The sequence below is a fragment of the Notolepis coatsorum genome, assembly GCF_963971535.1.
Source record: "Notolepis coatsorum genome assembly, chromosome: 5".
Lineage (NCBI taxonomy): Eukaryota > Metazoa > Chordata > Actinopteri > Aulopiformes > Paralepididae > Notolepis > Notolepis coatsorum.
Genome location: NC_140169.1, coordinates 79,341,406 through 79,413,494, shown reverse-complemented (window position 1 = coordinate 79,413,494; position 72,089 = coordinate 79,341,406). Strand labels below are relative to the sequence as shown.

Below are 72,089 nucleotides of genomic sequence, written 5' to 3'. Positions count from 1 at the left end.
CAAACTGAACAGTGACATCTCCTTAGCAAATGATCTCAACTCCTTCTATGCGAGGTTTGAGGCTGTGAATAACAACACCAGCCTACAAACCACGGCAATGGGGGGGGGGGGGTCTGCTGATGGAGACTCAGTGTTCAGGGTAACAGAGCATGAGGTGAGACGGATCTTTAAAAAAGTGGATATCAGGAAGGCAGCAGGACCGGACGGCATCCCCGGCCGCGTCCTAAAAGTCTGTGCCGACCAACTGGCCCCGGTTTTCACTGACATCTTCAACCTGTCCTTGGAACAGGCCGTCATCCCCACCTGTCTGAAGAAGTCCACCATCATCCCTGTACCCAAAAAATCTACGCCCGCTTGCCTCAACGACTACCGCCCTGTAGCCCTCACCTCCATAGCCATGAAGTGCTTTGAGAAGCTAGTGAAGGGCTACATCTGTTCCTCCCTCCCCATCAACCTGGACCCTCTGCAATTTGCATATCGCCCCAACAGGTCCACGGAGGACGCCATAGCCCATGTGCTGCACACAGCAGCATCACATCTGGACAAGAGGAAGGGGAACTATGTGAGAATGCTGTTCATCGACTACAGCTCAGCATTCAATACCATAGTCCCCTCCAAACTCATAGCCAAGCTCAGGGACCTGGGCTTGAACTATGACCTGTGCCAGTGGGTCCTGGACTTCCTGACGGGCAGACCCCAGGTGGTAAGAGCCGGCAACTGCACCTCCTCATCCATCACGCTCAACATAGGGGCCCCCCAGGGCTGTGTTCTGAGCCCCCTCCTCTACTCCCTGTACACACATGACTGCGTAGCACAGCGGAACAACAACACCATCATCAAATTTGCTGATGACACAGTAGTGGTGGGCCTGATCTCTGCCAACGACGAAAGGGCCTACCTGGAAGAGGTAGAGAACCTGTCACAGTGGTGTCAGGAGAACTGCCTCTCCCTGAACGTCAGCAAAACAAAAGAGATGATTGTGGACTTCAGGAGGTCGGGGGTCAAGGACTACAGCCCCCTCAGCATCGACGGGGCACCAGTTGAGAGAGTGAACAGTTTCAAGTACCTCGGAGCCCACATATCCGAGGACTTGTCATGGACCACACACATTGACAGTGTTGTGAAGAAGGCACGACAACGCCTCTACTTCCTCAGGCGCCTAAGGAAGTTCCAAGTCAGCCAGAAGATCCTTAGGAACTTCTACTCATGTACAATAGAGAGCATCCTGACCGGCAACATCACCTCCTGGTTTGGGAATAGCACTGCACAAGACCGTAGCAGACTACAAAGAGTGACACGTTCAGCCGAACGCACAATTAGAGGGGGGCTTCCCACCCTCCAGAACATTTACAACAAGCGGTGCAAGGGGAAGGCTAAGAGAATTATTAAGGACTCGAGCCACCCGAACAACTGCCTCTTTGAACTGCTGCCGTCAGGCAAGCGATACCGGAGTCTTATGGCGAGCACAGAAAGACTCAGAAGGAGCTTCTATCCCCAGGCCATCAGGCTGCTAAACGAACAATAATCGCTAAACGAACAATAATCACTATGCAACAACCATCAAATGCACACAGCACACACACCCACACGCACACACACACTCACTCAAACAAACAACACACTGCAGCACCCACTCTCCACACTTAGATCACACAAACACACTTACACTTTATATTTATTGATAAAGGATTTGCACTACAACTCGTACACCTACTGTGAATTGTACCTAAACTGCACCTCGTCCATTTATGCCTTGCACTATATAGTATTGTATATTAGTACACTGCACAGTACTGTATATTGTATGGTAACTACGTCTACGAACATTGTACATATGTCTAAACTGAACACTGTGACCTCTTTTTTTTCTTCTAATTTTTACTATGTTTTTATTTCATACTTATCTTGTCATGCACAGTCTCTGGAGCGCAACAGTAAGAAGCATTTTGTACAAAAGTATTCTGTACTTCTGTATGACAACTATTAAAGAAACTTGAAACTTGCATTTGAATTAGGAATATTATTAGTGGCGTGAAGCTGAAGATTATCGGAACGGCATACAGTAAAGCCAGTAATACTGTCGAAGACTGGAACCTAGTATTGTGGATTCTCCATCCTCTGTGAACTACCTTTTCTCTCTTTTCTAAATCATATGGAGGATATCTAATCCATTGTGCATTGTGACGAACCCGTGAACGGGGGGAACCTTGCTCTTACTGACTGTGCCTTTCATTACAGGCGGAAGGACATTATTGCACGCCTGGTGCTTGGAGGGCCTAAAACACCCCAGTACAGACCGAACAGTTTTTAGCCCGAAGCCGAGAGGGGCTACGGGAGCGGGAGGAGGTGGCGTCCTTCCGGCCCTCTGCTTCGGGCCCCGGTTATCATTAACCTTTTTTCGTATTGTTTGTAACTCAGCGCTTCCACTGCCCCAGACCTAGGTTAGGATATGGGAGGAGTATTCTAGGCCTGGTCACAACCCCTAGCGGTGAACAACACCCACTATCCTATCCAAACCCCCTTAATTTACAGTGTGAACACTTAGTGTGTATTTATCTACCTATATTCTCCCTAAATCATTTGCCGTGGCTCCCCGAGGGATAGTGTGATATCGATGCTTATTTCAGGATGTTTGCAGTGAACCGTGTGGTATAGTGTGATTCTAAGTTGACGTTTGATAAGTCATAGACCCGTGTGCAGGGTAGACTCTTTTTCCTTCACGTGTGTAGTGTCTCAGGGGCGGGGATAGGTGACGTGGGTGGGAGTAACAGTCTGGGGGTGGGTTTACGGGGCATGGAGCACTTCCTCCTTTTAAACTACCCTAGGCTTAAGAGGCGTGGGTCTTTTAAATAGGCTAACCGACCAGTTATTTATATCAAAATATAACCTTGTATTAAACTATCTATTTTTATGCAATAAAAGCTTTCTTACTGTTTCTCGGCGCATTCTCCCGTGTCTGTTTGTGGTCCTGGGGAAATTCATGGTGGTAGGTCGGCTGGCCCTTTTGGGAAGAGTATCCGTGCATGTGCACACCTTAGCCTTAGACCTGGATGCTTCCCGTGGGGGTCAGGTGACACATACTAGGACCGCTACTGTTCCTAATTTATGCAAATGACATGTCGTCAGCTTGTGACTGCAACTTGTTCTTGTTCGCAGACGACTCAGCCCTGCTGGTCTCTGACAAGAACAAGTTACAGGTTGAAAAAACCCTCAGCTCTGAACTCGGCAGAATCTGCACCTGGCTCGCTGATAACAAACTATCATTACACCTGGGTAAAACAGAGTCCATTCTCTTCGGATCAAATAACAAACTCAGCAAGACCGACGGCTTCTCAGTTACAGTGGGTGACAATATTGTCACAAGGAAAGATGAAATTACATACCTAGGTTCTATCCTAGAGGCAAATCTTTCCTGTGACAAAATGGCATCCAAGGTAATAAAAAAAGTCAACCAACAAACTAGATTCTTGTACCGGATCTCCTCTCTGGTAAACAAGAATACCCTGAAGACTCTGGCAGGAGCACTCATTCAAGGGTACTACGACTATGCTTGCACCTCATGGTACCAAAGCACCTCAAAGGCGCTAAAAACAAGATAACAAACATCACAAAACAAATGGTCAGACTTCTACTTGACCTTACCCCTAGAACCCACCTCACCCCTGCCAACTTTGACAACCTAGGATGGCTTAAGTAGACGACAGAGTACAGCAACTTGCAATGGGCCTGGTCTACAAGATACACTATACGACTAAGGTACACATGTACATGTCAAAGAATCTGTGACACAAAAGAACGATTTGACAACCAAGTTGAGGTAATGAAATCACGTTTTAAACAAAGAGGATATGAAGATGAATGCATAGACAGGGCCCTTCAGAAAGTAAAAACAAAAACACAAGGGGGTAGAAAGACAAAAAGAAAGCCATCAGCTGTCTGTGTTCTTAATTATACTGATAGATCACATGAAATAAAACATTCTATCAAGAAATACTGGCATATCCTCTCAAGTGATCCTAATGTAGGCCACTTATTTGATTCTCCACCAATAATTACTTATCGTAGAGGAAAGAATTTGAAAGACAAACTTGTACATGCAGACTGTTTATTTGAAAGATCAAGCACCATGCCATCTCTGCCTGATGGCAACCACAAGTGTGGACGATGTGCACAATGTAATTGTACCACTAGAAGTAAGACTTTCTCACACCCTCTTACAGGGAAAATCTATAAAATTCGTGGAGTTATAACATGCTCAACAACTGGGGTCATTTATCTAATAAAATGCAGCTGCTCCAAAGCCTATGTTGGAATGACAACAAGAGCACTAAAAACACGAATATCTGAACACCGTTCAGCTATTCGTAATAATAATCCAGATAGCCCTATAGCCATCCACTTTAAAGATGCCAACCATCCAATCACAGCTTTCAGTTACTGTGGTATTGAAAAAGTGGTCCTTTCTAGACGTGGGGGGGATCTGAAACAGATGCTTCTCAAGAGAGAAGCCTATTGGATAACGGAACTTCAAACATTTGGGACCACCTTTGGACTCAATGATGAACTGGATTTAAGTGTGTGTTTGTAAACTATTCCACTGAATCCCATTGATGATGGTTTAATGTTTCACAATGATTCGGTCATATTGCTGTATATTAAATATGCTAAACTATATTGTGTTGTAAATATGACTGTTCGATGTTTCAAAAATGTTTTGTTCTGAGGTTGAATTATTGCATTTCTAACTCTGTCTCTCTTTTTGCTGCAGTACCCAGTGGGGCTGCAGCTCAACCAATTGGTTTATTGACAGGAAGGCACAGGTGCTCCCTGTTATGCAATCAACCAAAACAGACCTTGGAATTGTATAAAATGAATGTGAGACCTCATTGTTTCATGCCACTGTCCTGATGAAGGCTGAATAGCCGAAACATTGACGACAATAAAAGCAGAGAAAAAGTGAGTGCGGGAATTGTAAATTTTTTCATCTGATGACAATTAAGGGGAGCAATTCCCAGCACAACAATATTTTTTGAGAGAGTGCATGTTGATTTTTCACTACACATGTACATGTCAAAATACTTCCCAAAGGTCAGTGAATACCACGACCACAACACCAGAGGAAGCTCAACAAAACATGTTAAACCCAGATTCGGCTCAAACAAGGGACTAAACACGTTTAGCAATTATGCCACATCAATGTGGAACGCCCTACCCAAAGCTGTAAAGGAATGTGAATCCCTACCCACATTCAAAACTGCTCTTAAAGAGCACCTACGGGAGGCTGCAATTCGAAACTGGCCACTGTAAATGTCCAAACCCCCCCACCCCCACCCCCTCCTAATAGACAGTCTCCTCCCCACCGCATCTATATATTCTCTCCCCACCGTATGTATATTTCTCTCCCACCCACCCACCCACCCCCTCCTAATGTACAGTCTCCTCCCCACCGTATGTATATATTCTCTCCCCACCGTATGTATATTTCTCTCCCACCCACCCACCCCCTCCTAATGTACAGTCCCCTCCCCATCATATGTATATACTCTGTCAGGATCTATGGGTACTGTATATTTGCATATCGTATATGTCACAAATGTAACAGTACTAAATACCTGTATGCAGGGCCGCCTCAGGGGGTGTGCGAGCAGTGCGGTCGCATGCAGCATTGTTATGCCAAGATGAAGAGGATGGTCATTCGGCAGATGAACTTCGTCAACTCCACGCGGTTGTCTCCATCCTCTTGGACGTTTGGTGAGTTTTTAATGCACTCTATTCTATTCCCGCCGTGGATATATCTCTCTCTCTCGGGCCGGCTAGCTATCGTGGCTAAGGCTAACGTTATGTTGGCTAACGTTATGTTGAGCCAAGCGGGCCGGCTAGCTAACGTAGCTAACGTTATATTGAGCCAAACGGGCCGGCTAGCTGTTGTAGCTAATGTTATATTGAGCCAAAGCGGGCCGGCTAGCTAACGTAGCTAACGTTATATTGAGCCAAACGGGCCGGCTAGCTGTTGTAGCTAATGTTATATTGAGCCAAAGCGGGCCAGCTAGCTAACGTAGCTAACGTTATATTGAGCCAAACGGGCCGGCTAGCTGTTGTAGCTAACGGTGTGTACCTGGTGTCAGTACCTCTATTTGCAGTTAGCCTATTTAGCTGAAGTCGGCCGTTGGCTCCTTGCTACTTTGTTTTCTCTGGTATAGACCCTCTTCTCTTTGGATTTAAGTGTTGATCTTTGTCCTTTTGGATCAATGTATATTCATGTTGCCTTTGTGAAGTTATCTTTTCCTTCTGTTTTGTTCTTACATTAAAAGTTTAATATCCTTTAGGGGCTCATCTTAGCTGTCTTGCTTATCTCTCTCATACATGCTCTCTCTCTAACACACACACACACACAGACATGCTCTCTCTCTCTAACACACAAACACACATGCTCTCTCTCTCTCTCTTTCTAACACACACAGACATGCTCTATATCTCTCTCTAACACACAAAATGACATGCTCTCTCTCTATATATTTCTCTCTCTTTCTAACACACATATACATGCTCTCTCTCTAACACACACACACAAACAGACATGCTCTCTCTCTATCTCTCTCTTTCTAACACACACAGACATGGGCTTTATTTCACATTCTTGTATTTCTCCCAGTAGGTATGGGAGTTTTGAGTTATTGTCCATGTTTTCAAAGTCTCTTTGGGTGTTTGCAATTTGTGGGAAGTATATGTCTTGGTATAGTGGGCAGGTTGTTAAGAAGTGGAACTCGGTTTCCACCTCATCTTGTGTGCAGTGGGTCTGTCTTCGCTTGGGAGCCAGGTCTGCCTATGGCGGCCTTTCTCGATGGCTAGGCTGTGCTCGCTGAGTCTGTACCTAGTCAAGGATCTTCTTAGTATTGGGTCAGTCACAGTGCTCAGGTATTCTGCCACTGTGTACTCTCTGTTTAGGGCCAAAATAGCATTTCAATTTGCTCTGGTTTTGGGTTGTTTCTTTCCAATGTGTCTCTCTCTCTCTCTCTCTCTCTCTCTCTCTCTCTCTCTCTCTCTCTCTCTCTCTCTCTCTCTCTCTCTCTCTCTCTCTCTCTCTCTGGCCTTGCTCTGGTGGAGGGTCAGGGGCATTGCCGGGTCTGTGCAGCGATAACACTGTATATTGACTGTAGAACGGGAGCTCTCTCTCGCTCTCTCTCTTGCTATATGTTGACTGTATCATGCCCAACCTTGGGCAGCGCTATTATTTAAGAATATGTTGACTGTATGAAAAAAAAGAAAAAAAAAATTACCTTTTAGGGGGGGGGGGCCTCGCGTTTAAATCTCGCACAGGGCCTCGCATTTCTCCCAGGCGGCCCTGCCTGTATGTCATGTATGTCCCTATGCCATAAATGTCATGATGTCATGTATGTTGTGTATGTCATAAATGTCACTATGAATTGAAAATGGGGGACCCTGATGTAAACAAGACAAACATCTTTCTCTGGTCTGCATCCCCTTAACAATTGTGTGTATTGAGCCGTACTGTATTGTACCCATTCTGCAATCTGTTAAATAAAGTTTTCATTCATTCATTCATTCATTCATTCATTCATTCATTCATTCATTCATTCATTCATTCATTCATTCATTCATTTATTCATTCATTCATCCCTTTCACTGTGACAATACAGAAGGTTAACCCTTTCACTGCCACACGACAAAGGGTTAACCCTTTCACTACCACACTACATAATGTTAACCCTTCCACTGCCACACTACCGACGGTTAACCCTTTCACTACCACACTACAGAACGTTAACCCTTTCACTACCACACTACAGACGGTTAACCCTTTCACTACCACACTACAGAAGGTTCTGTAGCGTTATGGCTTGCTCAGCACCTGTCTGCATATATCTCGCTTCAGCGTATATACACTGAATAAAAAATTCCACCATGTACCTTTACATGCCAGCATTCATCTGGCCACACCCCCATCCGCTTACCTACATAAGCAGGGGTGGGGCCACACACTCATCTCCTTCTCAAATTTCAGCCACAAGCTAAGTGCTGCTCACATGGACCCCAGGACGAATAGCCCCAGCACTGCTGTGGCTAATGGGGATCCAAATAAACTTAAACTTAAACATGCCCACTTGACGTGGAGAAAAATATTTAGTCTGAGGAAAGGAAGAACAAGGAGATACGTTGACATCATATCTTTATTTTCTCTCTCACTATTTTCGAGAAAATACGGCGATATTGTCTTCGTCACTGGAGTGTCTGGAAGATGATGATCATTCTAAACCTCCACCGTTTTTTTCGTATTAGGGGCTTGCGTCGCTAATATACTCCCCAAACTGCAGTCCTCCTTTGCTGCGGCTGGATGGGGTTGACCCTCCTGGAGCGTAACAGTAAGAAGCATTTTGTATGAAAGTATTCTGTACTTCTGTATGACAACTATTAAAGAAACTTGAAACTTGAAACTGCTATGCAGCTGGACTGTGGAAGTCTGTTGTGAGGGACTGGTTGGTTTTCAAGCCTGGGTGAGTAACGTTTGCTTGCGAGCACCACTTGTCTGTTAGTGCTATGGGGGCTAGCTGAAAATTTTTACGAAAGCCGGCCCCAGATTAGGGTCCTCTGTTCAGCCTCTTAGGCGACAGCGGGGGATCTTGGTCTGAAGCCCATTATAGTCAACTAGTGGGCCGCGACCAGGAACTGGTGATCCCAGGATTCTCTGGACGAGCGGATGCTTCTCTGTCCCGTGCAGGCCCCATATTTCATATACAAATGAGAGTATACCCTAACGAGGAAATGTGGGCATGGATGTTCGTTATCGGAAGATCCATGTTCAAGTCGGCTGCAGCCCAGATGGGACTTGTGCTGGCTCCGCCGGATGTCTGGTAAAATCACTGTTGTAAACTGTGTTGACATCTCTTTTTCTCTTCTCTCTTAAAGGATGAGGAGGGTTTCAGACGGCGGCCTGTCTGAAGTGTGTCTTGTTATGTCGTTTTGTACAGTTCAGGTGATAGCTGCTTAGCTTGCGTGCTAGTTGTGGCCTACCTGTTAGCCAGTCAGCTGTTAGCTGCGGCGCTAGCCCGTTGTGTCACTAGGCTAGGAAACGTTAGCTTGGTGCTATCAGTCGAGAGCGGCTGTTAGCTTGATGCTACACTGTTGAACATTGCTATGACTATAACATGCCTTAAAACACTCTGACTACGACGTCATCTTTGACAGAGGATGTTAGTCGAACCTACACCGGGAGCCCTGCCAGCGAGGACTGCGTCAACATGGAGAACCGTAGTGGCTGGGTGGCGCAGCAACGCTGCCCTCGTCGTCAACACAGGAATGCTGTGTTCAACGTCGGTGCCCCGTTAGCCGGATTGCAGTTCGCTTGGCCTGCACTCAGGGTAGGAAAGGTCCCGACCGGACCTTAAACACTTCTTCTTCCTTCCCTTCTAAATGTTTTGTAATAACGGTGTTTTCCAAAACGGGTGTTGCTGCAATACATTTAGGATACGACGCGTGTTGTGTGTGAATTGTCTTGTCACTGGTATAGCTTCTCTCTCCATACAAATCGGGTTGTTGTTTTACATGTGTAAAAATGATCTGGTTAGTTGTGTTGAGAACATCATGTGTGTTCAGGTACCGTGAACTCACAACTAAGGGGGTTAATTAACTTTTATACAACGGCATGCAAATTTCTCGATTCTGATTGGCTGAAAGTCCATTTACACGTATTTATTGGGAACAATCCACGGTCCTGGGCCCAGGACCCGCCCACAACCGAATCACATATCACTCCGCCGGCTCACTCCGGGAGAAAACAAGATGGCGGACAATAATCTTTAATAAATGGATATGTTGATAGCATCATAACGACTAAATATGAAGCGATTCTGTCAAGGCGAATGTCTTAGTCCTTTAAACAATGTTGGATGATGTAATTGATGGGTCATGAGTCATTTTAGAACAAAAGAAAAATCGCGGATTGATTGATTGATTATTTGCAATTTTATTTTAAATTTCTACTTCCTTCCCACTGACTGCAGCGTTCACTCTCACACTGTCCGACGCTGGCGTACCCACAAACACACACACACACACACACACACACACACACACACACACACACACACACTCCTGTCTGCAACAGCGGGGGAGTCAGACTGAGAGAGAAGCAGCGCTGTTTTAAGTGAGCATGGTCTATTGAATTGATTGATTGGTTGATTGCTAATTTTATTACTGTACGCCTGGTTTCCAACTGGTTAAGTTTAGGCTAAAAAAAATAAATAAAAAAATAGGGCGAAGAAAACTTTTTTTTTCTTATAGGGCAAAGAAAACGTTTTAATTTGTTTTACCTACTTTCTATAGAAGCATCTAAGAATGAAGTTCTATAGAAAGTAGGTCTGCATCCCCTTAACAATTGTGTGTATTGAGCCGTACTGTATTGTACCCATTCTGCATCTGGTAATACAATTTTCAATCAATCAATCAATCATTCCAATAACCACTAACTTCATAATTAAAAACTAAAGAAAAGTTGGATGTGTTAGTTGGTTGGATGTCTTAGTTGAAAGGCAGTTGGATGTGTTAGTTGGTTGGATGTCTTAGTTGAAAGGCAGTTGGATGTGTTAGTTGGTTGGATGCCTTAGTTGAAAGGCAGTTGGATGTGTTAGTTTGCCAATAACACACAGTTGGATGTGTTAGTTGGTTGGATGCACTTCAAGATGCTTCCACATGGAGGCAACTTCTCTCAATCATTCCAATAATACACAGTTGGATGTGTTAGTTGGTTGGATGCACTTCAAGCTGCTTCCACATGGAGGCAACTTGTCTTTTTTGTAGTTGTGGGAACTACTTTTTCTGGGGGATGGTTTTTTCAATAAATCTTCGATTAATGTGTGTTTATTGTATAGCAATAAGGTTGGATGAATGTGGCAGTTGTATAAAAGCATTACACCACTTGCAGTTGTGATTTGTGAACAATAAACCATGCCTAGGGGGGTCTAACGACCACCCCTAGGCATGGTTTATTGTTCACAAACCACTCCTGCGTGTGATGTAATGCTTAAATAAAGCTATGCTTAGTGACATATGAGTGAAGAATGAATTCTTTTCTCAGCCTGTAATGACAATGAACAGTGTGTTCACATATTAACAGGGTTACCTGTTCAACTTGGCCGTATCAAGAGTAAGGTAGGAGGGGTGATCCCCCCGGTTTCCCTGGGGCTTCCCCACCCTCCTTTCAGACATGTTGTTTACAATATATTGTGTCACTGTGTTTGTGGGGATACGATGTAACCCTCAGCTTAATTGCTGGGGTTGTGCTAACCGCTTGAGAAACTATATTTTCCTAAAGAAAAGATTGTTTGGTCGCTTATCGTGTGTGCTTAGCAAGGCCTGTGGCCGATACATAATCGAGGATTCTGTATTCTCTCGCTATGAAAAACGGCATTCCTCTGTAGCAAGAGTGTACTTGCCATTTCTTGTTGTGATAAAGGGTTGTGTGTGTCTTGTGATCTACAACAATTAGGTTTGGCCACAGAAGCACATGTGTAAGTCTGGTACCGGGGCTCTTAAGGGGGCCCTCTCTATTCTGTGTTTTTTTCCTTAGTAAAAATCAGATAGCAGGTTAGCACATGAGCTGTGTGAAGCTGTTAGACACTTCATGTAGCTGACTGTGACTGTGTCATGTTTTTTTTTTTTTTCTTTTTTTTCATTACATCGTATCATGGGTGTGGGGTCGTAAAGGGGTGCACTGGTAATCCTTTCCTTCCCTTTTTGATGGGCAGGGGTTAAAACCTCCTGTCCTTCAAGGTTCCTGTCACGTTGCTGTTCGGCACGTTACAGGGTAAGAAGGGGGGGGGGGGGGAGGGAGTTTCCTGGTCCCACGCCCTGGAAGATTGGGCGTGTGCACCGCAGAAATTCCCCCGCCATAGAGTACGTCACTGTGCGCGTCTTTGTTGGTAAGACTTCCGTGAGTTGTTCAGGTCCATATGATGGATCTGTTTCAGGGAGTTGTCAGAGCTCCTCCTCACGAAGCTCCTACTCGGGCCTTCTGTGAGTTAGGACTCCCCTTCCCTGTGAGGGAGCCTCCTCAGAGTTCAGAGCCTCCTCCTCAGATTGTCAAGGTGAGTAGAACTTCATAAAAGGAGTCCTGCTCTATTGTGTGTGTATTCGATTCAATTCGATTATTGAGTGTGTATTGGTTCAGTGCCTCCTCCTCGGAGAGCCCTAACCCAAATTTTACATAGCTCAATGTTGCAATATATTCTTTTCAATCTATACAGCTCGCGTGGGAAGTCTCTCTGGGGATTTCCGTCTCCTCCCTATGGGAGGGTGGTGGGATGTAAAAATGTAAAAAAAAATTACCCTCAGCTGCGTCACGAGGGATTCATGTCAGTCTGTGTTCTTTCTTTTTTGAATAAAAAGAGGAAGGTACATGAAGCACGACGGCTCCATGTCGTTCGCCCAGGCGACTTGGAGGAACAATGTTTGGTGTCTTGCTAGACTATCCATTGATGTGTTTGGGTCTCGACGCATACATAGTGCTGGCTCGGTGTGTTTCTGTTAAAGAATCACACAGGGGCTAAGTGCGCCTTGGTTGCTTGTTAAAACAGCGTTTTTATAGGGCAACTGGGATGGAGTTTGGTCTCTTCCGAGCGCCAGTTTACTAGGTTGTCTCGATGAATTCTCGTTCATATCTGGGGGATGTTAACGGAATAAATCAAAACATAGGTAGAGGGGTCTCACGCCCTTGGGGTGGGCCACTGAGCACGGTCTAAATGGGGACCGTCTGGGTGGCGCCCTCTTTTCATGTTTTAGATCGACACGCATACCTACCCCCTCTTCTGGAGTGGGCATGTCAGCGTGGTTAGGACACGGGACTGGTCTGGTCGCGCTAGTCCAGGTCAGTTAACCCGTTGTCCGCCGGGGATGCAGATCTGCTGTTCTGGTACCCTGAGGGACTTGTGCTTTTTTCGGGGGGAAAAATGCCGGGTCGGTACGGGTGTCACAGGGTTAGGCGCTATGGAGACCCTTTGTTGGGTACATATTGTACTCTGCACTATCGTAATGGCTTACGGCCATACCAACCTGTACACGCCCGATCTCGTCCGATCTCGGATGCTACGCAGGTTCGGTCCTGGTTAGTACTTGGTTGGGAGACCGCCTGGGAATACCAAGTGCGGTGTGCTTAGGGCTGGTTCTCCATTCTTTTCGCTCCTCTCTCACGCGTGGCGAAGAGGGGGCTGTTGGGGTGGTCTTGGACCTCCTCTGGTAACCCTGTGCTTCCCGTGCCGCCGGGCCCGGTCCGAAGTAAAGTTTTGTTGATACCGTAGGCCTGGGATAACCCTTTTTTGAAAACTGAAACACTTGTACTGCGGTATAGCCAGTGTATGCCCGCAGGTGTGTTTTGGAGTTTTTTCTTGAGGGGTTATAGGAACAACCACCGTCTGTACAGAGAGGGTGGTTGATTCCCTGGTATGTTGGAGCAGAGTCAACTCCCGGGTTACCCGGTTGAGTGTGCCCCTGCACGTTCATGATGTCTGCCAATCATGTCAGCCTTCTCTGCCTCGACCTGGGTGGTTTTTTTTTATGGAGGCTTTGTCATGCAACAACGCCAGCATACGCCCCTTCCGCCGGGGGGGCTGTTTTCAGCTGACTCCTTTGGCGCCTGTCTCGTCCGCAGTGCTCCAGGCTCAGGTTACAGCCTGTTGCCTGGTTTCCCCGGTGCGCTGCCTGCTTCCGTTGGTTAACCTTTTTTGTGTGCTTACGGCCATGCTGACTGCCTGTTCTGCAGGGTCAGTGTGCCAGGCGGTGTGCTATTGGGGGGAAAGGGCCCCCTCTTGGAGGGGTATACGCTGGCGATGTGGGGGGCGGTGTCACTAAGTGACCACCTGGTGGGGTCTTGATGCCTGGCGTCATTGACCTCTCCGGGCCCCCGTTTCCAGGGGATCCAGTCCCTTCAGTGGGTCTGGGTCTTCCTTCGCGCTCCGCTGCTACGGCCTTGCCACGGGGTTGGGTTTGCTCTTGACCCCGTGATTTCTGGAGGCAGTAACAAGGTTGTTCCTTCCGTTCGTTCCCGGGTGGCATGCGGGTTGTGCGTGTGTGTAGTCGTGGGGTCAAGCCACGGTCTGCTCACCCTGTGCGTTGAGTTGCCTGAATGCCTCTTCGCACGGTCGGATCCGTCGCCCTCCCGTGAACCTCCAATAGAGGGGGTATCCTCCATTAGGGAGGGTCGGGGGGGCTCGGTCCTCCCCGGTCTGATGGTTGTGGGGGGCCTCAGCGGGGTACATTCGTCGGGCTATGGCTCCGCTCAGCCCCTGTTATGCAGACAGGTGCTGAGCAAGCCATAACGCTACAGAACAAAGGGTTATGTATATAACCCAGTTCTGCGCTCAGCACCTGGACGCCGCTGCGGCCCTTGATTTTTCATTGTGGTGAAATTTGTTGGGAAGGAGATGAGTGTGTAGCCCCACCCCTGCTTATGTAGGTAAGCGGATGGGGGTGTGGCCAGATGAATGCTGGCATGTAAAGGTACATGGTGGAATTTTTTATTCAGTGTATATACGCTGAAGCGAGATATATAAAGACAGGTGCTGAGCGCACCATAACTCACAGAACTGGGTTATATACATAACCCTTCGTTAACCCTTCCACTGCCACACTACAGACAGTTGACCCTTTCACTACCACACTACAGACGGTTAACCCTTTCACTACCACAATACAGATGGTTAACCCTTTCACTACCACACTACAGAAGGTTAACCCTTTCACTACCACACTACAGAAGGTCAACCCTTTCACTACCACACTACAGAAGGTTAACCCTTTCACTACCACACTACAGACGGTTAACCTGTTCACTAACACACTACAGACGGTTAACCCTTTCACTACCACACTACAGAAGGTTAACCCTTTCACTACCACACTACAGACGGTTAACCCTTTCACTACCACACTACAGACGATTAACCCTTTCACTACCACACTACAGAAGGTTAACCCTTTCACAACCGCACTAACCGTCTGTAGTGTGGTAGTGAAAGGTTAACCGTCTGTAGTGTGGTAGTGAAAGGTTAACCTTCTGTAGTGTGGTAGTGAAAGGGTTAAAGTGCCCCCTCCTTCCCATGGTTGAAACCAAACCTATGCCCTTGGTACCCAGGTCCTCCTCCGCTCGCTCCCAGCATCAGAGGGAGAGAGGGGGGGGGGGGAGACTCTCCAACAGAGCAGCATCCTCAGAGTGTCATGTTTCCTCACATCACCGATGTCTATAACTCACATATGACCTATTATCTCCTGTCTAATGGGAGTTTATGTCTAGAGGATGGTAAATATAAACGTGAACATCTTGAGTAAATAGTTGAAGATGGCATAAAGATGGAAGACGAAACAAAGTTGGGTAAGAGACAAATCCTTCCTTTGTCCCGTCCACGCCAGAGACATGTCCCATTTACAATGCGTTATCCAATGGGATTAAGGGGAATAAGATGTCCTGAGGCACTGATCCAGGGTCAGACAGTTATTTGGTCCTCTAATGGTCAAGGTCGGGATTTGTTGAGCGCCGTACTGATCCCAAATCTGGTTTGGGTCGGTTGGACTGCGAGCAGGGGATTAGGTGGATATTGCATAACCGTCTAGAAGGCTTGAGATGGATCAATGACAGGGAACACAACATGATGGGACTGGAACCCGTGGTGGGAAAAGTACACAAATCCTCAAGTTCAGGTAGAAATATCCTGACAGTGTAGGTACAGTCTGTAAAAGTCCTCAAAATACATCACAGCATTGAAACAATTTCCATCAATGTATTGTGGTTTTAAACTAATTCCTTTACAATAACTATTAACTGCAGGGCTCAGGTGTTTAGTGGAATTAAAAGTAAAACGTTGCCCTATTAAGGAAATTCTAAAATAAATTACAAATGCCTTTATGGGAAAAAAACAAAACAAATAAAAATGAATTTCATGAAAACATTTTCACATTATCACAAAAAAAACGCTTTAAAATGTTGCAGCCGTTGTTTCTGTAGCATTGAAAGGGTTAACCTGCTGTTGTGTGGCAGTGAAAGGGTTAACCTGTGTATTGTCGCAGTGAAAGGGTTAATCATTTGGTGGTGCGGCAGTGACGGGGTTAAAGGTTGACACATTATCCTTCAGTCTGTAGCTTCCTACTCAACATTGTGTCGTCCGCAGTGGTCAAACAAACAGGTCAAACAACGACAATGATCACAGTAATGCCAGTATTACGAAATTAAATACATTTTCAAAATAGTATTATTTTGTTTTATTCAATCAAAAATACCCTACTTTCATGTAACAACTTGCATCAATCATGTTAACTTCAATCTATTGTATCATGCTATGACAAAGACGGTTGAACTGAGTTTGGGTGGGTTCACTCACTGCATACAGTCATCTGCTATGAGAATGCAGAGACAATAAAACATGATTCTGTATAATGTTTGAATGTTGCCAGACATCCTTCCTCAGCCACGCCCACGCCACTTCCTCCTTAGGCTGGTGATGTCTGTCTGTACAGCGTGTGCTTTACCAGAGATTACAAGATAAGCAATTCCCCCTGCAGCTCGCCAGAGCTGCTTTCTGTTATGATGGATTGCGCAGTCTGCGGAGGGATCTTACTGTGTTGTCATTAACCGTATTCACACAGTGGCCATTTTGCTCTTATGCCATGCTCGCCCTGGGAACAAACCCAACCTGAGCATGACATGAGAACAGAATGGCCGCTGTGTGAATATGGCCAATTGTTAAATACATTTAGAAAAGCACCGACAGACTTGTGCTGTGATATATTATTGCGAATTCCACAGTTTTCTGTAATGTAGTTGAAGACATAGGTTAATAACAGTGGAGAGAGTGACTACGACGTTTGTCCTACGATTGTGTGTTTGTCCTACGATTGTACGATCAAAATAAAGTATTCAAACAAAGTGACATTATAGTCTATTATATATTATAGGCTCATTGAATATTGAAAAGCAACACCTGACAAGCAACTCTTTTTGGTTAGAAATTCCATAGCTGTCCCTGTACTGAAGATGAGGAGATACGAGATACCAGTGAAGAAGGGAAACCTAGCATCAGAATAGTCACTGTTCATATCTTCTCTCCTTGGGTTAACGTCTATAATGAAATTAAACTATTCCTCTCCAAACTAACCCACGTTAAGATCCACTGCCTTGCACCTCGGAATGACACATAATAAACAAGAACCCACCGCTTCTAAGATGTATAATGGAAAAAATACAGTATATAGGCCTACTCTGTTTTCGAAATAAATGTAATCTCCACTCATAATCATCAGCATGTGTCCCTATAGTAAGGGTAAGGTCAGGTCAGAGGGACCCTTGGTGATTTATACGTCACTGTAAGGATCATTAAATCGGAACACTCTCATAAATGTCACCGTATTTACTGACCCTTCAAGGTTCTGACCCTGTCGCAGGCCACCGGAGGAGAAGCCATCACCAAAATTCCATTACCAGCTCGACCAAATCAATTCCTGCTAACGCCCACCGACAAAGACAGGTGATTGATACTTACTCAGAGAACACAGAGCAAAGATTTTGTCCTACCACCCCCCAGATCATCAATAGGTTGTGAACTACACAGCACATGGTAACCCCCACCCTGACCGGTCACTGTTACCGTGAGGAACCTCTTCCTAGTGCCAGTGACATTCTGGGCTGAACCGGTTTCATGACACGCAACCATTTTCACCCGCATTATTGCCAGAGGATTCCACTGTTTTGATTTAGCTGACCAGGTAGAAGCAGGCCTTCAGATTTCTCTAGAGGGGAATGGAGTAGCAGAGGAAGTGAAGCAAGGGGAGGGAGGGAGGGAGGGAGGGAGGGAGGGAGGGAGGGGAGGGAGGGAGGGAGGGAGGGAGGGGGGTGAGGGAGGGAGGAGGATGGAAGAGGGAGGTAGGGAGGGAGGGAGGTGGGAGGGAGGTGAGGGAAGAGGGAGGTAGAGGGAGGGAGGGAGGGAGGGAGGGAGGGAGGGAGGGAGGGAGGGAGGGAGGGAGGGAGGGAGGGAGGGAGGGGGGTGAGGGAGGGAGGAGGATGGAAGAGGGAGGTAGGGAGGGAGGGAGGTGAGGGAAGAGGGAGGTAGAGGGAGGGAGGGAGGGCGGAGGGAGGGAAGAGGGAGGTGAGGGAAGAGGGAGGTAGAGGGAGGGAGGGAGGGAGGAGGGAGGGAAGAGGGAGGTGAGGGAAGAGGGAGGTAGAGGGAGGGAGGGAGGGAGGAGGGAGGGAAGAGGGAGGTGAGGGAAGAGGGAGGTAGAGGGAGGGAGGGAGGGAGGAGGGAGGGAAGAGGGAGGGAGGGAGGGAGGTGGGAGGGAGGTGAGGGAAGAGGTAGGTAGAGGGAGGGAGGGGGGGGGAAGGAGGGAGGGAGGGAGGTGAGGGAAGCGGTAGGTAGAGGGAGGGAGGGAGGGAGGGAGGGAGGGAGGGAGGGAGGGAGGTGAGGGAAGAGGGGGGGTAGAGAGATGGAGGAGAGGGAGGGTAGGAGAGAGCAGATGAAAGGAGAGGTAGGGAGATATGGAAAAATTGAAGGACAGAGGGAAGGAGGGAGGGACGGAGGAGGGGAGGTTGAGGGAGGGTCAGTTATACATTAATATAGCAACATGTTTCCATGTGAATAACAACAGCTGCTGCAGTACAGTGTGTTGGTGTTTCTCTCAGACCCAGACCCTCCCCACGGTTGTTTATGTCCCACCTCCACCTCACCTCCTCCTCTCCTTCGCTTTACATTACGAGCACGTCGTCTCCTCCTCCCCCCTCCGTCCACCGGGCCCTCTCCGCCGATAAATCTTATTACAGGAGGAAGGACAAAACACACAGAGGTCCCAGGAGCCTAGCGGGCTCTCCGATTGGTCGTGGCAGACAGGAGTGTGCGCACGCGAGGAGACCTGTTACATCACAAGCCAGTCGAGCGCTAGGTCCCCCTGACCACAGCCTCCATTAAAACCATCCTGCTTTGCCAAAAACCACCTCTTTGAAAGGTTTGTCTTGATGACAATCTGTACACACACACACACACACACACACACACACACACATTCTCCAACCACTGCACTGCACGCACGCACTGCACGCACGCACACACACACACACACACACACACACACACACACACACACACACACACACACACACACACACACACACACACACACACACACACACACACACACACACACACACACACACACACACACACACACACACACACACACACACACACACACACACACACACACACACACTTTTCCTTTCACATAGCATGCTGACTTCTTGGAAGTACCACCAGGGTTCTTCAGCAAACAGGGTGGGAGCAGCATTCACAGTGTGTTTACATGTGTGAGAGCCTGTGTGTGTGTGTGTGTGTGTGTGTGTGGTGTGTGTGTGTGTGTGTGTGTGTGTGTGTGTGTGTGTGTGTGTGTGTGTGTGTGTGTGTGTGTGTGTGTGTGTGTGTGGTGTGTGTGTGTGTGTGTGTGTGTGTGTGTGTGTGTGTGTGTGTGTGTGTGTGTGTGTGTGTGTGTGTGTGTGTGTGTGTGTGTGTGTGTGTGTGTGTGTGTGTGTGTGTGTGTGTGTGTGTGTGTGTGTGTGTGTGTGTGTGTGTGTGTGTGTGTGTGTGTGTGTGTGTGTGTGTGTGTGTGTGTGTGTGTGTGGCTGGGGTGGGAGGATCATGGGGGGGGGGTTGACATTGCATAAATCATAAATGTACAAGTGGAGAGCAGCACGACGCTGTGGACTTCCTATCACTTGAGATCCAGGCTAAACGAGGATAAAAGTTATATTTGCACGTGGGGGTATTTGAATCAGATTATGTGAAATGCGTGTTCCGTGGCGCGGCCTCACGCCCACACGGTTCCCTCCCAGACGAACGCTGCAACAGAGGGGACACTCTGTCCCCTACTGTATATGGAAGCTGAGAGAAATAACAACCTGGAGCATTCAGACTGCAGAGCAAACATTTGTACTGTATCTCATTTGCAATGCATGAATGTCGACCGATTTACTGAAAGTAAACAGTGTCTTTGGCAGGTGTCAGGGGAGGTCATAGATTAGCCTACATGTAATGACATTACAGTAACCTGGTTACAAAACATGGTAATTGTACTTCTTTACTCTGGAGACAATAATTAGGCAGCAGATTGCTTTGAGGGGTAAAAGCAGTAAATTGTATAAGGCTTTACAGTGGCATTTCGTTGCTAGGGAAACAGCTTGGGCCGAAGTGATATTTGATATTTGATATTTATAAATTGTATATACAATAACCATGGGCCCATTTAGAATGTGTATGTTGTCAAGTTTCAAAAACATAATTTTAAACATCTAACCCTTTCACTGCGACAATACAGAAGGTTAACCCTTCCACTGTGTGTGTGTGTGTGTGTGTGTGTGTGTGTGTGTGTGTGTGTGTGTGTGTGTGTGTGTGTGTGTGTGTGTGTGTGTGTGTGTGTGTGTGTGTGTGTGTGTGTGTGTGTGTGTGTGTGTGTGTGTGTGTGTGTGTGTGTGTGTGTGTGTGTGTGTGTGTGTGTGTGCGTGTGCATGCTGGTGTATTGGTGTCACAACCATTAGACTAACAAAGGCAGGGCTGCTCTCATACTGAAACTGAATGTGTCAAGTGAGGGGGGGGGGGGGTATATTGCTTTCTGGGAAAAGTGGTCATCAAGCAATGGCTGAGAAATGGCTTTGGTTTCTTTGGAACCCTGTTGCTCTGGAATTAGTAGTGCGGTATCAGCATGATTCATAAGACACAAAGAAAAAGTTTCCACCCAATTTGTACAAGTGATGGCTTTCATATAATGTAAAAGAAAAATGAAAATTTGAAGCTTGCTCGATATGACCCTATCTGTGCCTGGTCAGTGGTCACATATTACTGTTGCACTTTACTGTTACATTTGCACTCTGGTTGGATGCCAAACTTCTTTTCACGTTTTAATCTAAAGATTTTAATCAAATCCTTGTGTATCTATTTTAAAGGGGACATATTGTGGGAAATGTGTGTTTGCCTTGTCTCTGATGTGTCAGTCTGAAGTATTATTTAGGCTCAGGGTGCTCCTTGCCGTTTGACCAGGATTTGAATTCTTCAGATTGACAAACCTAAATGATCTGTTCTGCTTTGTGATGTCACAAGAGGGACTATAATTAATCAATTATAGCTGTGTTTTTTTTGGACCCAGGGACACTGCCTACCCAATGTGCTACTCAGTTTGTAAACATTATTTTTCTCTTGGGTGTAGGGTAGTCAGACAGGGAAGGAAATACATTCATTTAAATGTGATGTGTGCTACACCCACCATAAATGGAGTGTTCACCACCAAGTAAAAGGTGCTGGAAAATAAACAATTCTAATTAGATTTAGACTGGTGTCTTGGCAAAAAAAAACATCACAAACATGTTCCACAGATTCAAGGGCGTCATATAACTGTTGAAATGATTAATAATGTGCCTTAGGCACACCAGGGATAATCTTTGGAGATCTGTGACCTAGGTTCTTGTGTTCCTCTCCCTCTACCGTAATACATTCTAAGCTCTCCTTTTGAACCATCTGTCATCGTGTCACATTGCACGTACAATGACACTATGAAAACAACACTGTTGCCTCAATGGATCAAACACAGATATTTGTGACTCATCACTATTACCCCTATACTAAAGGCACAATGTATTTACAGCATGGGTTGGGGTCGACAGACTAAGAAACCATGCTGTAAAGTATATGTTTATTTTTGGGTCCACACATGACATATATATATATATATATATATATATATATATATACGAACAAAATTGGCAGTGTTCGTATGGGTATATATGAGTTTGCATATATATATATCTTACACCCTCGGGTCTGGGCAGTAGGGTGTAGAGTACTACCACACGCCTCCTATAGTACACTGGGAGAGTGTATTGATCCTCTCCAGATCCTCTCTGCGCCCCCCGATCGACCAGTAAGAGTCACTAAGAGTCACTATTGCAACGACCAGGACTCATACACCCACCGGCTTCCCACCTGCGAACACTGCCAATGCATGTTCTTAGGGACGACTGACCAAGCCAGAGGAATTGAACCCTTCTTCCCAGCCCAGCCCCCCACACTGGTATGTTTTAATGAGTCATGGCAAGGCTCAATTTACTCAGGTTGGGATCTGGGCCACAGTGTACCCAAAGTAGGTTTCATTTACTTCAGGGGCGTGTGGCCCCACTTTCATTTTAGGGAGCTGTGGGTATACAGTATGACAGCATGTCAGGATTGGGGGGGGGTGTATGACACACACGCAGACACACACAAAAAGTGGAATCTTAAAGTTACCCTCAGAGGGGTACCCACTGTAATCGCTGAGCGTGATGAGAGAGGGTGGGGGAAAACACAAGAATAAAATAAATAAAAATAAAAACAGTAGGAAACACAAAACACCAGTATAAAATAACTGGGTAAAAATAAAATAACCACCACTGACTAGCAGTTGAAAACAACAAGAAAAACAATAGCACTACAGACACAGAAAACCCTAGAAACATGAGCTTGGGACACTCCTCTACTGTTGAGGGAAACACATGAAATGGACAACAAGCATCCGAACACAGTCAACCAAACCTACTTAAAGGCACTGCACACCTGACACCAATCAGGTGGCAATCAAGCCCACACACACCTGCCATGCCGCATGGCAATTAACTGCAGAGGCCAGTGATTGACAGCTGTCCCTCACAGAAAGACGAAATGAAGCCAAAGCACCTTAAAATAAACTAAAATAAAACCCACATAAAACATGATCCATCACACGGATTGTGCTGAGCGGGTTGCATAACAGTTGGCGCAGATCAGAGAGAGAGCAGGGTGTCGGATGTGTCGAGAGCGAACTGAAGTGAAACGCGGCTTGATGCCAGGGAAAGTATGGCTTGTTCATGTGGGAGGATTGATTTCGAGAGGTGCGCCAAGTGGCGGCGTCTGCCTCCGTCGGAACTGTGCAGCGAAGACATGTGTGGGGGTAGTAGTCGGTGGTGGGAGGCGACCAGTGTAGTTGTGAAGGATCGGGAACAGCGAAGACCTCGCAATTGGTGGCCCCGGCCTGTGAGCGGCTGCCCAGGGTATTGGGAGGATCATGATGGTAGTAAATGGAGTGAGTTGGGCGAGGTCGACAGCGATAGGGATGAGAAGGGTCATGACGAAGGGAAGGGGACGGGTGGTGGCAGTATGGAGTGTAGTGGGGAGAAGGGTATGGAGTGGAGTGGGGGAGAAGGGTGGACGAAGGTGGAGAAGAAGAGTAGGGTAAGTGAGGGGAAGGGGAGTAAGAGGAAGAAAGAGAGGGGAGATAGCTTGAGTGGGTCAGAGGATGAGGGTGGAGGAAAGGGTTTTGGAGGGTTGAATGTAGTGGTGCGTTTTGAGGGAGGAAATGGAGTTGGGGATATAGAGCCGAACCAGCTGTCGAAGCTCATTAAAGCGCAGTTAGGTGAGGTAAGGTACGGGAAGGTGTTGGGGGATGGGAACTTGTTTATAGCGTGTGTAAGTGTAGTGCAGGTAGAGAGGGCAAGGGAAATTAAGAGCATTGGGAAAGTGGAGGTCTGTGAAGTAGGGATAGTAGGGGAGAAAAGGGATAGTGGGTGCAAGGGGGTGATTGGGGGAATTCCAATTAAGGTTAGTATGGATCAGCTGTTAGGGGATTTGAGGAGTGACGAACGCAATGGGAAAGTTAACAGTGTAGAGAGGATGAAGAGAGGGGCAGAGAAGGAGGAGACAGGGACCATAGTTATTCAGTTTGAGGGTGAGGTTAGTCCGAGAGTGGTGTTTTTAGGGTATTTGGCATATAGGGTTAGGGAGTTTGTGACAAATCCGTTGAGGTGTTATAGGTGCCAGGAGTTTGGACATGTAGCTAAGTGGTGTAGGAAGGGACAGAGATGTGGTAGGTGTAGTGGGGAGCATAAGTATGGGGAGTGTGAGCTGGGAGTGGAGCCAAAGTGTTGTAGTTGTGGTGGGAAGCATAGTGTAGCGTATTGGGGTTGTGAGGCGATGAAGATAGAGGTAATGGTCCAGCAGGTGCGAAGGGAAGGTAGAATTTCATATGCGGAGGCAGCTAGGAAGGTAGGACAGGGACAGCAAGACAAGGGACAGGGGATTAGGGAATGGCAGTTGGCAGTAAGGATAGTGCAGGAGGATCAGGGAAAGCAAGGTAGGGGGCAGGGTTTTGGGATAGGGCATCGGGTGGTAGAGGAAGTTCAGGCGAAGAAAGAGAGGGTGTTTAGGGAGAAGTTAGGTATGGTGGCCTTTGTGGCAGGAGTAGTGAATACGACAGCGGCGGTTAGTAGTAGGACAGAGAGGACTAGGTTGATAGTTTTAGCAGCAGTGGGACACTTGGGTATGGAGGGGTTGACAGTGGAGGATGTTTTGACGGAGTTAAACAGGGTGGCTGATCAGGTAGCGTTAGGGAAGGGGGGTGTGAGTGAGCGAGTAGGACAGAGTCAGGCCACGGGGGGCGAAGCATGTGTCACAGAGGGGGAGTCAGTCAGGAGGAAGCAGTGTTAGCTGCACGTCATTGGACAATGTGGGGGAGGAAGGATTCCAGTAGATGGCGGTAGAGTAGAAGGAGAAGAGAACTTTTGAGCAGATAAATCTGTTAGGCAGCAATACGCCGAAAGGTGTCCAGTCTGCCGGAAAGTACACGAAGAAGAAGAAGAAGAAGAAGAAGAAGAAGGATTGTGCTGAGAGAGGACTCCCCTGTTCAACAACATCATTACAGTAGGAAATATGGCTCCACGATTCTGAATGTACCCTTGAAGAACCGATGATGTATGGTATAAATGAAAGAACCACTCAAAGATTTTGGAAAATACACCTATTTGCCATCTTCCCCAGAGTCAGATATCAATTGAATCTCTGAGTTGTTGGAAGTTGTATTTATTCACTTTTGATGGAGCTCTAGGCTAGCTGCTCCCTACTGCTTCCAGGCCTTGTGCTAAGCTAGCTGCTCCCTAATGCTTCCAGTCCTTGTGCTAAGCTAGACCAGCTGCTCCTTACTGCTTCCAGTCCTTGTGCTAAGCTAGGCCAGCTGCTCCCTTCTGCTTCCAGTCTGAAAGGAAATACCCTCATGTAACCTAAGTTCTTTTATTGAATGTCGGCGAGGTGAACAGAGAGATGAGACAGAGTCAGATGGCAGTCTGCAGAGTTTTACTGAACCGTCACAGCACAAGTAGACCACAATCCGGACCACGCACCTCCGCACACAGAGCGAGCCAGTGCCAAGTGGTGGTGTCGTCAATACATCGTCACATCATTTATACATTTCTCGTCTCCACCCTTCCTCCTGGCTTAATGATTGATAGCTGTAATGTCATAGTTTGAGGACAAAGGATCTTAGATGGGAAGCGGAGTAGAAGGAGGGGCTGCCTTCAATATGGAAAAGCAGTCCCCTGCCTCCTTACCACCTTATCGCCCCTCTCCACGGTACATCATATAATTGGTGTGTGTGCGTAGTTAAAGCTATATGCTCCAACGTTCTTGGAAGAATAACTGTGTCTTTGTATTAGGATTTGCATAACTGAAAAACCTATCAATTATCTGTGAGTGTTCTGACGTGCCAGAGAGAGAGATTTTGCATGTGTGCGCGTGCTTGTGCGCCGGCCAGTCGTCAGACGCGTGTCTGTGAGAAGGGAGCCTCAGGATGGATGCAGAACGGGGTCATCAGGTCATATTCAGGGAGGATGAGAGCACAGACACAGAGCCACTGCTCCAGGCCCCATCAGGAATATTATACATTGGGGCCTTTAGATATAAGATATTACCAGACATTATGAACTGATATACCCATCAATGAACTAAAAACCTATCAATCCCCCTTTTGACGTTAAATCAAAATGTCAACACAACAATTCATTGATGGATCTGTACCCAACAATATGACACAACCATCAAAACATGCACCAAGTATGCATCATCATACTATCATCAATACAGTGCAGGTGTGGGAGTCCCGCAGAACGAAACAGAGTCCTAGCAAAACCCCCTCGGGTGTTGGAGATCTCAGAGTCCTTGATCCCTGCACAGTCAGTGGGTAGAGGGAGACGAGGAAGGCGATGTCCCCCGAGACGACTGCCTCCATCTCGCCAGTAGAGTCTAGTGTCTTTAGACAGGAGGGGTCATAGGTGGGCAGATGATGGAACGGACCAGAGGGGAAGAGAGTGGAGTGAACCGTCTTCTTTTTTCCACTTCAATCGTTCATCTTCTAATACACATCATCAACTTTACCTTGGCCCTTCGTGTTACCCAGTCCTACCCCTGACATAGGCCCACCCAGGACCTCGATGTCCTGTTCAATCGATTTCCCATTTATCCATTATGCCCGGTTGTAATCTTGTGTTTGCCACAATGCACTACTGGGCCCTGCTCCTCCAGGCTGACTAAAAACCCGTAAAATGCTAATGACAGCTATACAATACAAGCCAGGAAACATATTTGAGGGTACACTACCAATTCGAACAGTCAACAAAAATTCATTGCCGTAACTTTATAGAGGAATAAAAACAAAAAAAATAATCTACCAATAAACTGACGTCGATTTAACATTAACCAGGATCTGTAAAATATGGAAATGATGCATGACACTCTTGAAGACAATTCAGACAGTTCAGTCTTATTTTGCACAATATCAATCATATTTTAAGACAGTCCAGTTTTAGTTCAGTCACATTTTGCATAATTTCAATCATATTTTAAGACAGTCCAGTTTTAGTTCAGTCACATTTTGCATAATTTCAATCAATTTATACTTTCTCATCTATTATTCTAATATTCTTATTTCAATTAATTATTTAAATTCAGTAATTTATTCAGTTGTTGAGTCCACTATTCAGTTGTTGTGTGGAGTCCACACAGTCCACACAATCCCCCTTTGAGACTGTGAATCCCACAGTCTCAACACCAATCCCCCGCAGGCCATCAGGCAGAGAGCGCTCCTCGTCAGTCAGCCATCACCTCCCCCAGAGGACACTGCATCATACTGAATTCAGGCCGAAGTCCTGTTGCCGGCCCCTCCCCCTCAATCCGGCACCAGCCCTACATTTTCAGGCGACCGAGCGACAGCTCGTGACATCGTCCGGGTTTCATTTCCACCCCACCACCGGCAAAGGTATGGAGTGGAGAAGGGCCTCGGCACGGTTCTCAGCATGACCACAGCGTCCCCAAGGAAGTGGATGACAGCTGACCGTTCCCCATCGCGTCCATGGTCGCTCAGCCACTCCCCAACCCGACAGCCTTTCAGATTCCCAGTTCCGGCACATCAGCGTCATACTCCGTCACCATCACTCAACTCACAAATGAAAAAGAGGACCACATCAGAGATACATAAAAAATAATGCAATGATTTTCAATGGTTGCAATCTCTATGCCGAGGGATCATTAGAAAATCAGACTAAAACCCACATAAACCAAATCAAAACAAAACACATTGTCCCACATCAGAGTATACAATATCCTATGAGTATACAATATTCTAATGAGTATACAATAAAAAGAAAAAAACAAGCAATAATATCTTGTCTCCTACCACACAACCATAGAAACATGCAAATGTAAGGAAATATGAACCAAATTAAAACCAAACATACGCTTCACACCCATACTCCAGGACACACATGCACTCCATGCATATACCTACTAATACCTTCGCATACCACCTTCTAATACCCTTTCATACCTACTAATACCTTCTCATACCACCTACTAATACCTTCTCATACCACCTTCTAATACCTTCTCATACCACCTACTAATACCTTCTCATACCACCTTCTAATAAACCATGACAAACAAAACCTATCACTCAAACACAACAACCTTTCACACCGGTATCAGCACACACATGTTTTAGTTGGAATCTTAAGACATGCACTTAGTATCGTATTAGGCAAACAAACAGTGGCGGCTTCCTCCCTTTCTACCCTCAATCTCAGCCAATTCCAGTCTACACCCACTCCCCCTTAGGCCTAAGAGAGAGGGAACACAAGATAGATTAATGGGGATTGAGGGGGGGAAACGTAATCACCCTTCCTTCTCCTGCCCTATTTCGCAACATACCTTATGTGGAAATGAAAATGGGGACCCTGATGACGAAAGCTCCATCACTGGTCCGCATCCCCTTAACAGCACTGTACCGTATTTCTGTGAACATGCTCGCCTCTACCAACATCCATATTTGTGGTAACAACGCAGATATCGAGTGTATTTCTGTGAACATGCACGCCTCTGAATCCAACCACGCGAAAACAACCGCTTCCACCCCTCAAGCCGCGCGCCCGTGGGGGGAGCGAAAGCGAAGCGCCGGTCCCACCAGCCGCAGAGTGCACGGCGGTGTTCAGAGCGGTTCATGCAAATAAACTAACCACATAGCACAACATAATACATATAATATAATACAATATAACACCCGCTCCTTCTCAGACCCGGAGCATATATACCCACCTATATTTAATCAACTAGGTTGTCAATGCATAGTCTGAAACTGCAATATGGACGATATTCATTTTAATAATAATGATAATGGCCCCCTTATCAACAACATAACGCACTGGTCTTGTAAATGCAGCCGTGGGCCACGTGGAACGGTGCTATATAGGCCTTTAACCACGGCAACCCAATATGCCTTTAGGCAACTCAATAGTGACTCTAACCCACACTATGGAAAGGTGCTACTTAGGCCCTTAACCACGGAGGACTTTAACCACGGAGCAACCACGGATCCCGTCAACCACGGATCATCATAGGCCTTTAACCCTATTTGGACAGCACTTAGCTTTAACATTCATACAGAATAGATTTATAGGCCTTTAACCTCTCAGGACTTTAACCTCCGGTGGGACTTTAACCCTATTTGGACAGAATAGATTTATAGGCCTTTAACCTCTCAGGACTTTAACCTCTGGTGGGACCTTTAACCCTGGGTCTCAAACCCTATTTGGCAGACCTTACTCGATAAAGAAAACAACAACTGCACGAAATCCTATGTACAGTGTGTGGCCACAGATCTCGCAGACGCAGGCATATTTCATTCAAATGACAAACCTATTCTAAATTTGGATTAGCCAATTTGCAGAAACTTGGTATTCTGCTCACCTTTCGTCATTGAAGAAACAGCCCCGGGGTCCGTCATCCGATCTGCCGCACACAGCCATTCAACTCGTCAGTCCGTCCCAGGACGAAATGCACGAAACGGACAAGAAGACAAACAAAAAATTAAAAAATACAGATTATGATCTACTCATCCTGTGCCAACTCTGCAGATAATCTACTCGGTCTCTGCTCACCTCTTTCCGATCACCAATCCCGGACGAGCCCCCATTTGAAAGGAAATACCCTCATGTAACCTAAGTTCTTTTATTGAATGTCGGCGAGGTGAACAGAGAGATGAGACAGAGTCAGATGGCAGTCTGCAGAGTTTTACTGAACGGTCACAGCACAAGTAGACCACAATCCGGACCACGCACCTCCGCACACAGAGCGAGCCAGTGCCAAGTGGTGGTGTCGTCAATACATCGTCACATCATTTATCCATTTCTCGTCTCCACCCTTCCTCCTGGCTTAATGATTGATAGCTGTCATGTCATAGTTTGAGGACAAAGGATCTTAGATGGGAAGCGGAGTAGAAGGAGGGGCTGCCTTCAATATGGAAAAGCAGTCCCCTGCCTCCTTACCACCGTTCGCCTTATCGCCCCTCTCCACGGTACATCATATAATTGGTGTGTGTGCGTAGTTAAAGCTATATGCTCCAACGTTCTTGGAAGAATAACTGTGTCTTTGTATTAGGATTTGCATAACTGAAAAACCTATCAATTATCTGTGAGTGTTCTGACGTGCCAGAGAGAGAGATTTTGCATGTGTGCGCGTGCTTGTGCGCCGGCCAGTCGTCAGACGCGTGTCTGTGAGAAGGGAGCCTCAGGATGGATGCAGAACGGGGTCATCAGGTCATATTCAGGGAGGATGAGAGCACAGACACAGAGCCACTGCTCCAGGCCCCATCAGGAATATTATACATTGGGGCCTTTAGATATAAGATATTACCAGACATTATGAACTGATATACCCATCAATGAACTAAAAACCTATCAAGTCCTTGTGCTAAGCTAGGCCAGCTGCTCCCTACTGCTTCCAGGCCTTGTGCTAAACTAGGCCAGCTGCTCCCTACTGCTTCCAGTCCTTGTGCTAAGCTAGGCCAGCTGCTCCCTTCTGCTTCCAGTCCTTGTGCTAAGCTAGGCCAGCTGCTCCCTGCTACTGCTTCCAGTCCTTGTGCTAAGCTAGGCCAGCTGCTCCCTACTGCTTCCAGTCCTTGTGCTAAGCTAGGTCAGCTGCTCCCTACTGCTTCCAGTCCTTGTGCTAAGCTAGGTCAGCTGCTCCCTACTGCTTCCAGTCCTTGTGCTAAGCTAGGCTAGCTGCTCCCTTCTGCTTCCAGTCCTTGTGCTAAGCTAGGCCAGCTGCTCCCTTCTGCTTCCAGTCCTTGTGCTAAGCTAGGCCAGCTGCTCCCTTCTGCTTCCAGTCCTTGTGCTAAGCTAGGTCAGCTGCTCCATACTGCTTCCAGTCCTTGTGCTAAGCTAGGCTAGCTGCTCCCTACTGCTTCCAGACCTTGTGCTAAGCTAGGCTAGCTGCTCCCTGCTACTGCTTCCAGTCCTTGTGCTAAGCTAGGCCAGCTGCTCCCTACTGCTTCCAGTCCTTGTGCTAAGCTAGGCCAGCTGCTCCCTACTGCTTCCAGTCCTTGTGCTAAGCTAGGCCAGCTGCTCCCTACTGCCTCCAGTCCTTGTGCTAAGCTAGGCTAGCTGCTCCCTACTGCTTCCAGTCCTTGTGCTAAGCTAGGCCAGCTGCTCCCTACTGCTTCCAGACCTTGTGCTAAGCTAGGCCAGCTGCTCCCTTCTGCTTCCAGTCCTTGTGCTAAGCTAGGCCAGCTGCTCCCTACTGCTTCCAGTCCTTGTGCTAAGCTAGGTCAGCTGCTCCCTACTGCTTCCAGTCCTTGTGCTAAGCTAGGTCAGCTGCTCCCTACTGCTTCTAGTCCTTGTGCTAAGCTAGGCTAGCTTCTCCCTACTGCTTCCAGACCTTGTGCTAAGCTAGACTAGCTGCTCCCTGTTACTGCTTCCAGTCCTTGTGCTAAGCTAGGCCATCTGCTCCCTACTGCTTCCAGGCCTTGTGCTAAGCTAGACTAGCTGCTCCCTGCTACTGCTTCCAGTCCTTGTGCTAAGCTAGGCCAGCTGCTCCCTTCTGCTTCCAGTCCTTGTGCTAAGCTAGGCTAGCTGCTCCCTACTGCTTCCAGTCCTTGTGCTAAGCTAGGCTAGCTGCTCCCTACTGCTTCCAGTCCTTGTGCTAAGCTAGGTCAGCTGCTCCCTACTGCTTCCAGACCTTGTGCTAAGCTAGGCTAGCTGCTCCCTACTGCTTCCAGTCCTTGTGCTAAGCTAGGCCAGCTGCTCCCTACTGCTTCCAGTCCTTGTGCTAAGCTAGGCCAGCTGCTCCCTTCTGCTTCCAGTCCTTGTGCTAAGCTAGGCCAGCTGCTCCCTACTGCTTTCAGTCCTTGTGTTAAGCTAGGCCAGCTGCTCCCTTTTGCTTCCAGTCCTTGTGCTAAGCTAGGTCAGCTGCTCCCTACTGCTTCCAGTCCTTGTGCTAAGCTAGGCCAGCTGCTCCCTTCTGCTTCCAGTCCTTGTGCTAAGCTAGGCCAGCTGCTCCCTACTGCTTCCAGTCCTTGTGCTAAGCTAGGCCAGCTGCTCCCTTCTGCTTCTAGTCCTTGTGCTAAGCTAGGCCAGCTGCTCCCTTCTGCTTCCAGTCTTTGTGCTAAGCTAGGCCAGCTGCTCCCTGCTACTGCTTCCAGTCCTTGTGCTAAGCTAGGTCAGCTGCTCCCTTCCAGTCCTTGTGCTTCCAGTCCTTGTGCTAAGCTAGGCTAGCTGCTCCCTACTGCTTCCAGGCCTTGTGCTAAGCTAGGCCAGCTGCTCCCTGCTACTGCTTCCAGTCCTTGTGCTAATCTAGGCCAGCTGCTCCTTACTGCTTCCAGGCCTTGTGCTAAGCTAGGCCAGCTGCTCCCTATTGCTTCCAGTCCTTGTGCTAAGCTAGGCTAGCTGCTCCTTTCTGCTTCCAGTCATTGTGCTAAGCTAGGCCAGCTGCTCCTACTGCTTCCAGGCCTTGTGCTAAGCTAGGCCAGCTGCTCCCTACTGCTTCCAGTCCCTGTGTCTAAGCTAGGCCAGCTGCTCCCTACTGCTTCCAGGCCTTGTGCTAAGCTAGGCCAGCTGCTCCCTACTGCTTCCAGTCCTTGTGCTAAGCTAGGCTAGCTGCTCCTTTCTGCTTCCAGTCATTGTGCTAAGCTAGGCCAGCTGCTCCTACTGCTTCCAGGCCTTGTGCTAAGCTAGGCCAGCTGCTCCCTACTGCTTCCAGTCCCTGTGTCTAAACTAGGCCAGCTGCTCCTTACTGCTTCCAGTCCTTGTGCTAAGCTAGGCTAGCTGCTCCCTGCTACTGCTTCCAGTCCTTGTGCTAAGCTAGGCCAGCTGCTCCCTTCTGCTTCCAGTCCTTGTGCTAAGCTAGGTCAGCTGCTCCCTTCTGCTTCCAGTCCTTGTGCTAAGCTAGGCCAGCTGCTCCCTACTGCTTCCAGACCTTGTGCTAAGCTAGGCCAGCTGCTCCCTACTGCTTCCAGACCTTGTGCTAAGCTAGGTCAGCTGCTCCCTTCCAGTCCTTGTGCTTCCAGTCCTTGTGCTAAGCTAGGCCAGCTGCTCCCTTCTGCTTCCAGTCCTTGTGCTAAGCTAGGCTACCTGCTCCCTTCTGCTTCCAGTCCTTGTGCTAAGCTAGGTCAGCTGCTCCCTTCTGCTTCCAGTCCTTGTGCTAAGCTAGGCTAGCTGCTCCCTAATGCTTCCAGTCCTTGTGCTAAGCTAGGTCAGCTGCTCCCTTCTGCTTCCAGTCCTTGTGCTAAGCTAGGTCAGCTGCTCCCTTCTTCTTCCAGTCCTTGTGCTAAGCTAGGCTACCTGCTCCCTTCTGCTTCCAGTCCTTGTGCTAAGCTAGGTCAGCTGCTCCCTTCTGCTTCCAGGCCTTGTGGTAAGCTAGGCCAGCTGCTCCCTACTGCTTCCAGTCCTTGTGCTAAGCTGGGCTAGCTGCTCCTTTCTGCTTCCAGTCCTTGTGCTAAGCTAGGTCAGCTGCTCCCTACTGCTTCCAGTCCTTGTGCTAAGCTAGGCCAGCTGCTCCCTACTGCTTCCAGACCTTGTGCTAAGCTAGGTCAGCTGCTCCCTACTGCTTCCAGACCTTGTGCTAAGCTAGGCCAGCTGCTCCCTACTGCTTCCAGACCTTGTGCTAAGCTAGGCCAGCTGCTCCCTACTGCTTCCAGTCCTTGTGCTAAGCTAGGCCAGCTGCTCCCTTCTGCTTCCAGTCCTTGTGCTAAGCTAGGCCAGCTGCTCCCTACTGCTTCCAGTCCTTGTGCTAAGCTAGGTCAGCTGCTCCCTTCCAGTCCTTGTGCTTCCAGTCCTTGTGCTAAGCTAGGCTACCTGCTCCCTTCTGCTTCCAGTCCTTGTGCTAAGCTAGGTCAGCTGCTCCCTTCTGCTTCCAGTCCTTGTGCTAAGCTAGGTCAGCTGCTCCCTACTGCTTCCAGTCCTTGTGCTAAGCTAGGCCAGCTGCTCCCTTCTGCTTCCAGTCCTTGTGCTAAGCTAGGCTAGCTGCTCCCTGCTACTGCTTCCAGTCCTTGTGCTAAGCTAGGCTAGCTGCTCCCTGCTACTGCTTCCAGTCCTTGTGCTAAGCTAGGCCAGCTGCTCCCTTCTGCTTCCAGTCCTTGTGCTAAGCTAGGCCATCTGCTCCCTACTGCTTCCAGTACTTGTGCTAAGCTAGGCTAGCTGCTCCCTGCTACTGCTTCCAGTCCTTGTGCTAAGCTAGGCCAGCTGCTCCCTTCTGCTTCCAGTCCTTGTGCTAAGCTAGGCCAGCTGCTCCCTACTGCTTCCAGTCCTTGTGCTAAGCTAGGCTAGGTGCTCCCTACTGCTTCCAGTCCTTGTGCTAAGCTAGGCTAGCTGCTCCCTACTGCTTCCAGTCCTTGTGCTAAGCTAGGCCAGCTGCTCCCTTCTGCTTCCAGTCCTTGTGCTAAGCTAGGCCAGCTGCTCCCTTCTGCTTCCAGTCCTTGTGCTAAGCTAGGTCAGCTGCTCCCTTCTGCTTCCAGTCCTTGTGCTAAGCTAGGTCAGCTGCTCCCTTCTGCTTCCAGTCCTTGTGCTAAGCTAGGCCAGCTGCTCCCTTCTGCTTCCAGTCCTTGTGCTAAGCTAGGCCAGCTGCTCCCTTCTGCTTCCAGTCCTTGTGCTAAGCTAGGCTAGCTGCTCCCTACTGCTTCCAGCCCTCATGCTAAGCTAGGTCAGCTGCTCCCTTCTGCTTCCAGTCCTTGTGCTAAGCTAGGCTAGCTGCTCCCTACTGCTTCCAGTCCTTGTGCTAAGCTAGGCTAGCTGCTCCCTACTGCTTCCAGTCCTTGTGCTAAGATAGGCCAGCTGCTCCCTACTGCTTCCAGTCCTTGTGCTAAGCTAGGCTAGCTGCTCCCTGCTACTGCTTCCAGTCCTTGTGCTAAGCTAGGCTAGCTGCTCCCTACTGCTTCCAGTCCTTGTGCTAAGCTAGGCCAGCTGCTCCCTTCTGCTTCCAGTCCTTGTGCTAAGCTAGGCCAGCTGCTCCCTTCTGCTTCCAGTCCTTGTGCTAAGCTAGGTCAGCTGTTCCCTTCTGCTTCCAGTCCTTGTGCTAAGCTAGGCCAGCTGCTCCCTTCTGCTTCCAGTCCTTGTGCTAAGCTAGGCCAGCTGCTCCCTTCTGCTTCCAGTCCTTGTGCTAAGCTAGGCTAGCTGCTCCCTACTGCTTCCAGCCCTCATGCTAAGCTAGGTCAGCTGCTCCCTTCTGCTTCCAGTCCTTGTGCTAAGCTAGGCTAGCTGCTCCCTACTGCTTCCAGTCCTTGTGCTAAGCTAGGCTAGCTGCTCCCTACTGCTTCCAGTCCTTGTGCTAAGATAGGCCAGCTGCTCCCTACTGCTTCCAGTCCTTGTGCTAAGCTAGGCTAGCTGCTCCCTGCTACTGCTTCCAGTCCTTGTGCTAAGCTAGGCTAGCTGCTCCCTACTGCTTCCAGTCCTTGTGCTAAGCTAGGCTAGCTGCTCCCTGCTACTGCTTCCAGTCCTTGTGCTAAGCTAGGCTAGCTGCTCCCTGCTACTGCTTCCAGTCCTTGTGCTAAGCTAGGCTAGCTGATCCCTACTGCTTCCAGACCTTGTGCTAAGCTAGGCTAGCTGCTCCCTACTGCTTCCAGTCCTTGTGCTAAGCTAGGCTAGCTGCTCCCTACTGCTTCCAGTCCTTGTGCTAAGCTAGGCCAGCTGCTCCCTGCTGCTTCCAGTCCTTGTGCTAAGATAGGCTAGCTGCTCCCTACTGCTTCCAGTCCTTGTGCTAAGCTAGGCTAGCTGATCCCTTCTGCTTCCAGTCCTTGTGCTAAGCTAGGCCAGCTGCTCCCTTCTGCTTCCAGTCCTTGTGCTAAGATAGGCTAGCTGCTCCCTACTGCTTCCAGTCCTTGTGCTAAGCTAGACTAGCTGCTCCCTACTGCTTCCAGTCCTTGTGCTAAGCTAGGCTAGCTGATCCCTTCTGCTTCCAGTCCTTGTGCTAAGCTAGGCCAGCTGCTCCCTTCTGCTTCCAGTCCTTGTGCTAAGATAGGCTAGCTGCTCCCTACTGCTTCCAGTCCTTGTGCTAAGATAGGCTAGCTGCTCCCTGCTAATGCTTCCAGTCATTGTGCTAAGCTAGGCCAGCTGCTCCTTACTGCTTCCAGGCCTTGTGCTAAGCTAGGCCAGCTGCTCCCTACTGCTTCCAGTCCTTGTGCTAAGCTAGGCCAGCTGCTCCCTACTGCTTCCAGTCCTTGTGCTAAGCTAGGCCAGCTGCTCCCTTCTGCTTCCAGTCCTTGTGCTAAGCTAGGCTAGCTGATCCCTTCTGCTTCCAGTCCTTGTGCTAAGCTAGGCTAGCATGCACCTGGATCTCTCTCTGGGGCTACTGGACACACAAACCTGATATCAATATTCTTGTCTGACTCTGGGGAAGATGACAAAAGCATGTATTTCCTAATAGGGTTGTAGATGTGTCCCTTTAAGAATCATATACATAAACAAATAAACACATGCACAGCCTATAATGTACAAAAAATAAACAGGGGAGGAGTAGGGGGGGGGGGTGAAAGTATGTGTATGTGTGTGTGTGTGTGTGTGTGTGCGTGTGCGTGTGCGCATGTGTATGCAAACAGATGCCTGTGTCTATCACTGCTGTTACTTTCTCTCCTTTTTGTTTTGTTTTCTGTACCTTTTCTGCTTCCCTCCTGTGAGTCAGGGTTGACGTTTTCTTTACGTGGGAAAGAATTTGTTCAAATAGGTCAGCCTATTTGACGTCACGCCATGAAACATTTGTAATTGGAGATTAGGAGCGGCATTTGTAATAAGATAGTTATCGGCCTGCAAAACGAATCTCTATACTAATAAAGGGGGGGGGGGGCTTCGGGATGCAGTGCCAGTTTAGTGTAACTTAGAATCCTACGAGTATCATATCACATATCATGTTGCTGAACATATCTGTATGATATTATGTATATGTTATTCTTAACTCCGCCGTATGTTTTTTTTTGGGTACAAGGAGTGAAATGAGTTGAACCATTTCTGCTGAACTAGTGCTGAACACGACTGATCAGTTTACATCATGTTAACACATTCCCTGCCACTGGTTATATCCATCAATATAGCCAGCCTGCCACCACTCTAAGCCTATGGAGATGTTTACCTTCTTTGCAGGGCTATAACTTTTTAAATTGTATTGCTAAATTGACATTACTATGGCCCATTCAACATCGATTATCTATCGTTCAGGATGTAGGAACGTTATACTTTTTCATTCATAGATTCATACAAAAATACCTTCTAGAATTTAAGTATGTTTTTATCGTTTTCTGCAGTAATTCATAGAACGTGAGTTATAGGCATAAACGCATATATAGATGATCAATTGCCGTTTATTCCCGATACACGCTATATTAAAAAATTCAACTGTATATGATCCTATACGTTATGCGTCATCATGCACGGATGAAAGGGGGGGGGGGTCATTTATAATTCCGTGATCGTCAGTAAATGCTTTATGTAGTATGGGTGATATATTGATCAGATCGGTTTGCAGTGAAATTAATGAACAATTGGGCTGAAAATAGCGTCAGCGTCCTCTTACCGTGCGTCAATGAGACTGGCGGTGAAAGATCCCAGGTATAGGACGTCGATCGCCTAGGTCCATTTCCGGTTTGTATGTCGCAATAAACGCCGAAATCATATCGATTATTAAGTTTATAAAGCGATCGATATGTACTATAGTGTCTGTCGGGAGCCTTGCGACAATATCTGACGGCCGGATGAATTTAATCGACGCACAGCAGCCATATCCTGTTTACCAGTGTAACTCACCCGACCATCCACCAGGCGGCGGTATTGAGCCGTCATTGTATTGAGCCATAGGGTCCAGCTTCAGCGCCGGAGGTGTATATATGAATTATGAATGCCATGGCGAACAAATTAAATATTGATCTCAATATCGCTGTACAGCGTGGTCTGGCGGTCAAAGCATGGCGGACAATAACGTTTTAAAGCGTTTCCGGCGGTGGATGTGTTAATGTCACATGGTGTTGACGGAATGCTTCTTTTTTCTTCTTTATTATTTCTTCCCCAAATCCCTTGCACTCTGCGCTGTGACTGCATTCGTATAACTACTCCTCCTTGTTTGTATAGCTGCACATTCCACGGAGAAGTCGGAGCCAGTTCGTCTTGACATGCCACAGCTATCCCTCTCTCTCTCTCTCTCTCTCTCTCTCTCTCTCTCTCTCTCTCTCTCTCTCTCTCTCTCTCTCTCTCTCTCTCTCTCTCTCTCTCTCTCTCTCTCTCTCTCAATTTTTTTTTTTTTTGGATCCACTTTTTCTCCCCATTTTCAATTTTTCTCCCTTCCACAATTTCGTATTGTCCAATTCTACCCTCCCCTGTCTCGAACGTTGTTAGGCCATGCCTCCCACAGGCCGGCTGCAATGTGGACGAAGCCTTGCATCACGTGTCCCCTCCGGTACTCGAGGAGGCAGCCGTCGCATCTTTTCACCTGAACAGCGCAATCTCTCAGTGGCGAGGAGTAACGCGTGGGAGGGACACGCCGCCCTCGTCGCTTCCTGATTCTACTGCGCAGGCGCACCAACCGACCTGTAGGAGTCGCTGTCCACAACGTCCGATCCCCACCCACCAGCTTCCCACCCCCTAATACTGCCAATTGTGTTAGTATGAACGACCAGCCAAGCTGGTAGCAACGCCGAGAGCTAGGCTTGAATCTCTCAACCCTCTTGATGGATGCTGACACTGCAGACACAGTGATCTGATCCGCCTCCTCGAGGTGATGACGCCGCACCCCTATTGTATTGTGTTTTTCCGCTGATTCTACAAGGCCGGATCAATAAAGGTCAACTCGGGTGGTGTCACTCGAATCGTTATGTTTGGAAGCATTTGATTCTGCCGCAGCCAAGCTTTGAAGAATGAGGAAAAGGAGAATGTACCACAATGTAACTGACCATATTTGTTTTGTTTGAAGATTGTGTAAACTGAATATGTTGCTATATTTGTTAAAGTAACATGCCAAACATTATGGGAAATGCGCTTACACTCTTCTCCAGAGTCAGAAGAAGATATACCGATTTCCTTTCCGTGCGTTCATTACTAGAAATCCGTCTGCAAGCTAGCCTATAGCTAAGCACAAATGAATGGAAGCGGATACGGAATAGCTAGCCTAGCGGTTGGCCATAAACACCTCTCTAGTTTTAAGCTATAGGCTAGTGATCTGTCTGATTCATTTGTGCTAAGCTAGGCTAGCTTGCAGGCTGTTTTTCACACCTTGTATTAAGATTGACATCTGTTACACCTCCATCTGTTGTCCTGCTGTGTTACTGTGTTGGGAACGTAACCTATGACATTATTACCACTATAGACACAGCTCCACACCTACACCTGTCTCCCCCTCTCTCTAGTGCAGGGGTTCTCAAACTTTTTTATACCACAACCCCATTTTATTTAGGATCTTTTTTGGCGACCCCACACTTAATGTATCGCGTAATTTCAACATGGAATTAAGGAATATCAAAATAAAAGCACATATTGTTGAACTTGGATCATGCATATTTATTAGAAAATGTAATTACAGCACTATGGCTTCCAGTCAAGTCCTGCATCAATTTCAAGATCCTCCTCATCACCTACAAAGCCCTTCACTCCCTTGCCCCCCCCGGTACCTAGCTGACCTCCTCCATCCCTACGTCCCGCCCCGGAGGCTGCGGTCCTCTGACTCCGGTCTCCTCTCCATCCCCACCACCAACATGCGGACTGTAGGTCCCAGAGCCTTCTCTGTGGCCGCACCCACCCTCTGGAACTCCCTCCCTCCAAACATCCGTAGTGCTACATCCCTGCACTCCTTCAAATCCCAACTCAAAACCCACCTCTTCACCAAATTTGTAAATGACTCTGCCTGATTTCCTTTTTTCGTTTTCTTTCTTTCTTTCCTTTTTGATTATTATTTTGTTGTTACGTTGTTCCCTGTTCCCCTCCCTTAGCTGCCCCCTCCTGTTAAGCGCCTTGGGTCTCCTGAAAGGCGCTATATATATTTAAGATATTATTATTATTATTATTATTATTATTATTATTATTATTATTATTATTATTATTATTATTATTATTATTATTATTATTATTATTATTATTATTATTATTATTATGTTATCAATACACATTTATAAAACGAGGCATATTTAGCCAAAATATGTTGCCAGAACATTAAAAAAAATGCACGACCCCACTGTCACCTACCCATGACCCCACTTTTGAGTTTGAGAACCGCTGCACTAGACACATCCTGTTTGTCACAGCTGTGACGTCTCCCCCTCTCTCTAGTGTCTTTCTCCTTCTGGTTTGACCCTGCAGACCCAGCGGTGACGTCTCCCCCTCTCTCTAGTGTCTTTCTCCTTCTGGTTTGACCCTGCAGACCCAGCTGTGACGTCTCCCCCTCTCTCTAGTGTCTTTCTCCTTCTGGTTTGACCCTGCAGACCCAGCGGTGACGTCTCCCCCTCTCTCTAGTGTCTTTCTCCTTCTGGTTTGACCCTGCAGACCCAGCGGTGACGTCTCCCCCTCTCTCTAGTGTCTTTCTCCTTCTGGTTTGACCCTGCAGACCCAGCGGTGACGTCTCCCCCTCTCTCTAGTGTCTTTCTCCTTCTGGTTTGACCCTGCAGACCCAGCTGTGACGTCTCCCCCTCTCTCTAGTGTCTTTCTCCTTCTGGTTTGACCCTGCAGACCCAGCTGTGACGTCTCCCCCTCTCTCTAGTGTCTTTCTCCTTCTGGTTTGACCCTGCAGACCCAGCGGTGACGTCTCCCCCTCTCTCTAGTGTCTTTCTCCTTCTGGTTTGACCCTGCAGACCCAGCTGTGACGTCTCCCCCTCTCTCTAGTGTCTTTCTCCTTCTGGTTTGACCCTGCAGACCCAGCTGTGACGTCTCCCCCTCTCTCTAGTGTCTTTCTCCTTCTGGTTTGACCCTGCAGACCCAGCTGATGTCCTTGTGTTCGTGTCTCCCAGTTCTACACAGCTGTTTGTCATGTCATCATCCCCCAGCTGCCCTCTATTAGTGATCACCCCTGTTGTGTTTATATGTTCCAGTACCCCAGTCATTCCTCATCACATTCATTAAATATACCCATTATTGGGTTTTTACTAGGGATGTCCGATATTATCGGCCTAATAATATTATCGGCCGATATTGGCATTCAAAAGTAATATCGGAAATGATCGGTATCGGTTTTCAAAAAAAGAAATATATATATTTTTTTATTTTTTTATATTTATTTAACCTTTATTTACCCAGGAAAGCAAGTAAGAGCAAATTCTTATTTTATTTATTGTGAAAAGTATGCATAATGTTGTGTTAATTCCACGACAAGAGATATGTAATGTTTTTTTGTTTTTGTTTTTTTTGTTATCATTTTCCCCCCTTCTTTTTCCGATTTTCTCCCATCCCAATGTTAGTCGTTATGCCAATTCCCAATCCCCTTCCTGGTCGTTGCGCACTCTACCCCATACCGTCGGTCTGGGAGGGCGGAGACTATCGCACGCTTCCTCCGACACATGTGTACCCAGCCCACCGCTTCTTTTCACCTGGCAGCGCGGACTCTCACTGGGAGAGTGTAACGTGTGGAAGGTCACACTACCTCTCCCAGATCCTTCCCTCGCTGTGCAGGCACCCCGACCGAACTGTAAGAGTCGCTGTTTACAACGACCAGGACCATGCCAAACGTCTTTTCGTTGTACTGTACTTGTGCTGTATAATGACAATACATTTGAATCTAATCTATCAGGCGGCCTAATCCCAGAGAGGGTGAGGAGAGCAGGGATGGGGCTAATGACTGTTGACTCTCCAGGAACCTAGTAGGACGGGGGGGGGGTGACAGGGGAAGGGGGGCCTGGTACCTTGGCGATGACCTGGCCCGAGGGAGAGGGGCTGAGGAGGAGAGTGACACAAGGGATTGGATTGGATCGTCTTTATTATCCCCAAGGGGCAATTTGGTTTGCAACAGTACACAGCACAAGTACACATGGCAAATGTACAATAAATACATTAAAACATACAATAGATCACCATAAAACTGCAAATCAGGTGTAGAATAAGAACACAGAGTATTTGTTGTGACTATACAGTAGCAGCTAAGCCTATACGATTATTTTAAAATGTTATTTAAAAATCCAACAGCTGACGGAACAAATGATCTCGGATACCTATTTGACTTGGCCCTCTATGGGAGGAATACCTCCGTCCTGAAGGCAAGAGGAGAACCTCTGCATAGAGAGGGTGCTGAGGGGCCGCTAGAGTGGCCTCTGCCTTCTGAGTGGCTCTCACTTGAAAAACATGACCGTACTAATATCCTAATAAATCGTCTAGAAAAGTTAGTTGGTCTTTCTGACTATGGTTCAGAACATAAGGGAGAGAAAATATTACGTCAGGCTTGGGGATCATTCTTCTGAGAAACATGACACCTACTTCGGAGTTCCACAGGGGAGCTGCCTTGGTCCATTATTATTCTCACTATACATGCTGCCACTTGGAGACATCATTAGAAAACACAATGTATGTTTCCATAGTTACGCAGATGACACACAATTGTACATCTCCACTGAACCAAATGATGACACAGCTATTAACTCCATTTTCACCTGTCTCTTAGCAATAAACAAATGGATGACGAACAACTTCCTAAAACTAAATGAGGACAAAACTTAAATCCTACTAGTCGGTCCTATAACAAAAAGAGAAATATTACAGAGCAATATGGGGCAACTTACTCATTGGATCAAACTCGAAGTTACATATCTTGGTGTTATAATAGACTCAGACCTAAGCTTTAAATCACACATCCACCTTAGAAACATAGCTAAGGCTGTTTATAAATCAAAAAGACAGTGAAAACTGATCCATGCCTTTATCTCAAGCCGACTTGACTACTGTAATGCACTCCTCACTGGCCTCCCAAAGAAAACCACAGAACGACTCCAACTCATTCAAAATTCGGTAGCTAGAACTCTTAAACTGCAACGTCCCTCATATGGGACGTTTATTTTTATTTTTTGCAACCGACACTTTGGCGACCCCTAGTGGCTCGGGTGTGCATATTTTGTAATACAATATATATATCGAATTGAAGGCTTATTTGTTGCCTGTCGATAGCGACAGAATCCGACAAAATGTGTTCAGCGGTTCTCAAGTTACATGCCGGTATTTGAGGCTTGTGCAAAGTACACGGTATTGCGCAAAATACCACTCCCGACTCAGGCTGCAGTAGTTCTGTCAATCTAGATCCAATCTCGAAAATGATTGTGGATCGTTGTAACCAATGAGTGTGGCTTTCCAATGATACCCCACATGGGGATCTCAATAAAAAACTAAAAACACGAAGAAACACAAACAGGAAGAGCAAAACAGCCGAATGAATTGAAGTCTATGAGAAAACTACGTTTTTCTTTGTACACAGTTTACCAAAATCACTCCTAATCACTCATTTCTGAATGGATCTTTATGAATGTTTATGAATTGGATATGTACTACATAAGGCTTCAGGCTATGGCTCCGTCTGGATTTGTAAGCCATACCACCTTCTGGGGAAATACTACCTCTGGACTACTAACTACCACAGAAAAACTTAGTAACACGTTTTTTTACAACTCAAGTTCAGACCTATGTTACTCTATTACGTTAGCACTAAAAGTGAATTTTCAGAATGTCATCTTTCAAAAGAGACCAGGCTCATGCATGTGCTATAAGTACAGTACAGTACTATACGTTTTGGTTTGCAAAAAAAGTATGCAGTCCTCAAGTTCAAGTTAAAAAATTGCTACTTTTCTGCCCGCTTGTTAAGAGGCTAGGCTACTAACTAGAACCAAGAGGAGAGACCACATCAGTCCACTATTAGCTAACCTACATTGCCATTTAGAATCGATTTCAAGGTCCTCCTCCTTATACACAAAGCACTAAATGGAACAGGACCAAGCTACATTGCAAATTCTCTAGTCAACTATGTGCCTTCTAGAACATTGCGATCATCTACTACTGGTCTATTGAAGGTTCCAAACCACAGCCTAAAGAGAATCGGGGATGCAGCCTTTGCAAACTATGCACCAAAGTTATGGAACACACTACCTATGGACATTAGGGAAGCTAGATATCTTAATATTTTTAAAAATAAGCTAAAAACATACCTCTTCACCATAGCCTTGTAATACACTCCGCTGTTGATTGTAGCTACTGTAGCACTATTCTTTTTGTTTTTACTTTACTTTTTATTGCACTGCACTGTTGCATAATTTTAATTCTACAATTGTATTGCACTGCACTATTTTACTCTGTCTATTGCTTTTTATTACAGATTAAAAACTGTCAGGTATTAAACTGTGTGGGTATCAAACAAGAAAGACTGTCAGGCTTTAAAACTGTGTAGGACCCAGGCCTAGAACTGTGCAGAGTGGTAACTGCGCCCTGATGTAAGGTTTGCCCTGAGCGGGAGGTTCGAAGGGTCAAAGTGGGCATCAAACAGGAGGGAAGACTGTCCAAACAGAGAAGGTAAAGACGACTTTAAACTAATCCAGAACTATTTTATTGCACTGTAAAAAAACTGATTTTATGTCTGCACTTTGTGCTCATTTCATGTCTATTCTACTTATTGCACTGCACTATTTTACTCTGTCTATTCTATCTTACTCTTTATAATTATAGTGAAGCACTTTGAGCTGCAGTTTCTATATGAAAGGTGCTATACAAATAAAGTTGTATTATTATTACACATGCATGCCCTTAGTTCGAGGAAGTGGGGAATTGTTATTCTATTTTGTTGTTGAATTTCTATTGAGAATTGTTTTAAGAATCCTTATTCTAAGCTGATGCAGGCAGTGATGTCCCTGGTCTTGTCATGCATAGAAATGGAACCTGGAATAGTTCTCACTCAAAAAGTGTGTGCATTTTAAGACCTGGCAGTTACAGATGAAAGGGACGGAAAAGTACTTGGAAAAGAAAACAATTTTATTGACAAAAGCTTGGTTTTCTGATTGATTGAAAGAACAGAACTTGCTCAGACTTTCACGTAGAAAGAAAAATGCGTTGACTTACTAAACTCATGTGAAAAGAAAATGACAGCACCACAACATGTGGTCAATTACATTTCCCAGATTGTGACAACATAACCCCGCTGAGCTCTTCCATTTTGAGGAGACGGAATTGGTGAGAAAACAAAATGGCTTGAGGTGATGGCTGAGAAGGACAATTAGAAAACAAAAAAGAAACAAGGTCCACATTCAGCCAGCCGTCATTTCGACTGGAACACCCACACCGGTACATACAAGTGCCAAAAAGAAAAAAGCACATTTACTCAACATGATTCCCATACATTTACCACCAGCAGTCAGAATAAATAGAGCATTCAAAACAAGTGGAATAAACAAAAAACTAAAAATACATATATATAAAGTGATCTCATTGTCAAATGAGTTGCTCTACATTGCTCTAGATGCAGATGCACTGAAACTGCCCGTTACAGGGGTCCCCTTATCTACTATCAACTGGCATTTTAAAGGCTTGTCTTTTTTTTCCCCTTCTAAAGTGCATCAAGGGACATAGTTTAAATTTAATTTGTAAACACTTTTAAATTATAACTTCTTTACCAATTTGATTTTGGCCTTGATTTAGATTTTATATCTTATCTTATAATTATAAATGAATTCATAAATAGAAGAAAAGAAAAAAAGAAATGCCCTCATGTTATATTTCCAAAGAGAAAATGGTTCAAGCACTTAAGATTGACAGATGCTACATTCATTTGTTCAACTTGCTTGGTTCTTGCCCAGAAATCATCGCTAATGTTTACACCATAGCCATGCAAGTCATCTACCTTTTTGTTCAAACGGCCCTGCACCTCCCCCACCCCCCTCATCCACGACATGCCACTGACTACCCAACCCAAGCCTCCATGCAGAGAGAGGAACGGGGTGGCAGAGAACGAGGGAGGGAGGGGCGAGCAGAATAGGGAGGTGTAGTGGTTACGTCATTGTCGTTTCCGACCGGTCCACCTCGCTTGAAATTGCAATGTATTTCCAACGGACACATTTCTAAATCGCCTCGTTTAAAAAAAAAATAAAGCATGAACATTGGCATGGTGTACCTTTCTATGTATATTCATCCACAATCTATAGCTCAACATGAAACAATTAAATCGTAAAATAATTACGTATCATTTTATTTCAACAAAAAATGCTCAAACAATAATATTAAGTGATAGAAGAGAACTCATTTTGTGCAAAAAATGGAAAGCTTGCCAATGTCCACGAGGCAGAATTATTACAATAGCCGATAATACGTATTCCCAATGATAAATCCCTATACGGGTGGACCGCACGGGAAACTACAGTGACGACGGACTACACCGCCCTATCGAGGGAGGGCTGGAGGATTGGCCCCGCCTACTCTCCGAAGCATGACTCATCACATTCTGAAGACACAGTAGCTCTGTGCTGGACAAACGGAGCCCTTGGAGAAGAGAGAGAAAGACTATGTACAGACAACACTTCTCCGTTCTCTGAGCAGTTTTTACAGTATGTACACAGGATGCGCCCACCGCTGCCACGTTGGTTGCGCTCTCAGTTTGCGCGAGCCATGCGTGTTTCTGAGCCGATGTAGTTGAGCATTGTCTGGATGAGCTCCGGGAGGTCGTAGTCGTGCTTCCAGCCCCAGTCGTTCCGCGCGTTTACGTCATCAAAGTTCATTGGCCAGCTGTCGGCTAAAAAGAAGAAAAGAAAAAAGAACCCATATATTTTAGATACATGTCAATAATTTATTTAGAAATACTAACTTTAAAAAAATTACATAGTTCAGCTTTATAGATAATAATTTTTAAGTAGAGTAATTTTTTCTTTGAACGTTATCTATATAGCACCTTTAAATATGGGGACACAAAATGGCGCAAGTGAGAACAACCCATACTAGTACAAACTATACAAAGCCTGTCGGACGGGGTCAAAGTCACAGGGTCAGTTAATAAACGTCGACGTATATTTACCAATAGCCTGTCGGACGGGGTCAATGTCGTAGGTGACCTCCAGGTCGGGCAGTTGTTTCTGGACCTCCTGGGCCAGCTCCTCGGGGGAGAAGCTCATGGCGTTGATGTTGTACGTCCTCATGCTCAGGCTCTCCGCCGGCGCCTCCATCACCTCCACGGTGGCGCGCAGGCAGTCGTCGATGTACATCATGGGCAGCCGCGTGCCAGGCTTCAGGTTGCACTCGAACTTGCCCGTCTTGACGGCGTCGTGGAAGATCTGGACGGCGTAGTCTGGAAGGAGAGAGAGAGAGAGAGCAATATAATGTTACACTCATAAGTATGTTTTCTTTATGGGAGACAGTGGGGGAGACAGAGTCGGGGGGGGGAACACAGGGGAGGGTGTTAACCCTTTCACTGCCACACTACAGAAGGTTAATCCTTTACTATCACACTATCGACGGTTAGTGTGATGGCAAATGTAACGGTACTGTATATCTGTATGTCATGATGTATGTCATGATTAGATTAGATGATTAGATTATTATATCTGTATGTTGTGTATGTCATAAATGTCATTATGAATTGAAAATGGGGTACCGTGAGAACAAGACGAAAGTCTTTCTCTGGTCTGCATCCCCTTAACAATTGAGTGTATTGAGCCGTACTGTACTGGGAAGGGATAACCTTCTGTAGTGTGGCAGTGAAAGGGTTAACCTGCGGTTGTGTGGCAGTGAAATGGTTAACCTTATGTGTATTGTCGCAGTGAAAGGGTTAAAATACAGCGCGGTCTCGCCGTAAGTGGATGGAACAGGTCTGTTGCATAACGGGGACATGTGACATGATGACGGGAGGGGTACAGGAATAGACGGGAACGGAGACCTTGTTGTGCGTCAGGGTGGGCGTGATGGTGTGTTGGAGGGAGGGGGTGCCACTCACCTGTTGTGCCCCCGCCAGGCTGGGAGTCGGCGGAGATGATGCCTGGGTAGCGGAGACAGCGGAAGTCCAGTCCATAACGGTGGTGGTAGTACTGAGGAGGAGCAAAGCATTTAGCGTCAGGATTCAATCATGTTTTTTTTAAATGATGAATAAAAGTGTTCGGATTAACTACAAACAAATGAGATTAAAATAACTCCACATAGTGGGTCTCAGTGGTGCATCATATACACAGCTAGGGTTGGGCACCGTTCACATTTGAATTGATACCGGTACCCAACGGTACCTTTTTCGGTACTTTAGTCTCTAAAAATGTAATCTACCTGCCTCAGTTGTAAACAAATTTGTCCAAACTTCAAATAATTTATTAGCATTATTATTTATTTAGAACAATTTGTTAATATATATATAATATTGCAGCGAGCGTCGTCTGCATCTAGCTTTGTAAAGTGTAACCACTTCATAGGTTTCTAAACGTCAACAGACTTTTATTTTTTTTCATTACCGAAATGTGGCACCGGTGGATCTCACGTGAATCAGTACTCGGTAGTACCGACGTGATTCGGTCGATACCCTTAAAAGTACCGGATTCGGTACCCATCCCCTATACACAGCAATAAACTACATAGTGGGTCTCAGTGGTGCATCATATACACATAGTGGTAAAATAAATAAATAAATTTTCTGATAAAGTGCCTCTTTAGAGAGTCAGTCCAACATGTCGCTGAGGACTGAGCCCAAACGTTCAAACCTTTTGTTCGCTACGTTGGCATTCAAAATCAACATTTGAATTAAAAAAATATTATTTAATTTTTTTTTACATTTTTGTGTCTATTCATGCTGTTTAAACCAATGGGGTTTTTCTTCACAGTTGCAGATAAAGATTAGGCTACACTAATATTATAGTATTAAAACTGATGAGTTAAAGGGGACATGTACTGCTATTCCTAGCACTATTTGGGCAACTTTACACAATTCCTGTTAGTCTATTGAAGACATCTGTAAGGTTTTTTTCAAAAAAATTCATTGTTTTATATTTCTAATCAAGTACTCAAAACCATCATTTTCCAGCTTCAAGATTTCAGGCTGTTATGGCCTGGCTCCGCCCATAAGCACTTTGAGTGACAGTCAGCCCACACAGCGACTGGTAGACAGAGAGAGAGGGGGGGGGGTGGGAGAGAGAGACTTCCAGAGCGAAACCCGACACCTCTGCGCACACTCCGCGCGGCAGCTTGTGGGCCTCCCTTCCTCCCCTCTCCCGTGTGCCGCGCAGCGCACGCAGAGGCGTCGGTCCCCACTCCGCCTCGCAGCATGAGGAAGTGGCTTCCACTCGCTGTCTAGTCTAGGTAGAATGGGGGCGGGCATTAGCTCCAACCACAGAGCCAATCGCATCACTGTGCGCTACCCAGCGTCCGAATGACGTGACTCAGACGTTCAAATCAAAATGGCCTGATTTACTGGAGGAGGAAAGGGGCTGAGCTGAATCAGAGCAATCCGCCAAATATGGTATTTTAGACACTAAAACACATTGATACGAACTCCTATTACTATAATACAATGCTAGAGACTGAAAAATGACATTTATAGTACATGTCACCTTTAAAGAAAGTTGATTTAATAAAAAAAAAAAATCATTTAATCAGATTAATGACTTTATTCAAATTGAGGATTTAGTTTGAGGATATTTATATATAAGAATATATATATAGATTTTTTTTTAAATTATTATTAAAAACGAAGGTTCGAACGTCTGTTCGAAAAACCCTGACTAAGTTCGAATCCCAAAAACAGGCTTCGGGGAAACAGCCTTGGAACAGATATAAAGGTCTAAGTTCTCACCTCGCCCATCAGCTCGGCGTGGACCTTGGAGACCCCGTAGATGGTGCGGGGCCTCTGCACACAGAGGTCGGGGGTGGGGTCGCGGGGAGACGTGGGCCCAAAGGCCCCGATGGTGCTGGGGACGAAGAGGCGCAGGCCGTGTTCCGCTGCGATGTCCAGGATGTTGTGGAGACCTGGGGAGTGGACGGTAGGGACATCAGCACGCTGCATTTCAGCCACATTGATGGAAGCGTTGGTGGTGTATTGGGTTGGTGATATATTGGGCTATATAAGTTACCGGTATGCTCTTCAGACCAAGAACATTGGACATTCTTCGTGAAAGCCCTATGTGCAGCACGGGTAATTGGGGCGGGACAGGCCAGCATTGAGCTGTGGGTCGCAGCGGCCGAAAAAGTTAAGGCCACTATCTAGCAGCGAAGCGCCGGGGTTAGGGTGTTGGTCCTGGGGGGTCCGGGGGTCCTGGGGTGGAGGAAATGTCTTTTGTCTCGTGTGTCTGTGTTAATATAATTAGTTTTTATTTTTAGGTTCTGTATTTATTATTTCTTTTTGTTTGTTATTTCTACTGTCGTTATATTGTCATTATTGTTATTACTGTCTGGTGATGTTCTGTTTATTATTATTATTATTATATTATGTGCCATCATGTTTGGTTTTATATTCTATGTAAAAAAAAGAGAGAAAATAAAAGAAATTTGATTTTTTTTAAAGTGAGAGTGCTTTGAGAGGCAAAGAGGATTAATTTTTTTATCCAGGCCTTATTTAAACATTGTCTGGCATGATGTTGACTAGTACAGGCCTTCATGTCACTGATTGCTTTAGTATTGAGAAACATGGCATGTGATGCATCCTCTCACCAGGCTCCAATACCATACAATGTTTTAGCCTTCAAAAACCATGATAACTGTCCTTTTCTAAAATAGGTTACAGCAGAATCAGATGCGTCTTCATACGTTCTGCTGAGGAAATGGTTGCAAACTGTTGAATCAAAAAGTTATGAGTTTCATAGGCCAGTTAGGCAACTAGTCAACTTAGATAGCAAGGCTCTTCCTGGTCTATATGGAGGTGTAGTGGTTACTTCCTGGTCTATATGGAGGTGTAGTGGTTACTTCCTGGTCTATAGGGAGGTGTAGTGGTTACTTCCTCATCTATATGGAGGTGTAGTGGTTACTTCCTGGTCTATAGGGAGGTGTAGTGGTTACTTCCTGGTCTATAGGGAGGTGTAGTGGTTACTTCCTGGTATATAGGGAGGTGTAGTGGTTACTTCCTGGTCTATAGGGAGGTGTAGTGGTTACTTCCTGGTCTATAGGGAGGTGTAGTGGTTACTTCCTGGTCTATAGGGAGGTGTAGTGGTTACTTCCTGGTCTATAGGGAGGTGTAGTGGTTACTTCCTGGTAGGGATGCCCCGATCACGTTTTTTGCCACCGATATCGATCACCGATCGTCTTGAGCCATATCGGCCGATACCGATCCGATACCGATCGTTTTTGATTAATAAAAAAAATATATATATATAATTATTTTTTTTTTTTTTTATAAAATATATATATTATATAATTAGACTTGTACTTGTAGTTGTATTATCTGCGAGACAACGCCACCACGCAACAAGTCAAAATGCTCGCTATCTCCACTGTCTGTGTGTACATACTCTGCTTTGATCAAATCACATTCGGCTCTGCAGATTTACCCTAGGCTCTGCAGATATACCCTACTCCCTCAGCTATCCCCGTTAGTGACTGCGACGCAAGCCGGGCTTCGAATATGCATCGAATGAGTGTTATAAGACATTGATATCAGGAGCTGTCTGTAGCTACTGCTAGCCGGAAATATAACGTTAAGACAACGCCTCAGTGAACTATTTAGTTGAATGGGACATTTCGTTTTGAACAGTGAGCTAAGCTAACGTGAGCTAACAGAGGTATCATACACTAGTACTAGATAACTAGACTATTGCTGGAGCATTTGTTGATATCAGGAGCTATCAGTAGCTAGCCGGCTAGATACCGTTCAGTTAGACAATGCCTCATCATGTATTAAACTAAAAGTGAATAGTTGACTGGGTCATTTTGTAACGGTAGCTAACGTTAGCTCATGGAGGTCCCGTCCCACTAGACTAGACTAGACCCGTGTTTACATGCGTGCGGGAGGAGCTGGAGGAGGAGCAGACGCGCAGCACTGTGTGCAGCTCCCGGTGTCTGAGACAGAACTCAGCGAGTGAGATCTGTTTTGACGATCGGCGAAAATAAAGCATTATCACCGATCACCGATCGCATATTTATACTGATTATCGGCCGATAACGATCGGTGGCCGATCGATCGGGGCATCCCTACTTCCTGGTATATAGGGAGGTGTAGTGGTTACTTCCTTGTCTACAGGGAGGTGTAGTGGTTACTTCCTGGTCTATAGGGAGGTGTAGTGGTTACTTCCTGGTCTATAGGGAGGTGTAGTGGATACTTCCTGGTCTATAGGGAGGTGTAGTGGTTACTTCCTGGTCTATAGGGAGGTATAGTGGTTACTTCCTGGTCTATAGGGAGGTGTAGTGGTTACTTCCTGGTCTATAGGGAGGTGTAGTGGTTACTTCCTGGTCTATAGGGAGGTGTAGTGGTTACTTCCTGGTCCATAGGGAGGTGTAGTGGTTACTTCCTGGTCTATAGGGAGGTGTGGTGGTTACTTCCTGGTCTATAGGGAGGTGTGGTGGTTACTTCCTGGTCTATAGGGAGGTGTAGTGGTTACTTCCTGGTCTATAGGGAGGTGTGGTGGTTACTTCCTGGTCTATAGGGAGGTGTAGTGGTTACTTCCTGGTCTATAGGGAGGTGTAGTGGTTACTTCCTGGTCTATAGGGAGGTGTGGTGGTTACTTCCTGGTCTATAGGGAGGTGTAGTGGTTACTTCCTGGTCTATAGGGAGGTGTAGTGGTTACTTCCTGGTCTATAGGGAGGTGTAGTGGTTACTTCCTGGTCTATAGGGAGGTGTAGTGGTTACTTCCTGGTCTATAGGAATTGCAATGTATTTCCAAATGGACACATTTCTAAATCGTCTCATTTAAAACAAATAAAGCATGAACATTGGCACGGTGTACCTTTCTGTGTGTATTCATCCACAATATATAGCTCAACATGAAACAATTCGCAAATTAATCGTTAAATAATTACGGATACTTTTATTTCCACCAAAAGTGCTTAAACAATAATGTTAGTGATAGAAGGGAACTCATTTTGTGCAAAAATGGAAAGCTTGCCAATGTTCATGAGGCAGAATTATTACAACAGCCGATAATACATTTTCTCAATGATAAATCCCTATACGGGTGGACCTCGCGGGAAACTAAAGTGACGTCAGACTACACCGCCCTATAATTTTGATGTAACATTTTGGCAGAGATATAGGTACCAAAATAGTAGATGTAGTAGTAGTGGTAGATACGAGGTCCTAGTTGGAATACCCCGTTTGGTCAGTGCCAGGGATCTACTTGTTGGTCTCTCTCTCCGTCTCCACGTCACCTGCCACCCGTACTCACCGGTTATGTTGACGGCCCGCGCCAGGGGCACGTTTGCTTCACCGACGGCGCTGAGGAGGGCGCTGTAGTGGACCAGCCAAGTGATGCGATTGTTCACCACAATCTCACGCAGGTTCTTGTAATCCAAAATGTCAGAGTAGATGAAGGGGCCTGAAGGAGACAGAGATGATAATGTTTTATATATATATATACATTACACACACACTTTCACTATTAAAATTATGATCTCACTCAGAAGAGCAGCTGGGTATTTCACTTTCTTTTTAAAGATATTTTTAGGGCATTCTTAAGTGCTTTTATTGACAGGGAGAGAGAGAGAGAGAGAGAGAGAGAGAGAGAGAGAGGGAGGACCTGCAACACATGTCCCTGGGCCGGATTTGAACCCAGGACGTTGCGATTACGCTGCAAGCGTAGTTACGTGGTACGCCACTGGGGTACTGCAAAATTCAGTACTGTATCTACAAAAAAACCTGTAAATCATCTGACCTTAATTCATTTGCTTTGAATTTTAGTACACTTGATCTCAAGAAGGTGCTCATTGGCATTTTTTTCCCACATCTGGTCAATGTTATTCACTGTTCATTGGTTAATTATTACAATTTACTCAAGCATAGTAACAGACACAATATTTCCATAGATGTCCCTAGATACCAAGAACATGCAAATGGACCTTGTAGAAGTGGAGCAATCTTCCATGTACTTTTAGGCGATTTTTTCTGAAAATATGGCCAGGGCTTAACACTTTCAGCGCCACGCCTGGTTTTCCGTTTTACCGCTTGAATGCCACCATCGGCACCAATGTTAACGTTAATATCGCCTAATCTATGTTTTAAATTATGGCTATGTGTCTAATCTGCCCATCGCATTATCAAAGACTATTTTCCAGTCAGTGCTGTGAAGGCAGATTGGTTTTTTATCACGTCGTTTCCGTTTCAGAGCAGTTAGAAAAGCCCCCGTTTTGATATAAAAAACGGCTCATTCTGGAGCATTCTATGAAAATCGTCTTTTAGTGGAATATTCCACAACGTTGATATTCGTCGGCCTTTTTATGAATCGTTTTCAAATAAACGCTAGATGATCAATATTATACGTGCACGCACGCACATTACGGCCGCGCACTGATAATCGCTCCGTTGATTTGCTCACGGACTTTTACAGTGAAACCGAAAGAAGACATTTCACAAAACAGCTTATAACTTCATCAAACTTACTCTGATTATCCTACCACTGATAACATAGAGTCCTTACCTGACATCAGATGGTATCCAACTGGTATATTCCAATTCCTGATCACCATTCGAAAAAATCGATACGTGTATGGATCCAACGCGATACAGTAGAACTCCATGATCCGCGGGGATCTGAGGCTCCAGAATGAACTCTAGTAACCCCGGCTGGATCAGTGAACTGGAAAATGTGGAGTACCGGATTTTTTTCCTCATTCATTTTCATTGAGTCCATTCCAAAATCACTTATATCATCTGGGAGACGACAGAGGGCGCTTTTTTCCACAGTGATCGTCGGCGCCCCTCGGCTATACTCGGGTAGGCTCGGGTGATGCAATAATTTGATAAATGATAGGGCGGCTGGGTGGCGCAGCGGAGATTGCGCTCGTCACCAATGCAAGAGACTCCGGTCTCGAATCCGGGTGTCAACATTGCCTCCGGCTTGGGCCAGCCGTCATACTAACTCATTAGCAGAGTTAGCGGGTGGAAGTCGATGGGTGGGGATTTGACGTTGTGGACAGCGACTCCTACAGGTCGGTTGGGGGACGCCTGCACAGCAGAGACAGGAAGTAGCGGGGGTAGTGTGAGCCTCCCATGCGTTACACCTCGCCACTGAGAGTCCGCGCTGGCAGGGGAAAAGATGAGACAGGCTGCCTCCTCGTGTACCGGAGGGGACACGTGATGCAAGGCTTCTATCCTCCCTACAACCGACCAGTGGGGGGCATAGTCGAGCAACGTTCAAGACAGGGGAGGGGAGAATTGGAAATACGAAATTGGGATGGGAGAAAAATAGAAAAATAAGGCTTATCAAAATAAATGTTTGGTTCCGGTTGCCGAACTACCCTGTCGATTTAGGTGCGACCCAAATTATTTTATGAGTTAAAGACATTTTAAAAAAGTTTAAAAAAAAAGTTAAAAAGAAAATACTTTTACAATTTACAATAAAGTTTCATAAAAATCTTAGTCAAACCGTTAGTATTATGGATATTAAACATGCTGGCAGAGTACATGCATCCATGTTGTCGTGAAAATTTTAATTAAATAAAGAAATTCCCTATCCAACAGGAACCAAACAATTTATTTTGTTAGGCCTAAGGAGAAAAAGTGGATAAAAAATAATAATAAACCAAAATGATGCAGACTTGGCATCCTATATAACCTGGCTGAGCCAATATGAAACAATCACTCAAATAATCACCAGATAAAACTTAAATTTCAATCAAATATTTACTGAAAATGTGCAAAATAAGAGAACAGTCTTTGAGGTAAGCAGTCAATCAGCTCATTGAGCCTTAAAATGTATACAAAATAAAATCAACCTAGGATTTTTATATAACCCCCCACAGTGGTGTTCAGTTGGTAAGTCCCAGCAGGGACCAGGATGTAAGCTATATGATGCCCATGTTATTGGTTGCAATACAGATGCACAGTTAGTTGACGCACGTTCTAGCCTCCTCTCTTGTTATTTCACACAAACAGCTACCCCTAGTAGCTGCCTGGCTTCTTATGTTGCCGACATATCCTACAGAACATCCCTTAAAATAGAAATAATTGATTTGCTTGTTAGCCATGTTGATCACAGCGAAACCACAGCTCCGATGCATAATGGCATTGTTTGAAGGTAAATTGGCTTTCAGTGTGTCAGAGCGAGCGCACTCAAGTTGTGCACACTGGACGCTCTGACCGAAGAGTCAGTTTATCAGAGCGGAGCAGTGAATTTATTAACTCACCTTAATATACGGTCGGTGTCGCTTGTCGTTGTCAACATGAACAATAAACATAGCTGTCTGTGGCAACGATAGCTCACTAGCTTGCTAACGTCTTAAATTAAATAAGAAGCTTGCTAAGGTTAGCTCGCTAACGTTACTGGGATTAAAGCAAGCTTTCAGGAGGCAAGCTTTCAGGAGGGGCGGGGGGGGGGGGTCGTTGGCGGGGCGCCGTTGGCGGGGCGGGCATGCGAGTGGCGACGCTCGAGAGAGGACTCCTTCATTTTGTATTGTATTTCTTTATCTAGTAAAAACCTAACTATTCAGTCAGATAGCGATTTATTATGAAAGTATATACAGTGCAATTACAATAACTTTCCAGCACTTTATACACAATTCAAGCACTTTTCAAACCTTGAAAACACCACATTGAAAAACAAGCATTTTCAAGGATTTCCAGCACCCGTACGAACCCTGTGGTACGTTCATTATTTAATGTAAGCTGTGCCGAGTGGTGAATATACAACTACTTATGTTTTAATGTTTGCTGATGGATGTTAACATAATTGATCACTTATTTTTTGTTACCCGTCATCAGGAAAGAAGGTTATTGTAAGTCACAAACTTGACTCTGGAATGTGGCCTACATTTTTAGTGGCCCCTTTCCAAGAGAACACTCGCAACTTCCCCATTGACCATGGTCACAGTGTGCTTCGAAAAAACAATCAATACTAGAGGATTTTTCTCCTTTATTCAAATACGAGCTGTTGGCCAAAGAAGACCTGGATAGGTTTCAATCACGTGTTAAAAGCCAGTGCTTTGTGTGTCCTCACAGCAATAGGCTGATGATATTGGTCTGGTGCAATTGGAAAACATTGACCAATTTCATCCCACTTATGTACACCATTGCCTAATGCCTAACATTATTATTAGCCCGAGATACAAGGAAGAAAGAAAACAATATACATAATACCGATACTTATGTCTGCAATTTATGCATTGTTTTTTATTCTGTCAATTTTATGCCTATGTTCATTTTATACTAATTGCTGTGGGGCACTCTGGACTGCGGTCCATGTGTGAAAAAAAGTATAGATAGTTATTAATATTTATTATTGTTATATTGTAGAAATGTGAGCATTGAAATGTCTGTAAAGTCTTGACGACATTGAAAATGAGGGTGACCTCAATTGTCTTTGAGAATAAATAAAGGTTTGAATGAATGAATAATAACTAATAATATCCATGTATATATTTCTTTATATAAATCTAAGTTTCTTGTGATCATAAGATTGATGTGTACAAAGAGGACAGCATTTTGTTGGTGTACTAAAAGCTATTTCTGATGAAAGTATGAAACTTCAGACACCAGAGTTTTACATACCACTGTGGAAGACGTGGCTCGGAGGCTTCCTGATGTCTGACAGGATGACGTTGTTTTTTCCAAATTTCTGCCTGTAAGACACGAAGTTCAACTATAAACAAAATTGTAGACATACATGTATATATATATAACACTACTAGTGAAGGAAAATGTTCTTACGGGTTCCCAAAGACATTGCAAAATGAAAATCAATGACTTTCAAGTACCTTTCCAAGCACTATTTTTCATTTTTAAAAAGGGAATTTAAAAGGATACAATTCACTTTTAAATTATGTTTTTTTTTAATTGAAATCATCATTGAGATCCAATATTTATGGCTTAAAACCAATTTCCGACAATTACCGGTAGTTACACTTTAGATAAAGAAAAATTATATATTTCTTGATTCAGAAATGTTTTATCATGGATGAACAAAACTTTCAATGTGAATGGTTGATTTGAATTTCAAGGACTTTTTAAGCACCTTGTTAAAAAATGGGCTGTTCAAGCAATTCCAGGCCTTTGACTTTTTTTTTGGTAAAAAAGCAAGCACTTTAAGCACTTCAGGGACCTTGTGCGAACCCTGTACATTGTGAAGGGTTCTAAAACAGGTTTATGGTTTAAATTGGCGGGTTGCCAGCCACAGACTATAAAACTATAGCTTGTGTGAAGGCAGACACAGGGCCGTGAGAAATTCTTACCTCAACAATTTGGCGAGCCCCACCCCCAGCTGCCCAAGGCCGCCTGCGAGAGACAAGAGGAAGAGCTCAGACGGCAACACAAACATTACACAGCGGTAGCACAGGATTATGAGCAATCCAGTTACTGGTTGCCATGGACACCGAAGTTACGTGGGCCTCATCATAAGGAAGTTCAAGACCCTTGAAGCCGATACAGCGTGTTCTCGTCAACATCCCACATGACGCTCTCTCTCTGCTGCCCTCATTCAAATGCAGCTCTAATATTGGCACACATTTCCACCACATACTGTACACAGTGTTATCTCCATAAATCATCCTTCCCCCTCAGCCAACTGTGCATGTTTGCCGCACCAGTTCTTGCTTCAAATTAATATTGATTTTTCTTATACCATTGCACTTTACTGTACAGATTGCTCTATACATACTGTGTTTCATTGCAACTAATTGTTGATCGTCACATCCTGGTTAGACGCACACAATTTCATTGCACTTGCCTTGTACTGTGTAATGACAATAAAGTGAATCTAATCTAATAAGATACATTGCTCGTCTTTTGACTCGAAGGAGACAGTCCGTCTATAGTATGTCATCTACCATAAATAATGTGTCGGCTAAGTCACTTGAACCCCCCCCCCCCCCATAGATATATCTTACGATAAACAAACATACCCGTTATATAAATGACTAATATGTGTGGATATACCTGTAGATAGTGATACTGTACAATGAAAAAGAATGTGATACTCCTCTTCTGTCCTAGTTACTGATGTGTGGTGCAGAGTCGACGACAACAATGAGATTTCCCTTCAGGGAGGAGAGTGAAGGAAAAAAATGCAGTTCTGATCTCCTCTCATCTCACCTGTAATGAGCACCTTGGGGTGGTCCGTGTCAGAGAAAGACACGGAATGGAAGCTGGCATCAGATGTCACCTGTCGGGGTGAGAAACTGATGTTGCGCACAGCAACTGTGAGGGGTTGGCAGTGCCCACACGCAGGGCTGGCCAGGAGAGCCTGCTTCGCCACTTTGCACAGCGTCCGGATGACAGGCATCTTCAGTTACCTGCGAGTGGGGAAGAGAGGAGAGAGAGAGAGTTTGAGGACCGGTGACAGTGCCAGCTCTTTTTGGCAACATGTCAAGCTGTAAAGGAATGTGAATCACTACCCACTTTCAAAACCACTCTCAAAGAACACCTACGGGAGACTGCAATTCGAAACTGGCCCCTGCAAATGTCCTAACCCAGTTGTACAGTAAATGACCAAGTATGGATTTGTCAGTATTCCAATGTACAGTGTACAGTGTCCCCCACCCACCCACCCACCCAACCCCACCCCAACCTCCTCCAATGTACAGTTTCTGCGTCAGATGTATATACACTCTTTTCTGGACACTTTTTGTATCACAAACTGTACTGTATTTGCAAATCTGGTATGTCATAAATGTATAGATGTAGCAGTACTTATGTCATGTATGTCATATATGTTATGATGAATTGAAAATGGGGGACCCTGATGTAAACAAGACGAAAGTCTTTCTCTGGTCTGCATCCCCTTAACAATTGTGTGTATTGAGCTGTAGCCTACTGTACTGTACCCATTCTGCAATCTGTTAATAAAGTTTTCAATCAATCAATCAAGATCTCAACTTCACCTTCTTTCATCAACAGAATTAATACCTCTTAGACTTTCTTTTTCCTAGAATGAACATTAAAAAACCCACTCTTATCAATTCTCCATGATTAAAAGCTTGGTCCTATTCGGCCCCTGAGCTAGACCTTTGATTTCCATCATCTCTGGCGTTCTACTTTTAATGCAGCGTTTCAATGCGGAGACGTAACATAATATACAGCAGACTACCGTTGGATCGAGATAATAATAAACACGTCTTTTTTCCACAGACTCCGCGAAGCGACAGCGGGAGCCAAGGCAGTATAGAGTATAGAGTAGACGTGAGAGGATGCGGAATACCCATTTTCAAATTCACATGTACAATATATAGCCTAGGTTACAACAAGCATCCGAGGAGTTTATTTGTTTATTAGCTATTTTCAAGCTGTGCATCACACAGACACACATCATTTGGTGGATGGCGCGCCTGCCTGTCTTTGTCTTTCATATTTTCCAGACAAATGTAGTAGGCTATAAATAATCGATCCATTCTACACACCACGTAATTGCATAAACCTACTACTTACCGATGGTCCAGGAGGGTGAGCTTCCAAACAAAAAGGAAGGAGGTAATTTGAGTAGCTTTATAAATACTGCCCTGCCTTCAGCGAGAGCCAATGGGGCCGCGTGGGGCGGGTGTGAAGATGCGGTACAGTGCTGGCACGGCTGGCATTACAGGTTGGAGCATGTGATGCATGTTCGCCCCTTTCGTGACTGTGATGCACCGAGTGACTCCACAGTCACTTGCTCCTCAATAGGAAACCAACGTATGTTGACCATGAAGGACTGGTTCTGGCCGAACCGTTCGTTATACAAGTATCACAGCGACATGTCAAAGGTACTCACAGTTGCACGAGGGTTTCGGACAGAGATACGGGCTGGTTTGAAAGCTCGACGTTGCTAATAAACATTTTAAATATTTTTTATAAACTGGTCAACACTGCATTATTTCCGGCGTTGGGTGCATGCTGCGCATGCGCTGTGATCACACCAGGCACCCAACGCCGGAAATAATGCCGTGTTGACCAGTTTATAAAAAATATTTAAAATGTTTATTAGCAACGCCGAGCTTTCAAACCCTGTATCTCTGTCCGAAACCCTCGTGCAGCTGTGAGTACCTTTGACATGTATCTGTGATACTTGTATAACGAACGGTTCGGCCAGAACCAGTCCTTCAGGGTAAATCTAGGTTGGTTTCCTATTGAGGAGCAAGTGACTGTGGATTCACTCGGACACTCGGTGCATCACAGTCACGAAAGGGGCTAGATGCGCTTTTTCTGCAGGCCTGCCAGCCAGGCCATACCCCCCCCCCCCCCCCCACACACACACACACACGGTGCAGTGCGCAATGTCCGATTATAATTACTGCCCCCCCCCCCCCCCCGCCATCTGTTGAGCCACTCGCGTTGAAACGTCCCGCCGGCTGCTTGTGTAATAATGCGGGGCTCACAAATCAGGTCTGCGCGCATTAGTCAGCGGTCAAGGCTCACAAACAATTTAACGAATGACAGGATAATCAATCAAAACGGACAAAAAAAAATCAAGTCACTTCAAACTATAGTGTTTTTGTGACCATTTAACGGGGAAGAAAGAGTTTTTAAAGGGTGTGAGTCAATATTATTATCACCTATATTTTACCTTTTTTCTTATTCTCTGTATTGCTTTGATTCTGTCTAGTTTATCATGCTCATTGTATGTGTATAGTATTACATTATAGACTAGTAATTATCTTATTTATAATAATATTTCCGAATAAATGTCACCTGTCATTACTAGTTATCTGAATGAATCATAAGGTCGTTTATACCTATATATTTAGACCGTCTGCTTTGGTAACATTATTTTCCATATTGGGAAATCACCGCTTAACCCAGAGGAAGGACGTAATTGTGGAAAAGTACCCCAATTTATAAGCCTACCTTAAACTACACGATAGCCCTTATTCATAGCTAACATCTTGTTCAAACGGAGGAAATAATAAGTATAATAATAGCCAACGCAATATATTTTAAAGGTGCCAACTGGGCAAGGAGACAAAAGCCTTGGCACGTCTCCTGCCACTCTGCCACCGTTAGATTAGACAAACCATCCCATAATAAACCCCGCCTTTACGCTTGTACCGATTACGCAGAGGAAGTAGCCAGAAACGAACCTATACATGAGAGACAACTATTTGAGTAAAAAAAAAAAAAGGAAATCTGATAAATGTACAAATAAATAAACCCGATCTTATTTGGGGGTTACATTCATATTAATATAGTTAGAATAAAATAAGAAGTGAAACAGAACAGTTTACTCACCAATAAATATATTTTTTAAATAGAAAAATAAAAATGTTCCCTCTTCCTTCTATGTCCCTGTTCTCTGGATAACGAACGGTTCGGTCTGACGGTCACGTGTTCTCTTGTCCGGTGGTTATTGCGTCACTGCAGCCCCGCGTCCCCTTATATATCAGCTGCCCTGCGCGCCGGGCCTCGGCTCCGATTGGCGGAGCCTTGGAGGTGCGGTCCTTACATTCCGAGACCCCGCCCCCACGTTGACGTCACCGCGATGCCTCTATGTAACCGACATACATACTTGATTGATTGAAAATTGTATTAACAGATTGCAGAATGGGTACAATGCAGTACGGCTCAATACACACAATTGTTAAGGGAATGCAGACCAGAGAAAGACTTTAGTCTTGTTTACATCAGGGTCCCCCATTTTCAATTCATCATAACATAACATACATGACATAACATGATGATGTCAACTCACACAAAAGGTGTAACAGTGATGCATATCAAAGAAGGGGCGGTTGGATAACACTACTACATACTAAGTTACTTTTATTTTATTTTTTTATTTCAGTGATAGGAACATCCGCCTATACAAATAGGTGCGAGTTTACTTTGTATGTATATCAGATATGCTAAAATAAGATATTCCTTTATTGATCCCCTTGGCGAAATTCAGGAATCAGTTTATGAATCAGGGTAAAAGACTAGTATTTGTATGTAAGTTTACGATTTCTAACTGCTAGTGAATTTAGTGCATGTTAATATATATATACTGTAATGTTGTACTATGTATGATTCCACATGATTAAGAATATGGTATGTATAGTAATATGTTTGAGAGAAAGGATATCGTCACTTTCTGATTTTAATACCACTGGGTTATTGTGTGTGTAAATGTCTTTATCTATTGTCATGCTTACATGTTATGTGTTTGACCCCTGGAAGAGTAACTGATGTTCTGCACCAGCTAAGATAAGATATTCCTTTATTGATCCCCTTGGGGAAATTCAGGCATCATAGCAGCACGGGGGAGGGGGTCAGGGGAGGTACAGGTAGTAAAAAGCAGTGTAAACAATATAACAAATCTATATAATTAACATAATTAACTCTGGACATGTGCATATGGGCAACAAGGTGCGAGATAAGGGTATGTATGCCCTCTGTTATATTTGAAATTTGTTTGAAGGATAAACCCCTTGAGATATGCTATCTCGTTTTCGAGGGGGTCCTTAACATAAGATACAAAACATACAATACAATACATAACAAAACAAAACAAAACACAGGACAACAAAATACACTTATACACTGACAGACGCTCTCCCAAGCTCACCCCCACAGTCCACACTGATTCCTCCCAAGAGGATCGTCAATATATATATATGTTCCCATATAAAACACATACAAAATTATAGTTTGATCTGTAAACATGTAAACCCAAACACAGTAAATCAGTAACAAGTGCAAGTAGTCTGTAGATGAGTGAACAAAGATTATCTTAAATAACCGGTAAGAAGTGAGAGATCTGAGTGAACTAGGCAGTTTGTTCCAATCAGATGGTGCTTTATATTTAAAGGCAAGTAGACCAATAGCTTTGGTGGTTCGAGGTATGATAAAGAAAGGAAGATCCGTGTGTCTTAAATTATAAATTGAACTATATGGAATTAGGAACTGCTTTAGATAGGGTGGATAATTAAAGTAAATACATTTGTAAACAAAAAGCAACCAATGAAAATGTCTTCTGAATTGAGGAGAAAGCCAGTTTAACAACTCAAACATAAGACAGTGATGGGTTCTATAAGGACACCTCGATATATAAATATATTTGCCCTACAATAAATAGTTACAATATATAATCTAATCCAATAATCCGGCCTCCACCAGACCTAGGCATTCAGCAGTCTGATGGAGGTGGGCACAAAGATAACTAAGCCCCTTTTATTTTTATTATTTTTTATTATTTATGTGTAACGGTGGCCTGAGGGCATTAGTTTGTAATGGGTGTGAAGGGTGTGTGTGTTGTCCTCAACTATTTGAGAGGCCTTGTTAACTGTCCGTTTCTTGTGGATACTGCTGAGTGGCTCCTGGTCCTTCCCAATGATCTTGCCGCTGATCTTAACGACCCTGTCGAGGTTTCCAGTTGATGGCACGCATCACCCCAAACCATGATGTGATGTTAAAGGGATTATTGATTCCACAAAGGATTTATAGAAAGCCTGCAGGATTGATGGTTTGCCCTTACACGTGTAAATAAACGAACTAAAACATTACAAATCCAATAGTGTATTTAAAATAATGTGTTCAAAACATATAACTAACTTGGGGAGGTTATATAGGCAAAGAGGTTATTATCCTCCCCCCTCCCAGGTGGGCATAGAGATGCATGCCATCATTTTAAGAATCCCTATGTTAGGTTATGGTCCGACAGTCCAGTCAATATTAATGAATATGAACAATTCTCTCCCAGAGCCAGAAACCATGCATGGAAGTTAATACTCTCACCCGTGATGCCATATCCATATCCGTCTGAATATACCTGCATATAATCATTCTATATACACCTACATATAACCCATATAACTCTGTATGATAGCATGTACAACAATGCAGTATATACTGTGTCTATATACCTGCATATAATCATTTTTACATACCTGTAGATACAATAACTACTGTATATCTGTACATCCCTTACTGTAGCTACTCTTACTAGTTACACTACTATGACCATGACTACTACCATAGTGTCTTTATACTTCACTGTACATATTAATACTACAACTCAGTAGATACATCAGATTAGCACTTTACTCATTTATATATTTTATATCCAGTTTAATTACTTGTACATTGTATATTACTATTACATTTGCATTCTGGTTTGATTAGATTTTTCTGTTGTACTTTACTTACTGTATAAGGACAATACATTTGAATCGAATCTAATTGAATGAAAATGAAAATGAAAATCTCAAATCTAGAGTTGCTAGTAGAAAGATAGTCAAAATTACTCAGCATTTCCTGGTTCAGACTATTCAAACGTTTTGTAGCTCCACAGTTTCCCCCTCACTGTCTATGGAGCAGTTCCATGTTTTACATCATGATGACATCACTGGTGCAAGTGTCTGTTCTCTGGTTTATGGCCACGTTCTCATGTCCACACATATTGATTCGACAGTCCTGGACAATAGGAATAACAATGCACACATCACTCAGAGGTATAACCCTTTTTTTTGTCTTTTTTATAGTCTTTTTTAGTTTTTTATAGTCTGAAATAAAGTCTTCATCATCATCATCATCAATTTGACCAGAGTATTAATGGAAATGGGACGACAGAGTCTTTGATTGAGGATAGAGTTTTACGGACAGGATGATAAAAGTCTTTAAAGTATTTATACAGAGGAGTAGGCAAAACTAAGCGGTACCTTGATGTACAGACTATAGACATGACATGCAAAATATGAGAAGGCTTTGTGAACAGAAGTCTATGTGGATCTGAGTGTGTGCGAGTATGTGAGAGAGGTAGGGGGGGGGGGGGTCATGTGTGTGCGAATATGGTATGCTGAAATGTGGAAGGCTATGTGGATGTGTGTGAGTGAGAGAGAGAGAGCGTGAGACAGAGTGTGAGAGACATTGACCTCCAGAGAAAGTGGGCGTTTGCGTGTCCCTTACTCATATCCATTTGTGTTTACCAAGAGAAAGATATTCCACCACGTGTTTCCACACCCTCCGTTTGTTTGACTTTGAGGTTTGTTGGTACAAGTTAAAGGTCTCAGCTGTATTAGGCTGGGGGCAGGGCTGTAGAGCAATGCTGGGCGTGTGATTGGTGTACAGGTACACACCCCCCCATGTCCGTCATCACAGAGTGGGAAACGAGACCTTCTATCAAAAACAGTAGAGGTCACCATTGTAACTGGACACTCATTTAGTGAAAACAAACCCAGTGACCGTGGGGGATACCCCTCCTTTTGTTTTCCGACACTTTGACGTTGATGAAGTTAGATGACCCGTTGTCTCCCACAGCACTGCAATAGGAGACCGAGAAGACGAATTGAAAGTGAAATAAAAAAGCAGTGTTTGTTGACATCCTCTTACCCAAAAGCAAACCAGTGATAGTTGGTGCATGTTACAGACCCCCTAACCAGAACAACTTTTATGAAATACTTGAAGCATGCTCTAAATGTTCAGATTTGATCAACTCAGTCACTGGTGATTTTAACTCAGACATACTTAAACAGGACAGTCAGAACTTCAAGGCACTTGATCATTTCTGTTGCGCTTTTGATTTTGTACAGCTAATTAAAGAGCCCACTAGGGTCTGTGAAACATCTGAAACCGTCATGATCTCATGATAGAATCAGACCCCCCCCCCACCTCCAATGTACAGCCCCCCACCCACCCACCCACCCAACCCGACCCCACCTACCCAACGTCCTCCAATGTACAGTTTCTACGTCAAATGTATATACACTCTTTTTCTGGACACTTTTTGTATCACAAACAGTACTGTATTTGCAAATCTGGTATGTCATAGATGTATAGATGTAGCAGTACTGTCTATCTGTATGTCGTGTGTGTCATATATGTTATGATGAATTGAAAATGGGGGACCCTGATGTAAACAAGACAAAAGTCTTTCTCTGGTCTGCATCCCCTTAACAATTGTATGTATTGAGCTGTACTGTACTATACCTGTTCTGAAGGTCCAGATTAACACTGAAAGTCTGCGTTTATTATTTTGTATAACTTATATATTGTTTATATATATATCTTTACGTCATCTGTTTGCCTAACAGTATTCATCATTCGCTTATTGTATGTCCCATTCTTAACGCCGTAGGCGCCAGGGCGCGCGCCCCCCTAGACAGGTTTTCAGAACATGTTCAGGCATGCCCGGACAATCGAGAGAGCGCATTGATCTGTACAGGTGAACAGGCTGAGTCCACAGGGAACTAATATAGAGTGTGTGGGGAGAAGACGAGCAGCGGCAGCATTAACAGGAAAACTAACAGAGTGAGAGAGAAGACGTCTGGTGCAGTTGTACACAGACCGAGAGCAGTGTATCGTTATAGAGAGCCACAGGGCTAATTAGATACCACTATAATATTGTCGAGCCATTATTGGCACAGTATAGTGACTTGTGTAAGCGAAGTAACGTGGAGAGGCTTATAGTTAAACCCAGCGACAGACTGGATATAACTACTCATTGGAGACCGCCTGCGGGTTAGCTTCACGTACAAACGGAGCTAACTAGCTATCATCTATGCCAACGGGCTTTTGGATTAATAGCTATTAACCCTGCCATCGGGCGCTAGGAATACAAGGACCGGTTCCGTACGAGACCCCTTCTCCCAGCGACGACAGGATTATCCCACCAGTCTACAGTTTCTCTGGAGCAGGAGCTCTAGAGAGAACCAACCGTCTCCAGCCACCATCTTGCTTTTCCCTGTACCGCCTCGCTTCGTCTCACTCCATTCAGAGCTCCACCGGTCGAGTATCCGTAGTATAGGAACTATCGTTACCGCTGACTTTGTTGCACTGACATTCTATTATTAAAGGAGAACCGTGATATATACTACGTATGTTTACTATTAACATTAAACTGATGCTTGTTGAACTTGTATCCCTGTCCCCGCGCAGTTAATGGAGTGTCCGCCATTTTGAGTAACTGTACTGTCTGGCTAAATTAATATTCTTTAGTAGTGGTTTAATCTAACATATCTCAATACAGTCAGGGTTGTGTAGCCCCTTAGCTACAATACCCATTCTGCAATCTGTTAATAAACTTTTCAATCAATCAACCAGATGAGAATTTCTAAAAGTGGAGTGGTTAACTACCAAGTTAGTGACCATTGTCTTATTTTTTGCACAAGGAAGATCCCTAGAAATGTTTTTAATTGTCATAACTCCATCAAGATCAGACCCCTCAAAAGATACTCCAAGGAATTTTTTTTTGTATCCACTTTTTCTATTTTTCTCCCATCCCAATTTAGCTGTGCCAATTTCTCCCCTCCCCTGTCTTGAACGTTGCTCGCATATGCCCCCCACTGGCCGGTTGTAGGGAGGATAGAAGCCTTGCATCACGTGTCCCCTCCGATACACGAGGAGGCAGCCTGTCACATCTTTTCACCTGCCAGCGCGGACTCTCATTGGCGAGGTCTAACGTGTGGGAGTCTCACACTACCCCCGCCATTTCCTGTCTCTGCTGTGCAGGTGTCCCCCAACCGACCTGTAGGAGTCGCTGTCCACAACGTCCCGATGACCACCCATCGACTTCCACCCGCTAACTCTGCCAATTGAGTTAGTATGACGGCCGGTCCAAGCCGGAGGCAACGCCGACAGCCGGAGTTGAACCCGGTGTCTCTTGCGTTGGTGACAAGCGCAATGTCCGCTGCGCCACCCAGCCGCCCTCCAAGGACATTTTTATAGATAATCTTAATGAAGCAGACTGGGCCACTGTTTTGCAATGCGCTGAGGTAGACAATGCCTGGGGGCTTTTTAAAACCATGTTCTTGGATTCTGTAAATAAACTGGCACCAGAGAACATGGTCAGGATTAAACAAAGAACTGAACCATGGATTAATGATGTCATTTTAAATTCCACCAAGGAGAGAAATGCTAGTTTTAAAAAATGTAGGAAGACCAAGGAAGAGCAGCATTGGATTGAATTTAAGAAATTGAGAAATAAAGTGAGCAAATTAATTGATGATGCTAGAAAATACCTTTTTTAATGACAAGATTATGGAGAACAAAAACAACCCAAGAAAAATGTGGAAAACCCTGAAACTGTTGGGATACAGTAACAGATTAAACACCAAAACTAGTGACATAAGCCTGAAGATCGATGGGAAAACAACATCTGAAAAAATTGAAGTAGCAAACAGCCTGAATGACTATTTTACAACAGTGGCCAAAAACCTAGTCCCTAAATTGCCCATTCAGACAGACCGATATGGAATAGCCCATATCCAGGATCACTATGCAAAAAAGGGGGTACAGACAAATGCCTTTTCCTTTAAAAAAGTGACAGAGGAGACGGTGCTTAAAAAGCTTCTGGAGCTCAACCCTATAAAGCTACAGGAGTAGACAACATGTCCGCTAGGTTCCTTAGGGATGCAGCTCAGGTTATTTCCCCCAGTATAACGCATATTGTGAATCTTTCCATTGAATCGGGAACGTTTCCAAGTGAGCTTAAACTGGCCAGAGTAATACCACTTTACAAAAAAGGCAGCAAGCAGGACCATGGTAACTACCGGCCTGTGTCCATCTTATGTGTCATGTCCAAGGTCATAGAAAAGATTATATATGAACAAATTGATCAATATATTACATCCCATAACTTGCTATATTAATTTCAAATCAGGGTTTACTTTAGAAAGTCCCACTCCACAGACACCTGCCTTCTGTTTCTAACAGATCACATTAAGAAAGAGATAGACAGAGGAAACCTCTGTGGCATGGTGATGTTAGACCTACAAAAGGCATTTTACACGGTGGACCACACTATCCTCTTAAGGAAGTTAACAGCGATAGGTTTTAATGATATGGCCACAAACTGGGGCAGCTCATACTTGAGGGGAAGGGAACAACGTGTAGAGGTGGGAGGGGTCCTTTCAGATCTGAGGACGGTGGACTGCGGGGTCCCTCAGGGAAGTGTGCTGGGGCCCTTGTTCTTCCTCCTTTATATAAATGATATGCAGTCAGCCTGTCATGTGATCTCCTGCTCTACGCAGATGATTCGGCTCTCATGGTGTCAAATAAAAGCAAAGCGGATATTGAAAGCAGACGTAGCATGGAGTTAGGGAATGTCAGTCAGTGGCTTTCAGAAAACCGGCTGTCTCTCCATTTAGGTCAAACAGAATACATTTTATTTTCTACCACAAGGAAACAGAAAACACAGGAAGGTTTCAAGATACAGTTAGGTAGCTCAGTGGTCACCAGTACCAAATCAGTGGTGTATCTAGGGTGTACTTTAGAAAACACACTCTCAGGGAAAGCATGGCGAAAAAAGTAATAGCCAAGGTCAACAAGAGAATAAAATTCCTAGCTAGAAACTCAAAATACCTGGACAGGAAAGCACTTAGAGCACTTGCAAGGGCACTGGTTCAGTGTCATTTTGACTATGCTTGCTTGTCATGGTATGACAGTGCCCCCAGAAACTTGAGAACTAGACTTCAAACTTCCCAGAACAAGCTAGTTAGGATAGTCCTGCAGCTCCCCACTCGTACTCACCTAGACCAGCCCCACTTCAACAGCCTGGGGCGGCTCACGTGGAAAAGAGTATCCATGATAAAGCTATGCCTAGTATATAGAATTTATAAAGGGGGGGTGCCAAGCTACCTTCAAAATTACTTTCAATATGTAAAAAACAACCACAGCTATGAAACCAGAGGTAGACACACAAACATAGTTCCATTTAGATTTAAACTCATTTCCTACGGCCAGCAGAGCTTCCTTTACTCAGCAGCAGTTCTGTGGAACAGCCTGCCCAGCAGCATCAAACAGGCCCCCGGGTTAACGGGCTTCAAAAAGCATGTACGATCATGGCTATCGGCATAGGAAAGAGAGGGTAGCATATTTATTTATTATTCTTTTATCTTCAACTGTATATGCATATTGTATCTTAATGTTTTATGATGTTATTTTATGTTGATGTATGTCCTGTTTTTTAATACCAGGGACCATGATGGAAATAAGTGCATTTTATCATGTTTTTATCCCTTGGATGATGTCTCTAATCCACAATAAAATCAATCAATCAATCAATCAATCAATCAATATGCCTCTATGCACTATATACGGTAACATAAGACAGTCAGTCAGCAACTTCCTCACATACAGATTATATAAGTACAGACAGTGAAATGTATCTTCTGCAAGCCTCCCTGTGTGTGCATCAAATAAAAAAAGATGAAATAAATGTTTTCAATAAAACTCAATAAACCCCAATATAAACAATACAACACATGTGCAATGCAATGTCACGTCTATAATATATGAGATGGGGTCCCTCTCTCTCCCTCTCATTTCCTCTCAAACACCAATAAGCGCACTGTACAATCCTTAATTTTTCCAACGGGCTGTCAAATAAAATTGTGTAATCAAATCAAATGAAGGACAACAGCCGACCAGAATGAGATTTAGAAGAGGACGACCAGAGAGACGGAGGGCGGAGATGGAAGCCGTCGGGTTGATGTAAACACTGGCTAGGGTCACATGCTGCCATGGGACAGTTGACGCTCATGGCATCTATTCCTAGATCGCTTCATCAGATGATACATTCCGCACAGTAAGGGCAACACATGTTGTGGAGACGGGAGGTGTTTGGCAGCGCGCCTCGTCGGACTAACCTTATGGTTATGGGGACGGGACATGGCACTCTCTGCTGGCTGCCACCAGTGGTTGTAGCCTTTTTGTGTCTGGTCCAGTTGGAACCGTGGCCACGGTCAACGGACAGCATCAGATTATGTCAATCGGCCGGCTATCGAGGACTCCCATCTTCAGCTGAATCTTTTATATCGGGATCATTTCTTTATTATTATACATTTATTATGTATATGTTTTTTTAATCTGAGAATTTACTAACATTTCTGGTATTTGTAAAGTTCTTTCAAAAAGAAAATACTTAATTTCTGTCCAGTGGTAGAGCAGATTGGAAAAGCATGATATAGTGTTCCACTGTGACCCCCTTTACAAGATCTAGTAATAAAAACAGCAATTTATTATATTTTTGATGACACAATTCTCATACATCAGCACATCGCAACCACCGTGTCTTCCAACATGGAGTAAAAGGGATTTCTAAAATGTATGTGCAAGTCTCCATTATGCATACATTAGCCGAACGCACAATTGGAGGGGGGCTTCCCACCCTCCAGAACATTTACAACAAGCGGTGCAGGGGGAAGGCTAAGAGAATCATCAAGGACTCCAGCCACCCGAACAACTGCCTCTTTGAACTGCTGCGGTCAGGCAAGCGATACCGGAGTCTTAAGCTTCTATCCCCAGGCCATCAGGCTGCTCAACGAACAATAAACACTATGCAACAACCATCAAATGCACACAGCACACACACCCACACTCACTCAAACAAACAACACACTGCAGCACCCACTCTCCACACTTTAGATCACCTAAACACACTTTACACTTTATATTTATTGGTAAAGGATTTGCACTACAACTCGTACACCTTACTGTAAATTGTACCTCATCCCATTTCTGCTCTGCACTATATAGTATTGTATATTAGTACATTGCATA

At 45.1% G+C, this 72,089-nt stretch overlaps 1 protein-coding gene across 2 annotated transcripts; it reads right to left on the bottom strand.

The window, feature by feature from the left end:
• Positions 1 to 44,566: 44,566 nt before the first annotated feature.
• tdh (L-threonine dehydrogenase) lies at positions 44,567 to 61,954 on the bottom strand. 2 transcript variants are annotated; one of them, XM_084315207.1, is made up of 9 exons: positions 61,845 to 61,954; positions 58,740 to 58,939; positions 57,881 to 57,923; positions 57,201 to 57,271; positions 52,885 to 53,034; positions 49,368 to 49,540; positions 47,532 to 47,622; positions 46,617 to 46,886; positions 44,567 to 46,337 (listed from the first exon to the last, which is right to left on the bottom strand). In XM_084315207.1, exons 2-9 carry the CDS (start codon positions 58,927 to 58,929, stop codon positions 46,198 to 46,200), a joined length of 1,128 nt encoding a protein of 375 aa, XP_084171333.1. In that variant the 5' UTR covers positions 58,930 to 58,939; positions 61,845 to 61,954; the 3' UTR covers positions 44,567 to 46,197. The 2 variants fall into 2 exon arrangements, with proteins under 2 accessions (XP_084171333.1, XP_084171334.1); XM_084315208.1 differs by lacking the exon at positions 61,845 to 61,954 and adding an exon at positions 60,072 to 60,172.
• Positions 61,955 to 72,089: the final 10,135 nt, after the last annotated feature.

What these genes read in the sequence shown, in the direction of transcription:
- tdh (XM_084315207.1), bottom strand. Translation starts at nt 58,929, where the DNA reads ATGCCTGTCATCCGGACGCTGTGCAAAGTGGCGAAGCAGGCTCTCCTG. An exon ending in GAGCCACGTCTTCCACAGTG is followed by an intron (nt 53,035 to 57,200) that starts GTATGTAAAACT and finishes TGTCTCCTTCAG; the next exon opens with GCCCCTTCATCTACTCTGAC. An exon ending in GCGGGCCGTCAACATAACCG is followed by an intron (nt 49,541 to 52,884) that starts GTGAGTACGGGT and finishes TCCACTCCCCAG; the next exon opens with GTCTCCACAACATCCTGGAC.